The following is a 72,089-nucleotide window of genomic DNA, read 5'->3' as shown; positions in this document are numbered from 1 at the left end:
TCTCACAGAATAGACTGTGATGCTTTCCCCATGACTGTACAAAATGCAAATGAAGCGGCTGCCTGATGGTGCTGGGGCTGGCAGCTAGGGATGGGGGTTGCACCGAAAGGAAGATGTGATCCGATGGACCATCAGCAGCCTGGCCTATGGCTCCCCCAGACTCCTGCAAACTTGCCTGGGGCTCTTGCTGTCCCTTGACAAGCTGTGCAGGGGACCTGCGGTTGATTTTCTGCCTGGGGGGCTTGGGAGACGGGACAGATTTCATGGGGGAGGGTGGAGATATCTCTTTGTAGGTTAGCGCATACCCTGTGTCCTCCCAGGAATCCCTCCCATCCCTCCCTCCATCCACACAGCCTAACCAGCTTCTCAGGATCGGCTCCAGCCCCTTCTCCATTAAACTGCCTGTTCTCTGTGCGCGCTCTCCTGGGAGCAATCTCTCCCGGAAGTCCAGAAGCACAGTTCTCTCCTTCCCGGAACTGCAGCTGCAGCTCTGGTGGGAGGGCGTGGGTGCCTTTGCGGGGAGGTAAAGGTGCCCACGCAAAAGACAAGGGCTCCACGGACTTTAGAGACAAGCTGGGGGAAGTCACGGAGCCCCTTCCACTCCCGGGGATCCTCCTCTCCGGACCTGGGCCTAGGGGGTGATGGAGCCTCCCCACTCAGCTTGGTTTTGCCGTGAGTCAGCATGGCCTGGAGGGCAGCCATTCAACCACAGCGCAGCTTGAAAGAGACTTCGGGTTCTCTTTCGTTTTTTACCTCCAAGGCGCGTTGACCCCCATTCACTGCCGCTGAGTCCGTTCTGACGCATGGCGTCCCTGTAGGACAGGGTAGACCCACTCCGTGCGTCTCCGAGTCTGTAACGCTGTGCCGGAGCAGAAAGCTTCAACTTTCTCCGAATGAGCAACTGTTGCCTTTGGATTGCTGACTGTCCCGCCCTCCCCTCCCCCCAAGTTAGCATCCCGGTGTGCAACCACGATGCCACTAGGCCTCCTCCAGCAGCAGGTGTTCATGCTGGCCGTGGCCTAGGCCCTGGGACAATTTAGGCTGGTTTATGGTACTTTGTCCACCAAGAATCCTGCCTCAAGGGAAGCCTGATCTGTAATAAAGTAGAGCGTTTCATTCATTCAATCTGGATGGGGGCGGAGGGGCGTTTTCTGGTAGCATTCGGAGGCTCTAGGAGGTGACCTTGCCTCGGCCATAGACTTGGCTGGTGAGGGTGGTCTCCCATCAGCACCCACATGCCTGAGCAGAGAAGGCTAGTGTGCCTGGGGATGGGGTGCAGAAGGGAGGGTGGGGTGCAGGAGAGCGTTGGGGCAGCTGCGTGAGTAGCAAGCTTTGGGAAGCAAGACAGATAGCTAAAGAGGATTTTTTTTTGGTGAGGCTTTTCTGTGGATTGTGTAGTGTTATCCTCCCCTCCCCCTGGCAGTGGCTTTTGAGGAAAACATGGTGGATAGGAAATAGCCTCTGCTTGGGTGTCTGGGCTCGGAGCGCTTCAGGATGGTGAGGGAGGGGGCTTCAGCAGGGGACTCCGAGCTGAGTTCTGTGCAGTCCTTTGCGTTTCTCATGTTGCCCTTTGGTGAGAATGTGCTGTCAGCCAAATTACAGCTTCTGAATGATTGGATACCACCACTTAATCTTTTAAATATGCTCTATTAGCTAACACTATTTCCTTTGGTCTTTTTATCTGTAGTTTTTATTGTATTAGCTGGTTTTTATGTAATCATGTAACCTGTTTATTTGATCTTAATTATCTTTTATAGTTTTAGCATTTCCACTCAATGGATTTATTTTCCAGGATTCTTAGATTGTACTGGGTTTCACCTAAGCACGTTTCAAGCTGAGGCTTATTTTTGACATTTAGTTTTCATTCTCTTTGAAGCCTGCCTTTATCTTTAAACTCAAAATCGTAAAACATACCAGGCTGGCTGGTCTGATAGAGACTGCTGGGACCCCCAGACTGTGGCCCTTAGTCACCTTTCAGTCTTGGAGCTGAACTCACCCCCCGGCTCTATTTTCGATAGTTGTATAAAGCAAACAGAAACACTAGAGAGGGAGGTGCTCTCTCCAGCACATCTGTCCTTATGGCCATAGGCGACCAGAGGAGCAGCCTCTTCCCAGGGATCAAGCGTCCCCAGAGCCCCGAAGGGGCGGGGCAGGGAGGGAGGGAGGGAAGATGCACCTAGGGAGGAAGGGGGAAGAGGACTCCTCACTGTGGGGACTGTGGCCCAGGTCAGAAAACAAAATGCATATGAATTGTTGAATAGAAAACCAATTTGTTCTTTAAACTTTCTCCTGAACAACAATAAAAAAATTTAAAAAATTCATTTGAAACCAAAACACCTCCACGGACTGCCTTGGTCCTTGTTGCCAATTTCATCTGAACAGTGTCATGGACCCTGCAACGCCTCGCCTCGTGTCATTCTTGCCCTGCTCATTCCCCCACACTGGCAGTGCTGCGGGTGAGGTGGGCAGGGGTGGGCGTGGTGGTGGTGGTGGCAGGCAGGGCTTCCTGATAGAATGATTAGACGCATCCATGCCTAGTGACAGGTTCTGTCTATCTTACCTCTGGAACCTTTCAAATCCATTCCTCTTCATCCTGCTGCTCTGTGGCGCCACAGCCCACAGGACCCCTCACCTGGATCCCCACCCCAGCCTCCCAAGGGCCTTCCCGACTCCCTCTCCTTCTCTCCAGCTTATTGTCCATCTGCAAAAAGTGATGTTCTTAAAATATAGGGGGAAATCATATGTACTTTTTGGCGAATGAATTAGAAACGAAAGCCAGAGTCTGAGGGTCATCCCAGCTGACAGAACCTGGATCTTGGCTGAGAGCAGAGGATCCCAGAAAGACATTTACTTGTGTCTTATTGATGATACAAAAGCATTTGAGTGTGTGGGTCATAGAAAATTAAGGGTAATATTGCAAAGGATGGTAATTCCAGGAGACTCAGTTGTTCCCCTGTGGAACATGTACACAGACCAAGAGGTTGCCGTTTGACCAGAAGGAGGGACTTCTGTGTGGGGTGCCATCAGTAGAGGTGTGCGCCTGTGTTGGGCACCAGGCTTGGTATAGTAGTCAACAGAAAAGAGGAAGCCCCCCAACGAGATGGACTGGCACAGTACCTGCAGTGGGTTGACGGCCAATGTGAGGAAGGCTTGTTACTGGGCTGTGCTTGATTCGGCTACATAGAGTCAGAACGGAGTTGATGGCACACACCACCACCACCACCACCACCACCACCAAAAACAACAACAACCATTCAATTGCATATCTTGACTTCAAGGTTCTAGGTTCTGGGAGGCCATCCTGACTTCCTCTCGCTCCTTTTACTGTTATCTTGCCCACCTATAACACCTGGAACCTTTTCTGTTAACACTAGCTTTTGGAATTTCCTGAGAAACCTGGGCGGTTGGGGTTATGCTTTGTGCTGCTAACCACAAACAAGGTCAGCAGTTAAAAACCACTAGCTGCTCCAAGGGAGAAAGAGGAGGCCTTCTACTCCTTGTAAGAAAGTAGTCTCTGAAATCCACAGGGACAACTCTACATGGCCCTACAGGTTTGCTGTGAGTCAGAATGGACTCTTGGCAGTGAGCCTGGTTTGGGTGATTACCTGTTTACATATTTATTTTCATCCTAGAGTCTGATGAAATGGACAACATGGGTTAATTTCCCCCCTGCTTGTAATGATAGGAAACAGTGGGTGAAGGGAGGGTCAACTGAGTCCCCAAGGATGCCCCAGCTTCCTGCGATTGGGATGCTCCTGATTCCCCTCTGTGGCCCATTTGGCAGCCAAGAGAAACCGTTGTAAGAGAGATGAGAGGAGGAGTCCAGAGGCTTTTGGGCCCTCTCTCCCTGCTCTCCTGCCAGCTTGGGGCTGCCAGAGGCATGGTGTGCCAGGGCCCCACCACTGATCTAGAGCTTGGGGTTTGGAGGGCACATGCTTTGCATGTGCAGGAGAGCGGTGGCAGCCAGGGACCGGGCTGACTCTTTATTCAGGATGTTGCGTGAGCTGCCCTCTGGAAGTCCATCAGTGAGTCTGCCAAACAGATCCCAAGTCCCCGTGCAATTGCTTTTTATGAGAGGCTTACCTGCTAGGCTGCTTGCTGCTTTGGCCTCTGTGGAAGAACAGATCGTGTCTCTTTAGAGAGCTGTGTCTTACCCGTTTGCCTTGCACACATTTACATTGGGATGGATTAGAGGAGCCCAGAAAATAGACTCTCTGCTTCCCAAAGATAGGGCTGATTTTTATACCTGCAATAATCTCCTTTTTGGGGAGATTGTCCAAAAACTAGGTCATCTATTGTAAAGGAAATTAGGCCGTAATTAAATTTAACTGGGAGTTACAGTAGTGGTGGTTTCATTTTAGAGGGAATATGCTTCTCTAATTACTTTATTGCTACAGTTACACCAGCTGGGTTCTAGTGTTTTTATTTTTTTTAAGGGAGCGATGGTAGAAAAGGTTGTTTTTCATAAGCAGTTAGATGATGAATCCTGGACTTGAATTTTTTGTCATCCACTTTCAAGGACACACCCTCTCGTCATATGCCCTTTGCAGATCGAGCCAGCAGAAGCCAGCTCAGTCCACTTTGCATAAGGCTTAGCCACCTTGGATCATGTTGGGGCAAAAAAGCCACATAGACAGATCAAATCATGCCAGCTCCGGCCATGATTCTGGGTATTTAGTCAAGTATGACAGTGGGATGGGGTTTCCGAGTTCTCCTACAGTGCCACCCCCACCCCTGCCACTCTTTTTTCCAAATTTGAGAGGACACAGAGGGTCAAGTCTTGATAAGGGTCAGCTAACTACTTGGGTGGCAGAGCTGGCAGGAGAATCCGGGTTAAGAGATTCCTTGTCCACCAATCTGCTGCTTGCCCCTTGTGATAGGGAAGCCCAAAGACAGGAGAGAAGCCAGGGAAATTTGGGACCCAACTGGAAATCAGTGCCATCATACCCTTAGGAAGTGCTGAATCCGTGTTTGCTGAGTGAAAGAACAACTTGGGAAACCTGGTCAAACGCTCACCCTTGGTAGCTACGTGATCGCCTCACCTCCCGCTCTTTAAGTTTGAGGTCTGTTTAGACTATTTAGTCCAACAAGTGGAACCCCTGGGGGGCACACTTGGTCAACAGGCTCTACGGAGGACATCAAGGCTAGAAGTGAGAGGCCACCCAGAGGCACCTCCATCCCCAAACACCTTCCACCGAAGCCCTCATGGAGTACACCATTCTGATAAATGGGGTTGCCACTAGACCGTTGTTGCCCTGCTGGTTTTAATCCCAAAGTTCTCAGAACGGACGCCCCGATTTCACCAAAAAAAGTCTTCATCACACCGCTGCTTTCCCCTTCTTCCTCTCCCTACACCTTCTAGAGAAATCAGCAGGCTAGAGACTATGAACTTCCTCAGTCATGCTCCTTCACACTCCCTATGGCTTCTTCACTGGTGTTCCTGAGGAAAGCCTACTTTTAAATCCATTGTGGTCTCTGTTCCTGAAAGAAAGGTAGCTGATTGATTTTTATGAATCCCTGGGGGGTGCAAACTGTTCACGTACCTGCTGCCAGCCCAAAGGTTAGTAATTCAGTGCACCAAGAATCACCTCAGAAGAAACGCTTGGCCCAAAGAAAAAAAATCCTTGAAAATCGGTACATGGGATGGCCAAGAGTTGGAGTCAATGGAAACCAGTTTTTTGATGTGTTCAAATTTCTTTCTGGAGACCCACAAATATGGCCCAATGACTCTTTTCTAATAAGGACTTTTCATGCTAGCTGCCTTAATTAGTCAGTGCCAGGTGCCAGTCGGCCAGCCGTGTACAGTGCTCCTGCTTCTGAGAACTTAGACCTTGTCCTCCTGTGGCTGGAGGCTGACTGAGGAGCCCCTGCTGAGAGCAGAACGAGGTTGTGCCTCAGAGCCCCATCTTGGCTCGGAACACTGGGTGGGGGAGGCCCTGGGGCAGCTAGACAGGCCAGGAGAAAATTATAAACAACAAATGCCAAGAGTTCAGCTCTGGAGATTTCTTAAAGAGCAACGAGGAATCCCGCAGAGCACCTTTTAGCTGGTTAATAAGGAAGACAAGTACAGTAGGTTCGTATGTAATGTAGGCGCACGTTATATCAATATACAATTACCACGCATTTCCCAGTCTGCCCCTGGGAGATCTGGCAGGCAAAGTAGCTTGAGAAGGAAATAATGGTGTTGGCAGCACAATGGAGCAGATTGATAACTGTTAATACCTGAGCGGCTCCTTGCAGGATGAATGGGAGGCGCATGGTGCTTGTATGCGCGCGGTGCAGACCAGCCCAGGGACTGCTTCAGTGCTTTGTTCTTCTCAGTGGCTCGGGAGCACAGGCCTGTGGAGGCGGCACACAGCCTGTGAATGGGCTAAGCTTTCCTTGTCTTCGGGGTTGGAGGTCTTGCTAGATGTGACGGGGTTGGGGAGCTCTATGGATTATGTGGAAAATGATTCGACTTTCTCTCTGGCTGACACACATGGGCACATGCACACACACACGCACGCACACACAAGAGGTGATAAATGTAGGCTATGTTTCCTGATTTGATGTTGGGAGAGACCTCGAGAGAGGGCATGTGGTGCTGAAATTAGTGTCAAGCTGGGGAAGACCAGACCAAAATTGCCTGGAAGCATGCCTTTTGCCCGTTCCCGCCCCCTCCCTAAACATTTGGAAAGTAGAATCAATGTTGACTTTATGTTTAGGACCCACTTATCTTTTTTTTGCATATTACTTTTTGTTCTAATAAAAGTACTAGTATACATTGTATGTTTTTATCGCTGCAATTGGGGTGGACAGACTTGAAATCTGATTTTTCCCCCCTATATATCATGTATCCCAACATTTTAGTCTGATTTCACTGCCAACCTAAACAAATTCACTGCCATCAAGTTGAGTCTGAATCAGAGCAATGCTATAGAACAGGGTAGAACTTCTGTGCTGGGTTTCTGAGAGGATGGGAGTAGAGGCCCTCAATTTTCTGCCCCCAAGTGGCTGGTGGTTTCCAACTGCCGAGCTTGTGGTTGGCTGGTGCATTACCAAGACTCCTCTAGGTTTCACGTGAATGCTTTTAAAGTAAGACTGTCAGACCTTCGATCTAAGGAGCCCCCTGGTGCAGTGGGTCACGATTTCAAAGCCACTAGCCATTTCCTAGGAGAAAGAGGAGGCTTTCTTCTCTTGTAAAGATTTAGATGCTTGGAAGTCCACATGGGAAGTTCTACTCTGTCCTATAGTCGGAACCCACTTGCTGGCGGCAGTTTTAACCTTTCATCTTGACAATATATCAAACTGAGAACAGAACAGAAGTAGCTAGGTGTCCAGTACATGACTCATTTATCTGATTGTTTATCTGCCAAGCAAACAACTATCAACCCTATAACACCTGAATTTTTAATTTCAAGAAAAATTTTTTTGCTTTTATTCTTTACTTTCATAATTATCAATGTGTATATTAATATGTACATTTAATTAAATGTTACGAAAATGTTGCGCTCAGCATTATAGGGTTAAACATCTACTCCGTGCCAAAGCATATGAGAAAGGTGAGACTTTTACCCCCTTAAGATTTATAGTCTCAGAAACCCACACGGGCAGTTCTACTCTGCCCTATAGATTTCTTTTGGTCTTTTTTTCTGTTTTTCCCTGAACTACAGTGGTGTAAATGGTCATGCTCTATAACCCAGGGTTCAGGCCCATCCAGGAAAGCTGTGGAAGGAAGGGCTGGCAAGCGGCCACCACGGCCAAGGACTTCCTACGGCACAGTTCTACTCTGCAAACAAATGGGCTCCTCATGAGTAGGAATCAATTTGACAGCTATATGTCATTTCTTTCTCCATTTTATTCATCCCAGGCATCAGGGAGAGGAGGTAAGGCACAGTCCTTGCCTTCAGAAGTTTCTAGGCTTATATGTTGCTATTTGTATTAGTGGCCATCAAGTTGGCCCCGACTTATAAGCCTATGCACAATGGAATGACATCCTGTCTAGTCTCGTTCTGTCCTCTGGATGGGTTGGTGTGATCACAGGATTTTCATTGGCTGATTTCTGGAAATAGATGCTCGGGTCTTTCTTCCTAGTCTGTCTTAGTCTAGAAGCTCCGCTGAAACTGACTCAGGATTGTAGCAGCCTGCACGGCCACCACAGAGTGATGCGTGCACCTAAGTCCATTGACCAAGACTTGAACCCAGGCCTCCTGTGTGGAAGGCAAGAATTCTATCCCTGAACCACCACTGCCCCTGATGTGTGGGTAGGGGCTACTGACAAATACTGCTCTCGGCAGGGTTCTGCGGTTGAGTCGAGGCCTAGCGGGAGCTGTAACCATGAAGTAGTGATGAATGAGGAGGGAGGGAGTGGCAGCCTGGCTGAGCCATCACAGCTCAGGCAGCTGAGGGATGTAGTCCCTCGTGCGTCGGCAACAACCGGAGCCCCATAAAAGGGAGCACAAGTATAAGTGTTAGAGTCAGAAATCTCTGGGTTCAAACCTCAGCTTCGTGCCTGTCTCATCCTGGATGCACGCAGTGACCTAACTCCTCTGACCTTCATTCTCTGCCTGGGTGAAATGAGAACGACAATACCTACCTAATTGAATTCCTCTCTCAAAAACTCATTGCCAATGAGTTCATGCCGACTCTTAGTGACCCTGTGGGACAGGGAAGAACTATCCCTGTGGGTTTCTGAAACTGTAGCCCTTTATAGGAATAGAAAGCCCCATCTTTCTCACAAGGAGCAGCTGGTGGTTTTGAACTGCCCGTTTTGAAGTTAGCAACCCAACTCATAGCCGCTACGCCACCAGGGCACCTAGGATCATGAAATGAGCTAATACATGCGGACCACTTAGCCCAGGGCTGGAAGTGGGTCTGTCATACCAGACACGGGTCTCAGACTCTCCCAACGATGTGGACAGGGTGGGCAGAGACGAGGCTGGCCTCCTCAGGAACTCTGGCAAGGGAGCGCAGCCTGGCAGCCAGAGGGCTGATGGGAAGGGGTCCTGACAAACGCTAGATTCCTTTCTCCCCTTTATTAGGTTCTGGCCCTCCTTTCTTACACCCCCGCCCCCCTCCAGCCCCCCCTACCCTGGGACCTGGCTGGATGTTGCTGTTTTTCCGCGTTCTGCCCCTGCTGAGCCCTCTTTGCTGTGTGGTTTAATGAGGTCAGGGCCTGGCTGCAAGGTTGCAGTTCTGCCCATTTGTTCGCCTGTCAGCCCCACAGGCCCGGCAGCTATGGTTTCCCATCATGGGCCCCGCTGAGCCCGTGGCTTGCCAAGATCCAACAGGGGCACCCAAAGCGACATGGTATTTATAGCACTGTGTCTGCTTTCCTCTCTCCTTCACCTTGAAATGGTGCCTTCCACTTATTCTGTTAACCCTGCCCGGGGAACCGGCAGCTGCTTCTGACCGTCCATTCCCCACGCGGCTCTCTTTCTCTCCAAAAGGGTCCTCTTTTCCTGCGGGGAAGACGTTATCATCTCTATGCGCACACACCCGGATTGGAAATAATGCTTTTTGGGGAAGTGGGCTATTTGGAAGTAGAGTTTGCTAAAGCTTCCCAATTTCTCTCTCTCTCTCTCTCTCTCTCTCTCTCTCTCTCTCTCTCTTTCTCTCTCTCTCTGTGCATGCGCGTGCATGAAATCAGGGAGAGGAGGAAGTGCACCTTCAAAGTGCACCCTTTCGTGAGGTAGGGGCCAGCCTTCTTGTTCACTTGCTTGAGGCATCCGCTGGCTTCGCCCAGTGGGCCCTTCTCCAGCTATTTCCAGTTCTAGACAGCAGGGTCCTTGGCCAAGCAGCCCTTTCAGGAGCTAAACTCTTTCTGGGACAGTGTCTGGTCAGAGTGTCACTGGAGGGAGGATGGAAGGAATGGACAAAAAAATTCTCCAGTGGCCTCTTGTCTATAATCGTTTTAAAGATAATGTGCTCAGAGAGCAAATGTTTTGAGAATGATGAGGGCAATGAATGTACAAATGTGCTTTACACAGTTGATGTATGCATGGATTGGGATCAGAGTTGTGTGAGTCCCTAATAAAACGATTAATAAAAAATGGTAATGTGCTTACAACGATGGTTGTTAGGTCTATGCGGAAAGCACTGGGGGGAAGGCAGTGTGAAGTGAGTCACTGAGGTGAAACGCAGGGCTTCGGTGGATGGATGGGTGGGGTCTCGCTCGCTGTCCCCCTCGGGTTGGTGCTGCCCCAGTGAAGTTCCAAAACGGGATCTCTTTGCAGGAGTAGAAAGCCTCATGTTTTCTTCTGAGGAGCAGCTGCTGGTTTTAAACTTTGGACGTTGCTGATCAAAGCCCAACAGGTCACCACTGGGCCACCAGGGTTCCCTTGGTGAGGAGGAGCCTTTGCTGGTTTGGGGGACTAGCTCTGCCCGCTGATCAAGAGCAGGACTCACTTCTGCTTCATGCTCTCTTCCCACACATTCTGTAGCCACCTCGTTTTCAGGATGGGCTTTTATTCGTGTGTGTGTGTGTGTGTGTTGTGTGGGGGGAGGGGAGGCATGGGATAACTATAGTTGAATCACTTTCCCATGCATCTTGTAAATATTGTGACACAGTACATAATTCTTTCATAACGACCAATAGCTGACATTTTGTGCAATCCCCGTGTACTGGAGATTATACATTAAATAGAGAAGGAGACGAGGGGCATAGGAGCTTGGAGGGGCTTTGAACAGTGAGGGTACTGAGTGGTAGTCTAGGCATAGTTTAGCTCCTCCCTGCCCTGCCTTCAGGAGTGCTGTAAGGCCAGGGTCCCCAGTCCTATTGTCGTCTAGGTGAACCTTGTTCTCTGGGGATCTGCTGTGCAGGGCTCATGTGACTATAGGCAGCAGCCTTGACTGTCCCATCCTAGCTGTGTGGCATGAGGATGTTTTGTAACCAATTCCCTGTCTCTCTTGATACAGCTGCCCATTCTACTCCAACAACTACGTGAAGAAGCACCTGAGGGATTTGCTTTCTGTGGAGCTACTGGGTTAACAAGGGTGATTGTCCAAACCCGCCAGCCAGTCCAAGGAGGAAAGATGAGGATACCTGTTCCTGCAAGTATTTAAAACCTGGGAAATTCTGTGTAGGGTTGATATGAGGCAGAATCAACTTCATGACAGTGGGATTTGGGGGACTCACAGTGTTAGGGTTAGAAATACAACACCGGTACCACAATAAAACCATTGGTTCTTGCCAACTGTCGTAATGAATGGTGTCACTCTTGATTTGGTGGTAACTTCTGGGGTACAAAAGAGTAAAGAGAAAATAAGTCCCTTTCACCTCTTCCAGGCCAGGGCTCTGGAAATGAACCCTTCATTTTGTGTTAGGAAAATTCTAAGATGATTCTCACCTCTTGCTGTTTGTAATCTGCTTTAGTAATCTATTTGGGTAATCTACTGTCTTTTAGTGTAGCCTGGACCTGCATCTAATAAGTAGAATGTGGGAAAATTGATGGGATGTAATTTCTGAGATGGATTTGCAAAAGACTGGCTGCTGTTTGGCTCTGCTTCTTTTTGGTTCTTCTGGTTTTCTTACTTTGATGGAGCAAGTTACCATGTTGGGACCACTCCCTATAGAGACTCATGTGGCAAAGAGCTGATGGCTTCCTCTAACAGCCAGAGAGGAACCGGATCCTACCAAAAGCCCCGAGTGAACTTGAATGTGGATCCTGCCATGCTAGAGTCTTTCAATAGCTGCAGTACCCTTGACACATTGGTTGTAGTCTTGTGAGGGATGGCAAGGTGGAGAACCCAGCTCAGTTGTGCCACAGACAATACATGAAGTACTACATGTTTACTGTTTTAAGGCATTACATTTGGGATGATTTGTTATGCATAACTAGTACTATGGTAATGAAGTAATAGAGTTTTACACTTCAGTCACTCATTGTGTTCAGAAGCACTACTTCCAACCCTTACATGAGCCTAACTCAACAATTCAAATTCCTTCCTCTACAGTGGGGGCTTCCTCTTAGTAGTTGGGTATGTGGTGGTCACAGCAGATTAGTCAGGATAAGGTAGGTTGTTCTGTGGTAACAAACACCTGCCACATTCCAGTGACTTGAACTAACCCAGACTTCTTTTGCATTTTGTTTATGCTCCATACCCTTGGTGACATAAAGAAAAAGTACGACTGGAGGCCAGACCTCTCTCTCTCTCTCTCTGCTTTCTCTCCTGTGAGACATTCCTGTTGACAAGCCACAGGGAGCTATGCTGATGCAGCCAGAGCCCTGGAGTTGGAGAAGCCATGTGGAGATGCACGCCAGCGCTGAGATGCTTCCACCACCAGTGGATCCACAAGACTTTTCATCCACTGGCCTGTGACCTTCCAGCCTTTGGCATCAGTGCATATGTTGCGTGAGTCTGAAGAGGACTTTATAGACTTGTATCAGACATATGGACTAATATCAGACTTACGGACTGGATCTGGCTTGGGATTTTTCTTAATATACAATTGGTCTTTGATATCAAATTCTCTCTTTAAAAAAAAAAAAGAAAAAGTACATCCACAGTCTATGCTCATGGAATCAGCAGTCAGGAAATCAAAGGATGCCTTGCATTGGTTTAATCTGCTGCACAAGAGCTCTTTAAAGCATTGAAGGACTAAGGTGTGCCTGACTCAAATCATGGGATTTCAATGGTCTCAAATGCATGTGAAAGTTGGGCATTGAATCAGGAAGACTGAAGGAGAATTGATGCATTTGAATTATGTGCTGGTGAAGAATTGAAAGTACCAAGGACTGCCAGAAGAACAAGCAAAGCTGTCTTTGAAAAAGCACAGCCAGAATTCTCTTAGAGACAAGGATGGCAAAACTCCGCCTTAAGCCCGTTGAACAATAGGAGAGACTAGTCCCTGGAGAAGGACATCATGCTTGGTCAAGCACACTTGGGGCAGCAAAAATGAAAAAGGATCTTAACAAGATGAATTGGCAAAGTGGCTTCAACTGTGGGTTCAAATATAAGAACAACAGCGAGGGTGATGCAGGACTGGGCAGGGTCTTGTTCTGTCATGCACAGACGGGTCCCCATGAGTTGGAATGGACTCAGAAGCACATCACATCAACCCATGCCATTGCAGGTCACAGGAGACTGGCTTTTGTTAGCATTCAGGCCCCTAAGCTGGCTGAGCAGTCACCTTTTTGAAGGGTGCTGATCACTGTGTTAGAGATAAAGAGTTCTAGAGGGTCTTACACTAGCAATGAAGTATTGTAGCTGTATCATATCCTAGGCTAGGACTGGTCACATGGGCCCACCTTGTGCCTGGGCTACAGAGACAGAAATATGTGTCAAACAGCATTAATGGATACCTAGGGGTTCAGCAAGCGTTGCTGCCCCTTTCTCGATAATAATAATCAAAAATCATATTTTACCAACTACCTATTAAATGTCAAGCAAAGTGATGACAGTTCCGTGTAAATCATCTCAGTCTCTTCTTAACTCGGTGAAGTAGATACTACCACCTTCTCCCATTTTACAGAGAGGAAAACAAGGCCCATGCGAGCGTGGTTAACTTGCTGAAGATTAGACTGTGCAGAATGGAACATGAATTCAAAGACCGGCATCTATATTCAGAACCTGAGTTTCCACATGTTTCTGTCTCTCTAACTTGAATTGGAGCCATCAGAGTCGTCTAAAAACACAAAACCTCCAGAGAAACACGGGCCCATATCTTAACACCTTCTCTCTCAAGAAACTCCTTGGTTCCTATTTTCAGAGACTCCATATATCAAGGGGTACAGATACGTGGTAAGTGATAGGATGATACGATGGCCATTTTCAAGTCCAAAGGATGTTTTATGCTGTCATAATAAGAAAGCCACCATAGAGCCTGAGCAGAGGAGGCACATTGCAGAGGACCAGCCAATAGCAGCAGACCTACCAGGAAGCCAGCCTGTGGTGGGAGGTCCGCCATCATTAGTAGAATATGAGTTTTGTCAGGCCATTTAGACTAGGTAAAGGCCCTTTGGATTTCAATAAATTCACTCTTTCTGTTCAGACCTTTAAAAACATGTTTTTTCCCCCTTCAGAACTTTGAAAGTATTCATTGTTCTCAGGTCTCTGAAACGGATAATAGGTATGTCCATTCTTTTTCTTCTCTAACCATTATAAGGAACCTTGGGGGTTATCCATCCCGTATTAGGTGGGGTGGTCTAGAGAAACAAATCCAGTGACATTCATTTGGAACAGAAAGAAGTTGATATCAAGAAGATGTCCCAGCCCAGTGCAACGCAAGTCCATGGGCCTGATGCTAGTCTGGACCCTCTCCAGACTCATGTTACTGCTGCAGGCTGATGACTCAGAGAGGGGAAGCAGGAAGGCGGGCCATCGCAGGCCAGGGGCTGCGGGTTGTGTACATCCAAGGACGAAGGAAACATGGCACCTCTATAGGTTGGTGGCCCACATGTGGCCTCAGTTAGAGTCTCAAACAGAAAGAAGATGTAGGGCAGAAGAGAACTCGGCTGTGCTTTGGATCTCTCTCTTACACCGAAACGAAGACCCACAAGGAGGTGTCATCAGGCTGTGACCCGATTCATAGGTTGGACTCCACCCCTACTGTCACCCGGAAGTGTCTTGTTGACATAGTCTTTAACCATCGCACTTCTTGGTTCTAAATTCGAGACTTGATGTTTGTACCTATTAGAAAGATTATGTGGGATCATCCAGTTTGGGAATGTGCTTTGATGAATTATGTCTACCATTTACTCTTTCTTTTCATATTATTGTTTCCGGAACTTCTATTGGATTCTTATGACCTTCTTTGGTTCACTCTTTCTTAGCTTCTCTCCTTTCTAGGTTTCGATGTCCATGCTTTAATCTGAGAGAGTTTTTTCATTTGAATATTGTATTTCAGTAACTGTGCTTTACAACTTCATTCATGCTGCTCTTGGGATGCATTTCTTTATCAGAACTACGATTTTGTCACCCAGAAACAAGATCTTCAGTAGGGACACTAATTCTACATGGTTAATGCTTGAACATTTTTCTTGTGTCTTAGTTGTCCAGTGCTATGATAATAGAGATGCTGTGCATGGGTGACTCTAGGAGAGAGGAATTCAATCTCTCACAGTGAGGAGGCTGGAAGGCTGAATTCAGGGTGCCACATCCAAAGGAAAGCTTCTTCTTTCTATCAGCTCTGGGGGAACGTCCTTGTTCTCAATCTGTTTCTGGATCTAGGAGGTTCTCAGCACAGGGACTCTGGGCCCACAGGACTCAGACCACTCGGGCTCTTCTCTTTGGGTAGTAAAACATTTCCCTAATATCTATTTACTCGTTTAATTCCTTTGCTAGCTCCTCAAAATCTATTCTTGTAGAGTGTGTCTCACATCATTAATAGAAGGGCCACTAACCCGGCCCATTAGCACCACAGAGGTTAGGTGTATAACCCATAGGATAGTTATAGCAGATCACAACAATCTAAGATAATTACATGACAATGAAAAACATGGTCTAGCTAAGCTGACACATATAAGGGGGCTTGAAAGGTTCATGGAAAAAAATCCATTATCTTTTATTTCCATTTTCCACAACCTTTTTGAAGTCTCCTTGTATTTCTTAAGGACATCATTCAATCATAACATTTTGAGTTAAATCATTATTTGGGGCTAAGTTTTCTACTAGTTTATCTTTGTCTTTCTGACAGTCTTTCTGGTTTTCCTCAAGTGGCTGCTAATCTCTGATCGTAATTTTTACTTCCAATTGAAAGACTGTGTTGATGAATGAGTATTTAGTGAATTTCCACAGCCAGTGCAGAGCTAAATGAGAGGGCTCACTGTATTTTACAATGTTTAATTAGACACCTTAAAACAGGCAGCTCCCCTGACCTAGTGGTCTTACCTCTGGGTACCAAATCTTCTGAAAGCTCCAGTCTGTACTATGAGTCAGCTTTGACTCAGTGGCAGGGAGGGGAGTGGTCTACAGGTATCTCTCCTTATAATTAAGCACTCTGCAGAATGTATTCCCTTTCTTACTGCCACTTTAATTTACTTTAAGACCAGGATGAAAAATAAGTATGTACACATAGTTTGTTGTTTTTGACTCACTCACTGCAGTGAGTTGATGTCAACTCATATCATGTGCAAAAATTCTTAGATGGGTATTAAATTCTTGTCTCGTAATGCTTTTTCCTTAAAATTCTGAACATGTTGCTCCAGATCTTACTTTAAGTAGAGAATTCTTTTTCCCCCAGCAGCTTTATTGGCATAAATTCACATATCATACAATTCAATAGTTCAATCACTTCAAAAAGAGCTGTACAATCATCACCACAATCAATTTTAGGACATTTTCTTCATTCTTGTCCTCATCATTATTAGCCCCCCCCCCACAACTTTCCCTGCCATAATTCCAAGGAACCGTTAATCCAGTTACCATCTCTATAGATTATGGTACCTACCTTGGATTTCACATATAGAAAAATATTTAAAAAACAAAAACAAAGGCTAACAAAATAAGAAAGTAAAACAGATAGAAACTTCAATTGAACAAGTAGCAGAAAGTATTAAGAATAGAACAAATTTAAATGGATTATAAGGGAGACCAAATGATAGGGTGTTAAATTTTAACCTAGCTGTGTGTGCAACAATCCATTAAGTATGGACTTCAAATGCCAGCCAGAATGTTTTTCCTTTCAGGTAGCATGGCTTCAAACTATGTTTCTGCTATAATACATGTGGGAATTATATCACATCTAATTGTTGAGCAAATTTAGCACATTGAGATTAAGTGATGATCCCCTTTTAGTTATTTTGCCAGACATGCAGTTGTATTCACCTCTATAAATTTGGCCAACAGTGAGCACTAATAAAAGTGAAAATAAAATGACTGAATATAGGAGCAAACATCCCAATTTGTAGTTAGCTTAGAATGTTTCCTTTAATTGTGTCTTTGTTAGTTCTTGCTTCCATTATTCAGGTTTCTTGCTTGTGAGCTATTGTAATTCTCTGTTTTCTTTGTCATGCATTTGACCTTCTTTTGGTCAAGGAACCTCAATTGTGGGTTTAAATGACTACATTTTAATGTCCTTGTCATCATTGCATAAATTATTATTTTCCACCCATTCTGTTATTCTTGCATCCCAGTCTGTTGTCTTCTTATGGATTTCTCTCTTGTCCCACAAAAGCTTGATCTTCAGCAATTCTAATAAGGATATCAATTTTAGTTATTTCTGACTAATAACTAATATTAGGTACCACTTTCAGAGACTCCTTGTTTTTTACCTAAATCTTTAGCAAAGCTCTCCCTTATTCTGTAGTGATTTTTCATGGATCTTATTTATTTAATTTATTAAATCCCTTGTGTGTTGTTGCCTTCACACAAAAAGGGATCTATGTAAATGCAGTATTTGCCTACAGAGATGATGTCTGTCCTTGATCTTTTAAAAAAATCATATTATTAGGAGCTCTTACAGCTATTATAACAATCTATAATTCGATTAGATCAAGCATAATTGTACAATTGCTGCCACCATCAGTTTCAAAACCTTTTCTTTCTTCTTGAACTCTTTGATATCAGCTCCCTTCATCCTCTCCCTCTCCCACCTTACCCATCGGGAACCCTTATTATCACATTATGTTATATATATTATTATTGCCATATTTTACACCATCCACTATATCTGTTCACCTACATTTCTGTTATTCGTTCCCCTCGAGTGGGGTGATACAGTCATCATTGCTAACAGTTCTCCCTTCCTCCCCGTCTCTTCCCGTGCCCTCAGGGAATCACTACTACCATTGCTATTTCTGAAGGGTTCATCTATCTTGGATTTCATTCATTGAACGATCTTTATTATACAAATGAACATATGCAGCTCTAACATGATTAATGAGGTAAAACTAAGATCATAATAGTAAGGGGAGGATATATTAAAGACTAGAGGACAGTTATGTGGTTCATCAGTTCACTCTGTACCCTGGATTATTATCCCTTTCATGTGGCCCTTCTGTGAGGGACTGAACAATTATCTTACGGGTGGGTTTTGGGTCTTCACTTTGTCTATGCTACTTCACATCAATTTGATTGCTTGTTTTTGAACTTCTGATACCTATTCCTGTTGATACTTCATGCTCACACATGCTGGTGTGCTTCTTCTATGAAGGCTTTGATGCTTCCCTGCTAGATTGCTGCTTGTTTAACTTCAAGTTTTTAAGACCCCAGATACTATATATCTTAATAGCCAGGCACCATCAGTTTTCTTTACCACATTTTCTTATGCACCCATTTTGTCTTCAGGGATCATATTGGGAAGGTGAGTATCATACACTGCCACAATATTAGAACAAACTGTTTCTGCACTGAGGTAATATTAAAGTAGAGGCCCAAAGTCCATCTGCTTCCTTATTGTGTATATATATACAAATACAGCTATATTTAGATATTCACATATATACATATCTATACCTATATATATAATTTTTACTTTCTTGTTCTTTCCTATTTTTCTTTTTCCTTCCTCTTGCCCCACTGTCATGTTCACCCATCATTCACCTCTCAGATGTATTTCAATTGATCAAACATGACCAGGAACACTACATCCCCATTCACTGTCAATTTTAGATCTCTTTCGAGTCTCTGTTGTGGGTATTATTGGCTCACCACTCCTCCCAACCCCCAGCCTCCTCATCTCCCATGTCCCCCACCCTACCTACTGGAACCATCAGTCCATTGCTGTCTCCTTGGGATTGCTTATCCTGCCTATCTTATATAGATAGACACCAAAAAGAAGAGAGAGAGCGAGAGAGCGAGAGAGCGAGAGAGCGAGAGAGCGAGAGAGCGAGAGAGCGAGAGAGAGAGAGAGAGAGAGAGAAAGAAGAAGAAGAAGAAGAAGAAGAAGAAGAAGAAGAAGAAGAAGAAGAAGAAGAAGAAAAGAGAAGGAAAAAAGAAAAAAAAGAGAGACCATGCAAACATTTTGTAGTCTAACTGTTGTCCTGACCCAGAGTAGAGGAGTATCTCTGTTTAATCGGGAGCAGACCCTGTTATAATGCATCAGTCCATTGCCCCTTTTTTCAGGGACCCAGATTCCAGGACCCACTAACCTAATAGCTCCTATACCCTTTTAGTCCTCAGCATCCGTGTTCAAGGGGATGACCTTGATTTTTAGTGTGGGTCACATCTTCTTGTTGACACAGTGGTTGTGCATATCCCCCGCTCTCCATCCTGGTATTATCAGGATTTCTTCTGTGAAGTTTCTCTGGGGCTGAGTTGAAACTAGTGGTAGTTACCTAATCTGGTGTCAATTTGAGGATTAAGAGTGCAGGGGTGGAGTCTAGCCTGTCAATCCGGAGATAGTGGATGAAGTCTCTATGTGGGCATGGCTTTCTCTCGAGAATTCTGGGAAATGTGAAATTTCATCCTTAGAGGTGGAAGGCACACTCTCTCACTTTACTCACTCCCTTGGAGACTCTCTACTGATAAGGCTGACTCCCTGCGAGAACTCCCTGAGGAGAAGCCATATGGACTTACCCTGATGCAGCCCTGGGAACTGGAGGAGCCACATAGAGACTCCTGCCGGTGCTGAGATGCTTACAACACCCCTGGATCCAGGAGACTTCCAACCCCCTAGCTTGTTATCTTCCTGCATTAGGCATCATTGTATGTATTTTTTGAGTCTAAAGATGACTTTATAGATTGGTATTGGACATATGGGCTAATATCGCATTTATGGACTTGATTTGGACTGTGTTGGGATGCTTTCTTAATGTACAATTACACTGTATATAAAACTCTCTCTTATACACATGTGTCACTGAATTTGTTTCTCTAGTCAACCCAGACTAACACAAAACTTTATTCTCCTTTCTCTACCTGAATCAATACAGTCACCTGGGTGCATCCTAGTGGAGGGTCTACTTTTCTCTATCAGGTGCATGGTGCTTCACTTGAAGTTCACTCATCTCCTAGAATGCATATGTCAATGCCCAGTTCCTCTGTCTTCTTTCTAGTTATCATCTGACATTGTAACTTTTACCTGTGTATATAAAATAGCCACTAGCTTAGGTAATGGGAGCCCCAGTAGTGTGCAGTGGGCTCCATCTTGGACTGCTAACCACAAGGTAGGCTGATTGAATCCTCCGGCTGTCCTGAAGGAGGCAGCTAGAGCAATCTTCTCCCATAAAGAGTCACAGTCTCTGAGACTCAAAGGGTCAGTTCTGCCCTGTCCCATAGGGTCGCTGTGAGTGGGCATAGACTGGATGGTAGTGGGTTGAGGGAAAACTAGATACCAGGGGATGTGCTGGGGCCAGCCTCTGAAAGTGGCACCCCACCTAAAAGATATGGGGGCACAAAACTTGGGGTTGCACATCAGGGAGCAGGCAGTGATGGAGGGAGAAAGATCACAGGGCATTTTCAGCTCCCGTGCGTGGTCTGTCTGTGTAATACCTTGACTCTTGTCTTTGATTTCAGTCTTAAGGGTCCTCATCTTTCTTGGACTGTGTCTTGAAGGCTGTTTCTATGAATATATTGGAGGAAGTGTGCTATCCAAAAGTCATTTTTGTTAAGATATTTTCATATTTGGGGTGCTTTATAGTAGCCATAGATAACATTTTGACACTGGGGCAACTTTCTGAAACTTTGGACTACAGGCTCATGACACAATCACGTCTATCTCTTGCTCACTTGAGGCACGTGCAAATCTGTACTCAGTCTCTCCCTGCCCTTCTGAAGAACCCACCTTCACGATTCCGGACTCGTAGAATGTCTGCGCTGTATCGTGGGGAGGTACAGGTGAAATAGAATGTAAAATTCTAGCATGGTAAAATCTTTAATATTCTTGGGGAAAAAACTGTATACATGTTTAGAACAAATCAGACTTAGCTGTGAATTATTGGCAAGAGGCTTAACCATCCCTAATCCTGAACTTCCTCATCTAAGCAATGTATGTAGAGAGTCGGGCATTGGGGCAGGGGGAGGGTGGAGTGGAGCAAAAACAATATACCAGCCTGGGAGAGTTGCTAAACCAATCCCATTGTCATCGGATTGATTCTGACTCGTAGATCCTCATGTACGGTTTCTAAGACTGTACATGTTTACAGCCTTATCAGACAGCTTCCTTCTCTCCCGAGGAGCTGCGGATGAGTTTGAGCCACCAACCTTGCCACCAACCGCCCAACACGTAACTCACAGCACCATGGCAGGTTGTTAAGATGAATTTAATATAATATAGGTAAAGGACCACAAAGCATAGTGCTTGAAACATAGTAGGTGGTCAGCTGTTGCTTTCCTTTCCGTTAAAGGTGAGGCTTAAAAACGGAGATGGACCTGAAACCCAGCATCCATTTTCAGCAGGACTTGTTTCTACTACTCTCTCCGTGAATGCCAAAAGTCCTGAAACGAAGAAGCCCTATGTGAAAGCACTTGGAAGTGGGCTACTTTATTTTATTTTTTTTAGATTCTTGCTTGTGTGGGCAGATTGCTATTTCTAACTCTGTGTGGGAAACTGATATTTTACACACATGTAGGCTGTAATTCTCATTCAATTAATTCACTGTCAAACTATGTTTTAAAAGTACAGTAAAATACCCATTATCTAAGCCTACTCCGTACACATTTGCTTTTGTGCTCACACACATCATATACATTTCTGTTATAATCTTTATCCTCTATCTTCAAAAAATCATTTTCATGTTTGACTGGGCATAAACTACTGCAGCCTCTTGGGTAAGAATTATAAGCTGACCTGGCAGGGAATTAGAATACTGATTCTAGTTCTTCCTGGTCATTCAAGACCTTTCTCTTGGGTTGAATGCCCTTCCTCAGGTTTCCATCTATCATGATTCTATTATTTCACACCACAATTGGGTTTAATTATTTATGCATATTTTTTCCCAATAGATCATGAACTCCTTGTGAGCAGGGATGTCTTACCCATTTCTTACCCCACAGAAATCCATATTCGTACAATCCTGCACAATACCTGATCACAAAAGGTACTCAACTAAGGTTTGGGTTCGTTTGAGCTTTAACTGCTGCAGTGAATTGGAAATCTCACTTTTCTCCGCTCTCCCCTGGCATTAAAGGGATCATCATTACTCCATACAAATAAAGCCATCACCTCGAGTTAGTCAGGTGATTCACACACCCTTGAGTGAGCTAGAGCATTTGATCAGTAGTTAAAAATACCATTTAGAACAGCATGCAGGTGGATGACATCATTTTCGCCAACCTTCCCAAAGGACTATTGGTTAGATTCCTCTTGTCTCCAGAAGATCACATTTCAGAGCTTCACGGTCGGTCGGTCGTCACTGTGGAAACACTCTACCTTGCGGGATAATCTAAAGGTAGGACCATTTAGGCATTTCCGGTGATGAGAGTCCATAGGATGCGGTGCAGGCAAGAAGCACCTTCTTCTCAGCTCCGCCCCTCTAGTAGCAGCTTTATGGTGAGATTCCAGAGTCGTGTTGCTGAAGGGGATTCAAGATGACTTGCTCCTCCTTTGGGTTGAATCAGAGGAGGTCTGGCAAGGCTGAGTGTGCAGGAGTTCATGTGTGGCGTGAGTTCTAAGTGGCTGCACTGGGTGGGTTGAGATTCACAAAGGAGCCCAAACTGTAAAATGTCACCAGTCGGAAGGCATTTTTCTACTTTTTTTCACATAAGCCAAAAGCCAAAATTAAGGCCCCTAACCAGCCAGGAACCCATGTTTTGACCCTCCAAAAAGTGAGATATGTTGCAGTTTGGTGTGAGTAAAGAAATCATTTGTTTTGTCAACATCCAAAGCAAGAAGGGCCAGAAAAGTAGAACACAGCTTCACAGGGGCTGGTAGATGGGATGAGCAATTGCCTATTGGGTTGAAGGCAGGGACTTCCATAAATCCCAAAGGCTTTCTTTTCAACCGCCGTATTGACTGAATAGACTCAAGTCAGAGAAACGAGGCAGCTTCTTCTGAGGATGCAGTTTAGGGAGAGGCTCAGTACAATTCTACAGATGGAGATTATTGTACAAACAATGAAAGAACAACTGGTCAAGGAGGAAAAATCCCATCAACCACTCAAATAGAGATGCAAGAGGAGTAGGAGTCAACTACCAAGAGCAAAGACATCTTCTTTGCTGGGAGGCTCGGAGTTTACTGAATGGCAACATGAACATTCTGGTTTTTCGTAATTGGTATATGTTCACCAGCATGGTCATGCATGGGGTGTAGGGTACCACTGTGGTACCTCCAGAAATATAAACCCTAAATTGATGAGACCAGAGGTCTTCAGAGAGCATCTTCAAAAACACAGAAACATCTTAAGTAGAAGAACACAGGGCAGCAGTATCCTGAAAGATTGATGAACGTGGGCAAAGAAAGACTGTTGTCAAGGGAAGGGGCTTGTTGTTATGGATTCAGCAATTGGTTGGTTTGCTCATACTCTTAAGGATCTGAAGACAGAGTATCTGGGACTTTAGCCATCCAGGCCCCTAGGAAAAGTATGTGTTGTGGGAAAGACTTTACCTACCACGGTCTAGGTAGAAAACTGTGTGGTATGGTAGCTGGGCATCTGAGATGGCCATGTGTGTCTAAGCCTCATGCAGTGCATTCTTTTAATCACATGACCGAGTAAAAACATCCCTCCTCTCCAGCCCAGGCCCTTCATCTAGGCTGCTGCTTTCTGTGTAAGCTCTAAGACATTGAGTTTTAACTATTGTCAAGTTCCTTCACGATCACTTTCTGTACAACAGAGTACAGCCTTGTCCCATACTGAGTCCTCCTTATGATCACTGTCATGTTCTGGTGCATCGTTGTGGCGATGGTGCCAATCCATTTCACCCAGAGTCCTTCTCTCCCTTGTTCATCCTTGTTCTCTAAACACAAGGCGCCCAAAGCAAGTGAGTCACATCTGTAAGTTTTGGGCCAATTTTCAGAACTGGAATGCCATGCCTTCTTTTCTTGTCTGTCTTAGTCGGGGAGCTCTGCTGACATATCTGGTACCTGAAACACAGGAGGCATGGATGCAGCATCATGACAACATGCAATCATGACAGTATGACAAAAAGACAGATGGGTAGTGCTTTAAGACATGAGACATATATTTTTAAACTTACATTTTTGATATAATTTCTTCCAAAAGCACTCCAAGAGGCTCTCACATATGAACAAGAATTGCTTTGGTTAAAAACGTTTTTTTAAAATGATTCTCTTGCTTCTCAACATAGATAGAGCAGCCATTGTGTGGTCAGTCTTTCTGAGGGAATGGGGATTCAGAGGTAAAAGACAGAGGACGTGAAGTTGGAGAAGTGTTTCCAATTTAGACCATGCTGTATCTTGTAGTTTAGAGAGGAGAGAGGAGGGATAGAAGTTAGGTGAAGCGGGGTGGAAGTGAGCTCCATGTTGAAGGAGCGGCTCACGTTAATAGAACCAGCAATCACTGAGCAGCTGGTACACTAGTCCCCCCTCCACGCACTGGAGATGTGACACCTCCCTCCACAAGCTGTATGCTTTACGGGCCAAAGCTGCATCAAGTACATATTTGCAGAAACATTGGGACGGTTTTAAATGAAGACATCATGAAGAAGAAAAACAAAGTGGCATGCAGGTAGTGTGGCAGGGAAGGGGACCGGACTTTTATTAGAAAGAATTAGAAAGGTGTTTGCCTTAGCTTTCTCATACTGCCTTGGCAAAATCAGGAGACCCTCCCTATACACGTAGTAAAGCACTCAATTATGAACTGAAGTGTAGGCAGTTTGAACCCTCTCCTCTATGCCTGGGCAGAAAGGCTGTCCTGAAGGAGGCAGCTAGAGCAATCTTCTCCCATAAAGAGTCACAGTCTCTGAGACTCAAAGGGTCAGTTCTGCCCTATCCCATAGGGTCGCTGTGAGTGGGCATAGACTGGATGGTAGTGGGTTGAGTGAGAAATAGATACCAACGGATGTGCTGGAAGGTCCTGTGAAGTGAATATGCTTCATAGGACTCTTTTAGAGTCTGTGCGACTGCCTCCGTATGCCTGGGTAGGACCAAGGATAGAAGGTGTAGAGAACTCTGAGTCAGGGACTGGCTAGTTTTGCCACTCCCCTGGAGTATAAATGGAATCATGCCAGAAGCAGGGATGGAGAATCCCATGACCAGCAGGAAGAAGATCCACAAGTGGAGTATGTCTGTGGTTCCTGTGAGGAGAAGCCATGGCAGCAGAGAACATTGAGAAGACGTGTTGGCAGCAGAGACCGTGGGTGGAGTGGCGGGCTGCCCAGAGATACGCATATATGTAGGAGAGAGCTTCATATCATAGAGCAATGGTATATTGAGAAAACATCCCAGCCCAGTCCAGACAAGCCTATAAGCCCGATATGAGCCCATATGTCCAATAGTAGTCCATAAGGCCCTCTGCAGACTTATGTTGCCACTTACAATGATGCTGAATGCTGGAAGATCACGGGCCGGTGGGTACAAAGTCTTATGGATCAATACCGGTGGAAGCATCTCAGTGCTGGCCCCTTCAGCTCTCGGAGTGGGGCTCCTCACCAGGAAGGTGAAGCAGAGGGAGAGTGTGGCCCTCACCCAGGGAAAGAGAGAGGAAGTTCCCTTATCCTCATGAGGTCACGCCTACCAGGAAGCATCATCAGGCTGAGACTTGATTGACAGGCTGAAAACTCATTCTATGTATCAAGTTGGCATGAAATTAGGTTAACTACCTCAGCTGCCAACTGCAAGGGCGGTGATTCAAGCACACCGGCCACTGTGCGGCAGGAAGATGAGCTGCCTGCTCCTAGTAAAGATCTACAAAGCTTCAGAAACCCTATATCAGGTGCTGTGAGTTGGAATCAACTGGATAGCAACGAGTGTGGTTTCGAAGTACTCAACAAATGGTAGCTATTATTATTGCAGCTTATAATTTCCTTGTGTCCTGTCCTTACGAAGAGTCCGCACACTTTAAAACACAGTCTAGACACATTCCATCCAGGTTTCTCAAGGTGCCTGCATATGTAAGTATTTTCAATGAAGAGGTAATCGGTTCGCTAAGACCGCTGGTCATTTATTTTGAGCATTTTTTGGTTGTTCGTCTAATTGACTATCACTCTCAGTCTTCCCTTCTCCTCTTGTCCACCTTTATTTCTTTGCTCGGAAACGGTTGCCTTTATGTGGAATGAAAACATTGAACATCTAAAGGCTCATATGTATGTCTCTTCTATGAAATTGGGCTGCAAAACTGGTCACTCACCTTTTATGCAGACCAGATTGTGACTCCTAGCCAGGGCATCTTGTACCTAGCTACTCCCCATCTGCCAGGGAAAGCTGGTGTGTTGTGGACATGCCAACATGCTTCAGCAAAGCTTTCAGGCTAAGATGGGGTAGAAAGGCAGGCTTGGGAGACCCCTCCCCACAAATTGCCCAGTGAAAATCCCTATGGAGCACAGAGTCTTCGGGATGGCAGACTGTTTCGTTCTGCGTGGGGCAGCCCTGATTTGGGAACTCAATGTCAGCTACCAACAGCAACAAATCACCCAGAAATGTGCCAGTGTCCTGAGGTTGGCAGAGATCCACATGAAAAGGACCAAAAAGCAAGCTGATTGAAAACAGAGCTCAAGTGACAGGGGCAACAGACGCTATGAGAGTAGAGAGAAGATTCGTTCTGACTTGGCCTGGGCCAACCGGACTGACCCATTTGTCTGTAGGTTTGGTCCAACCATCGATAGGCCATGTTTTTTGTTTGAATTACGATCAAAGGTTTGCATGGAATCACACCCAGACCTATGAGGAAGGACATGAAGCAAAGGGAGGGTTTTTGCTTTTATGTCATTAAATCTGTAATTCTCTATTTTGAATTAATCTCCTGGTCTTTTATTTGTAACCTGGAAATACCAGGTGGTGTTCAGACATCTGCTATACCATTGTGTCAGGTATTATGCAAGCCATGTCAGGCATTATCCACAACATGTGTTCTGTTGTGACTGTGTGATTTCACAAAGTCTCTTAGACAGAGTTCTGCTTCACTCTGCCTAGCACAGTCATGAATGTGCACATCTTATTCTTCTCCCTAGACTACAAGCTCCGGGCAGGCGGCTGCTTCACTTTCACATGTCTGTGGGATATCATGCCCTCAGTCCTGCAGGCTGGATGACTGAGTGAGCAACACGGGGAACAAAAGAGAGCAGGACCTTCACCCTGAGGCTGTTGTTGTTGCATTTAATCACGGCAACCTTTTGTTTCACAGAAGGGCACATGGCCAGTTCTGCAGCACCTTCAGGATCTTGGGTCTGTTTGAGCTCATTGAGGTGCCGTGGCTTTGTCACAGGGCCTCCCAAAGTAGAGGGCTCATCTTGCAGCACTTTATGGGACAGCGTTCTGTTGGGATCCACAGGGTTTCAATGGGCGAATTTTCTGGATCCTGGTGTGGTGTGAGTGGCTAGTGAGCATGGCTACTAATCAAAAGACTCAGGTCTACCCAGCGACCTTAGGCAAAATAGACCTCTTGGCTATCTAACTTTTCCAAGTAAGGCATTGAAAAAAGAAATTAACTAGGAACCCAAGTTTTACTCCCCCCCCCCCTGCTGTGTGAGATTGCTGAAAATTGGCATGGACTCCATGGAAGCTGGATCCTGCCTGTATGGGAGTTGATCTCCCTTCTCATCCCAGGCCAGCATCGCCTGGAAGACATTGAAATCTGTCCACAGATTTGCTGGTGTTTGAAAAACTAGTGAGACAGTTAAAGAGTATTGTGCCAACATGGCTGATAAACACATGTGGGGTTAATTGAAGGGCAGAGAGATAAATGGCTAGGTGAACCTCGCCTTTCTAGTTCTCGGGTCTCTTACTTTGTGATGGTTGGACCAGGGTGCAGCTGCCTTAGCAGTTCCCTGCTTCGGCTAGCAAGGCTCACTTCCTGCAAGACATCCCTGAGGAGAAGCCACATGGACCTACCCCGATGCAGCCCTGGCTGCTGGAGCAGCCATGTGGAGACCACTGCCAGCACTGAGATGCTACACGTTCACTGATTTGGCTTTCCTCCTGCAGTCAGCATCATTGCGTGTATTTTGTGAGATGGAGGAGTACTTTGTAGATTGGTGTTGGACATATGGGTTAAGGTTGGACTCGTGGGCTTGGGCAGCACTGGGTTGGGATGTTTTCTTGATGTAAACGTAACCTTTATATAAAACACTCTCTTATACATGAGTTTCTATGGGCTTGTTTCTTTAAAGTACCCAGACTAACATAACCAGTGACATAATTTTCAGTCACATATCAACATGCAAGCCACCACAGCATTAGAGATATGTAGAAGTGGTACTTTGATGTAGAGAGCATTTACCAGTGGGGAGCAGAGGGACACATGTTGAAATGGAAATTTTATCATTCTGAGTGATGAAGAAGAGGAAGCATTCAGGAAATATATAGGTTCAGATGACATTAGTCCCATTTGAAAAATGAAAACAAGCCAATAAGAAGAACCCTTAACCATCTCTCATAGGACTTGGCATTACAGACAAATGTAAGTGACGGTCCTGCTAGTGGTGGGAAGGTGAGAACAGAGGCTCTCCTTTTCAGAAGGCTGCTCTGGGTGGATGTTTTCCACATGTTGTCTCTTCTCATTGTCCCCATCCTGTGATGTGCGATTTATCCGTCTGTTCAAGGGTGTAATCAAACCTTAGAGATGGAGTAACCTGTCACAGCTTGTAAACTCTAATAAGTGGCTGAGTTGGGATTGGAGCTGGCGTCTGTCTGACTCCAAAATCTAGGCTTTGGCCTCTATGGGAAAAGCCACCTCTCACGTTTGGACTGTCATAAACAGAAGCTGATGGAACGACTGCCCCGGCCTGAGATGAGTGAAGTCCCTTAAATGCATTTCCTGAAGACATTGGTTCCAGGTGTCCCAGAGGGGCCCACGGAATGTTGGACAGCATAATGAGGGGCATTAGGAAAAACAAGCAATAACAAGAAGCAAAGTCATTCTGCCCCCCAGCAATGCTTGGAGAGGGATGGTTATGTGCATGATGTTGGTATAAACATTCAAGGGGTGAGGGCTTGGGAGACACCCGCCCTGGCATGTTTCTTGTCATCCTCTAAGTGCAGAAGCAACACATATTATTAACAGTAGTCCCGAATCCCACAGTAAATCAACCTTAATGTCACATAGCTTCATTTTGGGTTACCCAGGCTAACCCAATAGCAACCCCCCCCCCCAAGAAACAAAACCTTGCTAATTCATTAAGAAATGCATAATAGACATTTACCAGCAATCTTTAAAAACAGAGAGCTATTTGTGTGTGCATGCTATCATTGCTATCAAATAAAGTCTGCCGTGATTTTTTTTTTCCCATCAGGGAATCCGTTTCTGGTGCTATCTGCCTCCTGCCGTATCATTTTGAAAGGCAAGCGATAAGATGCTTTCCTTCGCTGTGACAAAAGGAAAGAAACTTTATTAAGGGACAGTAATGCAGTTTGAAAGAGCCTGCTCTCTGCCCAATTAGTTTAGGGCACTTAATCCTGGGGCATAAAGCAATCACGACTTTCTTTACAAATAAACACTCAACTCACTGCCATTGAGTCAGTGCTGACTCACCGGACCTCCTCTGGGACTGTAACTGTGTATGAGAGTAGAAAGCCCAGTGTTTCTCCTGTGGAGCTGCTGGTGGTTTTGAACTGATTGCCATTCACATCACAGCCCCACACATAACCACTACACCACCAGCCTCACAGCTCTCGAATTCACAGGTGGGGCAGCAAGAACTGAATGTGCGCATTTGGGCTGTACTGACCTCATGACAAGGGGAAAACCTGGGAAGGGGAAGGTGGATGTTAAGTTCACCTCCTCTTCTGCTGAGACCCACAAGGGCGCAGAACTGAGAACAGGGAATGCGGGACCAGCCAGATGCATTTATTTGCTGCTCAGTGTACAGTTTCACCCTGGTGATATAGGGGTTACCTGTTGGACTGTTCGAGACCACCAGCCCACTGCACAGGAGAATGACAAAACGTTCGATTCCTGTTTAAGAGTTACAGTCTCAGGATCACTATGAGTCACAGGATCACTATGAGTGGACATAGACTGATAGTAGTGGATTTGGTGTGTGTGTGTGTGTGTACTCGTGCATGCCTTGTAGGCTTGGAAGGTGAGTGTGCCTAATTCCACTTCTTGTTTAAAGTCTCCCTCCTCCCTAGTCCCTTAATCTCATTTCAAATTTGTAACAACAAACCTGGTGATTTCCTCCCGAGAAGTAATTTTGATTTACTCTTTTCCCTGGTCCCCCTTTCCCACCAAAACATGGCCCCCTCGAAAAAGAATGAATCCCTTAACATTATAAAAGTAACAAATACTCATGATGTAGAAAAGTTGGAAAATTCAGAAGTGAAAAACAGAGGAGAGAAAGCAAACACGTAGTCATAGTCTCATCAGCCAGAAAAAGCAACTAAGTTGATTTTCTTTCATTTTTCTCTTGTTGTACATCTTAAAAAAATGCAATTAGGACCATAGCACAGATAGAAAATTATATGTGCTGATTTAAAATGTATTTTTGTGATAATGAAGTGTTATTTTGCAGAAAACTTTAAGAATTAAAAGAATGAAGAAAAAATAATTACACAGGTTTCACTACCCAGAGATTTATGTTGTTGTTCTGCTTTCTTGTGCCATTCTACATTCTTTTATATGCATTTTTAGTAAATTGGTTTCATAGTTTCATAAAATGGTCAATGTAAGGATAATTGCAACAGTTATGTGAAAGATGACAAAAAGAGAGATTAAAGAGGCACATATCTGCCACCGACTGGTTTCTATTCACTCTTTACCAATTGAAAACTAAACCAAACCTCAACACTTGGGTCATTCAATATGAGGTTGGAAGGTGCATAAAATTATTACTTGAAATGTTTTTGGCAATGAACATGTCTTCTGTGCTACTCTGTACAGAGATATTGAAGAAGAAAGGGCGGGGGGGAAGGACTTTAAAGTAGTGATTCTCCCAGCACAGCATTTTAGCCATGTAAATAGTTCTGCTAGTATTAAACAAGTGTTGGAACAGAGGATATTGAGATTTTTGTGTGGTAGTGAAATGTGACCAAAGCTTTTCTCCTTGCTCTGGGGAAAGAATAAGACTCAGGAAGCAGGGTTTGTTTGTTTGTTTGGTTGTTTTTGTATTAGTATGGTAGAGAAAGCAGCCAGAGAGAGCTTTCTAGGTAGGTTCAAACTCCACCCTGGAATCCTTCTTGAAAAGCAAAATCCAACAGGCATTCCTAACTTTGAGACTCAAATGTGTGCGGGACAAATGGTCAATCATACTATACCATGACTGACACATTTTTGGTTTCTTAAACTTTATTAATTTTTTGATTATTCTTAGAGTCATTTTTCAAAGTAATTTCCTCCCATGGATGTGTATATCTATAGCCTATCATGCTTGACACTTGGAAGACAACGTCTTGCTTTGTTGTTGTTGTCAGGTGTTGTCGCATTGGTTCTGACTCACGTCCATCTGGTGTACAACAGAAGGAAAGACCACCCAGTCCTGCGCCATATTCCCGTTGTGGGAGTGCTTGCATGAATGTGTGCAACCGTTTCTTGTTCTTTGCATCACCCCCATCAAGCATCAGAGGCCTCAAAAGCTTCACTCCGTCTACATCGTTCTGGTCTCTACTACTTTGTGGAGGCAGCTCTTCCTCAGTCGTATCTTGAGTTCCTTCCATCCTGAGGGGTTCATCTTCCAGCACTTTATCTGAAAGTGTTCCCCTGTGATTTGTATGGTTTTCAGTGGTGAATCCCTCAGAAGTGGAGTGCTTCGTCCTAGTCTGTTCTTTGTCTGGAAGATCCACTGAAACCTGGTCACCACTGTTGGCCCTGCTGCTGTTTAGAATACAGGTGGCGTCGCTTTTTAGCAGCACTGAAACATGCAAGTTGTCACCACACCATGACAAACTGACAGATGAGTGACTGACTGGTGGTGGAAGACCACATGGCAGGGTATAAAATTCTGGGCTAAAAATATGCCTCTTTAAAATGATAATTTTAAACAAATAGTTTAAAAAGTAGAATGTTAATACTAAAGTGACTCCACTGAGTAATATGATTTCATTCCCTTTTTAATGTTTAGGATACATATAAGTTGTAAAGATGTATAAGAAGCCCTTATACATCGGGTGCAGCAGCTAAGTGCTCAGCTGCTAACCAGATTGGTGGCATGGACCCACCCAGGAACTATGAGGAATGAAGACCCCAGGGTCAGTTCTATAGAGATTACAGTTTAGGAAACCTTACGGGGCAGAGAACTCTCACATGGGACTACTGTGAATTGAACATTGACTCAACAGCACAAAACAACAACAGGAGGTTTAGTCAAAGTTTTGTATTCAAAGATGTCTTCTTTTCTCTGCATGACTATCAATTTCATATGCCCTTAAATTCATTTGTTTCTAATTATGTGTGATTCAAATGTTTGGTTTTGCTTTAATTTAATGTTTAAAAATATAAAATATGCATATTCTTCAGAAATTATGCGCAAGTGTATCTTTGGAGAAATTCCTACCACTATCTTCTCTCTCCTGTTCTCACCTGCAGGCAAACTTGAGTTAATATTTGTGTTTCTTTGAAAATACATTGTGCATGCATGTGTGCGTGTATGCATGTGTGTGTACTCACTCCTTTGTCTTTCACACATAAGAAGTACTAAGCCCCATGGAAGGTTCTGCACTTGGATGGCTTTGCTTAATACATCCGAGAATCACTCCACGTTAATTCAGAGAAATCTTGATTCTTCTTGTATCCTGCTTCATGACTCTTCATTGTGTGACAAGCTATTGAATCACTTCCCTGCTGAGAGATACTGGGTTTCCAGTCCCTTGATAAATAAATGATGCAGATATGAATACCCTTGCTCGTTGCTTATTTCATATTTGTGGCAGCATATCTTCAGGGTCTTTGGTGTTGCATTGTATTCAGGTGGTGTCCTGTGGAGAAGCTCATGGTTACATTACTAATTCAAACTCCATTCCTCTTCTCTTGGTTCCGATTCATGGTGACATGACACGTGCAACACAACAAAGTGTTGCCTGGTCTCACACCACCTTTATGGGCACTGGTGTGTTTGAGCCTAATGTTGCACACACTGTTTGAGTGCCTTCCAGCATCTGGGCTCATCTTCTGGCATTAGATTGAATGAGATCATGCTCAATAAAAATTCATTGAGTTTTTATTGACTAATTTTAAGTAGATCTCAAAGGCCTTTTTTCCTACTTTCTCTTGGTCTGGAAACTTCACTGAAATGTGTGGATCAGGAGTGACCCTGCTGGAGTTTGAAATACCCAAGCCACCAAAATACAATAAAATGATAGGGCAAAGCAAACAAACTCACTGCCATTGAGTCAAATCTGACTTACAGTGACCCTACAGGACAGAGTAGAACTGCCCTGTGAGTTTCTAAGACTATACATCTTTGTGGGAAAAGAAAGCCTCCTCTTCTTCCCATGGCGTGTGTGGTGGGTTTGAACTCCTTACCTGGTTATTATGGCCCAACATGTAACCCAGTACACACCCTATCTGGGTGGGGGTACCTGTTCATAGTGCCCAGAAGTTCCTTTCAGATGTTGTTATTAGGTTGATATAAATTTTGACTTCATTATTTTCTCTCTCTCAAAAGTACAGGTAGTCCTCTCCTCTTATACATTGCACATCTTGAAAAGTATGTACAAGGATTGAACATTGGAAAGCCACTAGATCTGGAAAGGCACTAGATTTGTCTGATATAAAGGAAGCAGGCGTTCCAGTGTCAGAGAGCTAAGAAAGTTGTAAAATCCCTAATTACACCTCAGTTTTTTAAGCACAATCATGTGTGATTTATTGCCAACATTTGGTACATGTTCTTTAATTGTGTTCCTTTCCTTCACAATTAATTGAACACACAATTGACCTGCCCAAGTCCAATGAGAATCTGATTAAGGTGAAAGATTCGCTGTCTTCAGGCTCCTTAATGATTTTCATCTTTGTCTCAATTGTCTTACATTTATATAACCTATGCTGCTTATCGCTGTACCAGCACTTTCATTTTTCTGTTCTCCACTCATTCTTATCAACTGACAGGGAAAAATAGAATCAAACACCCCCACAATTGCACAAAAACTGCTGGATGGAGACAGAACAATTGACTCTCAGGTAACACCACGATGTGAGAGCTTGCATTGATCATTCCCTAGCTCCTCAATGATACTCAAAAGTTGGCACACTAAAAGAGGTTTGGAGTGATAATATCCAGTGTGTGAATATGCAGGCTGCTTGGACGTTGAACCTGTGAATGTCAAGGTGGCGCTATAATTTATGCAAAGTTGGGAGAGTCTGCCAGGGTGGCTGCTATGTCAGTGCCAATAAGCTAAACAATAAAAATGATGAGAAGAATGTGTCGGAAGCCTTCACATTCTGACCTAACCTGTGAGAAAAACTGCATTACAAAGTTGATTGATATAAAAATTTAATTCTTGCCAATAATCTCTCTTGTTCTCTCTCAACCTCCATTCCCATCCACCCTTAGGTTTGACTTGGGCTCAGAGAGGGCTCTGAGGAGAATTCATTGATGGTACAAGTCCACTGACAATAAAAAAAGAAGGTATTAAAGTGCCATCTTGGACCCTGGGTAGTCTATGCCCTACTTGCTGGGGTTTGAACTGTCACTAGGTGCTGGAGAAAAACTTGCTTGCTTTTGGCTGGGTCTGGATTCGGCATCTGGCTTGTGGACCTTCCCACCTTGTGTCAACAGCTTGCTGTATTGTCTGCCAATGATGGGAGTCATCAGAGCTTTACCATCTTTCCACCTCCCTTGAATTCATGCTCCTCTGCAGCAAGAAGCTGTTATCATCCTGCTGATTGCTGGTGCATTGACTGATGCAGTTGGGTGAGCCCAGGAGAACCCTCTATTATCTAGTCCATTGTCTTGGAATGTGCCTGCTTCTACAACCGTGTGAGCCTTTGGTGGACGTAAACCTCCCTTTCTATATACATATGTGCCTGAGACCCCCACATGCAAGGTGATGCAAGGAGAGAGAAAAGAGAGAATGCCCAGGGCATGAAAGCACATGGACTATTAACTGTCTGGATTATTTTAAGAGCCGGAAGCTGGTGAGGAAATAAAGAGGAAAGTGTGGACCCTTGAAAGGAGACTCTCCAGGTGAGGGACCTGGAATCCAGCTTCCCTGCCTTGTGGGGAGCATTTTGGGCAAGGAGAAGGGGGCCTCAGGCCTTTTTGTACCAAGAGCCACCTTGGCTCTTATCATTTCTCCTCCAGTTCTCTCCCAGAAGCCCCCTAGGCCAGATGCAGACTTCAGGTACTCTTGATTGCCTTGTGGCTGTTGGGGAGTCGGAGTGAATTCTGACTTATGACGAAGCCATGTACACAGAGTAGATCTATCCCATAGTGTGTTCAAGGTGGAGATGTTTTGGAAGCAGATCATGAAGTCTTTCTTCAGAGGCCTTTGAATGAGTTTGAACCAGTAGCCTTCTAGCACATAGCCATCCGTATCACCTAGCTGCCTTTTGACTTCATGAGTCTCTATCTACGAGTCCACCTGGTGGGTGGGAGGTGGGCTGAAGAGAGGAAGTGGTGTGGAGGGAGAAGTGGTTACTGAAATTGGCGGGGCCATCTTTGGTTCCTCACATTTGTTTCCATCTTGTAGCTTCACGATGCTCGTTCTCAGCTAGGACACACGTTTACATGCTCATTGGATTGTGGCCCATCTCTCAGGTGAGAAAGGAAGCTCAGTGAGGATGGTGGGCTTGTCTTATTACGACCGTATTGTTGACTCAGCAGCAGCTACCAACAACAATCCTTTCTTCATGCAAGGTCCCAGACGCCAAAACTTGCGAGTAAAATTTCTGCTTTATTTTCTCTGTGACATTTTGTGCCAACCCAACCACAGATAGGAGAAGCTTGGAGAAAGACCCAAATGAGTATAGGAGGCAGGCAGGTAAACAAAGGAGCCAACCTGATGAGCTGGGGATGACGGTGAACCAGAAACTGTCCGACCCGAGGATGATTGCCTCTCTTCAGCACCGAACAAGGTTTAGCATGCAGGAAGGCAGGGCCCGTTTACAGAACATATAATTTTACCAAAGCAATTGGTGCCTTGGAGTTTTAACTAAACACTTCCAATATTAAATGTTAGCCAGTATTTTTTAAAAAATCTTTATTTTTAGATGGGGTTGGTGTTTTAGATGGGAGCGGGTTTCTGTAAAGAGTAGCACTTAGCTCACAATTCTAGAGGCAAGGAATTCCCTTTGGAGGCTCAGAGAGAGACACTGTCCCGTGCCTCTTTCTTAGTGTCTAGTGGGTGCAGGCAACCTGTGCCTGCTTCTGGGTATCTGCACACGATGTCTTCACCGTGCAAGACTGTTTCACTGTGTGTGACCCCCCTTTTACCAGCCACTACTCAGAGGCAATTAAGGCTCAGCCTACTCTTTAATGGCGTCTTCAATGAGTAATAGCATCTGCAAAGGAAAATCTGATTTCACCAAACAAGGACACGGTCACCGGCATAAGGGTTAGGACAAAACTCAGTCCATAAACCAAACCAAACCTGCTGCTTTGGAGTTGATTCCATGTGTTCAGAGTAGAGCCGCTCCATAGGTTGTCTTGGCTGTAATCTTTATCACAGCAGGCCCGTGGGTCTCCGGCCCACCATGATGGTTTCAAACCGCCAACGTTTAGACTGGTAATCTAACATAAACTGTTAGCACTGACGAGGGCCCTCACATAACCAAGAACAGGGTGTAAAACCAAATGTCTTTGTTGGCCTGAGTTCAGTCCTCGGATGGCCAAGAGGGATGGATGTTCTGGACCAGGCTGTCTTCCGAGCGCCTCTCTGGAGCTATTTTGGGCTTTTGCTTTGCCCTGTCTCTCCTGCCCTTGCCGGATGCAGACCTGGTGCTGGCAGTCCCTGAGCTCCGTCAGGGGCCAGCAGAGGGCGCCTCAGCATCCCGTCGCCTTTGGGCTGATTGTCTTCATTAAGGATCCTCTGTGGAGGAGGGTGATTGCACGCGGCTGTTTAGGCGTTGAGCTGATTGTAAGTGCAGCCACGGGAGCCAACTCTGATTAGAACTGAGATCCGACAGTCAAATGAATTAATAATAAGCCGATGGAGAGAAGGAGAGACTGCAACCGCGCTCTTGTTTAAGAGACGTTTCATGTGCTTTCACTGAAGATTATAATAATAAGAAAGTTTTATTGTCTCCAGCTTAAATCATTGATAGGTGTCTGGATTAATGAAGCTCATTTCTCAGTGTAGGACTTTCAGGAAACCCTTTTTCAGGCTGTCCAGGAGTGAAATACAAGGACTCTGGACACTCCAGGTTATAAAGTAGGGGAGGCGAGAGGGCACGAAAGAGTCATTGGATACTATTTTCCGAGCTTTCACTTAAGAGCCAAACAGAAATTATATTCAAAATGCATTTGCCCCCTCCACCATCTCCAATTCCGGGAAAATACCAAAATGCACCCCCCCCCCAATTGGTATTATTTAAGAAGCTATTATCCTTGATTACATCTAAGCACAACAGAAGAACGATCCAGTTTCTTCAGAAACTAGTGGTAAACCGAAGTGGGGATTCTGTAGTGGCAGCAAGCCCTGAATTTACTTGAAATTGTTAAAAAACTTTTATTCCCCCTCCCCAGTGCTGATTGAGGTAATTCGGAGCCATGGGGAATTATGTGGATAATGGTAGGAGCCAGGGAACTATAAATATGCAATGCAATTAGCTCCTGCTCCTTTTGTGTGTGTGGTGCAATTTTGGAACTCACGGGCTTGCGAAAGACTGGGAACAACAGGAGCCATTGATGCTCAGCTGTTCGAGGAGTTTACAATTACGCTATAACATCTTGCCAGGCTCCTCCATGCCCGGAGGTAGAGTGGCATATGAGTAAATGGAACCCAGCCATTTTCTCCAGGCATCATTTTTTATAGTGGTTTCCCTGCCCCCACCTCAGCCCCACCCAAAGAAGCTAGAAACTTACTTGAGCATTGTATGCGCTGTTGAAGGAATTCACCTCCTTGCAAAGGCTTTCTGAGTGTTCCTACAAGGGGAGAGGGTGGCTGCACAATGCCCTTGCATACCAGTGATTACTTGAATCTTGTCCTTTATTCCTTGGTTATTACTTGGTTAGGACTATACCCAAGGGGGGGTGTCTTCATGGTCATTGGGCCTGTGGGACCCCACTCTTCTAATTGCATCTCAAATGAGCATTATATGATAGACATGGGAACCGGGAAATATAGGACACATTTTAAGTTGTTCTTAGAATGGCCATTAATTAGCCAATAAATATACGAGGATAAATTTAGAGAGAGGCTGGGAGAGGGCAGAGTAAAGGAGCAAGCTTTATATGCCAGCTGGTGTCTAAGGAGTTGGTTGGAATCCTGGTGGCCCCGTGGTCAGGCCACTCTGTGGGACAAAGGTATGACAGCGGGATCCATAAAGATTGCCCCCTTGGGAAGTCTGAGATGGTGCTACTTTGTCCTATGGGGATGCCAGGAGTCAGAATCAACTCCATGGTAGGTCAATAAAAATGAGAACAACAACAAACCTCAACTCACTGCCACCGAGTCGATGCTGCTTCATAGCCAGACTGCCCTTGTGGGTTTCTGAGCCCGTAACAGTTTATAGGAGCAGAAAGCTCTGGCCCCACCCGATGGGATTGAAGAGCAGAACTGTATGGGAAAAGAAAGAGTATATTGGAATGAGTAAGATAGGTCAATGAAATGTTATTTAATTAAAAAGAAAGCAAGAAGCGCTGCCTTTCTCAGAGCAGCTGGCAGTTTCAAAGTGCTGACTGTGTGCATTGCAGCCCAACTCGTAACAACCACACCCCCAGGGCTCCTCTCCAGAGCTGTGGAATGCCCACGGTCACCAGCATAGCATGCTCTTGCCCACCCTTGTGACCACTGTGCCTGTCGTCTCTCTGCGAGTCTCCCTCGCCCGCCGGCCCTCTGTTTCACCAAACACGATGCTCTACTCAAGGGACTGAGCCCACTGATGACATAGGCCAAGCAAGCGAGTCGGATAATGTCCTCTGGTGATCCATGCGGTTTCCGTGGGCTAATTGTTGGAAGGAGCTAGCTAGACCTTTCTTCCTGGATTTTCTTAGTCTCGGAAGTTCACTGCTTACCACGGGCAGAGGTGTGTCTATGGAGAACAGTGCCTACGACAAGAACTGAAGTTGTGTTTAAACATCGGACACCCATCGCCCATCTTTTAGATGACTTTATCATAATGCCAGTTCAGAAATACAAGTCAAGTTCATTAATGTTTTATTTAGCATCTCATGGTCTTACATGAAACGGCAAATGCGCCTTCCTTGTTTTCACTGATGAAAAGTGGTCTGCAGTGTGCACAACGCCGTTTTCATTTTCCGTTTCCTCTCGTTCTGCGCTCAGCAGAGCAAGACCACACAGTCTGCTTTGACCCACGGAGTTTTTTAAAATACAAATCTTCGGACTTGCTGAATATCTCTCTCATGAGTGGTGATGGTTCATAGAAACTGCTCCGTGGCGCCCCCTTGCGGTGATGCTCAGGGTCTGCGCCATGACTTCCCTGCCTTCGTTACACCTCTGACCAGATCTGCGGGCCTTTGGAGTCCTTGTGATATAGCTTCTAGCACGCAAGCAATATTCAAGTCCTCACGGTACCAGAAACTAACCGAGAGTGGTGGCTGTTTAAATAAGATGCCCTGATTCTCATTTCACATTAGTTATTTTTATTGTTAGCTGTCACGGAGCTGGCTTTGACTCTTGGCAACCCTTGTATTCCAGGACAAAAGGTGTTGCCTGACTGCAGCATCTTCACGATCCACTGTTGTGCCTCTTCCATTGTGCCTTCCAGCCTAGGGCCTCAGGTCCCAGCCCGGCATTGGGCAGTATTCTGTCATGACTCATTCGATTTTTATTAGAAGTAGATTGCTAACTTGTTCTTTCTAGCCTCAGTCTGGAAGCTCTGCTGAGACCTGTCCACCATGGATGACGCACCTGGTATTGAGATGCCAATGGCGTAGTTTCCAGTATCACAGAAACATGGCAGCTACCACCGTGTGACAAAAGATGGATGGGCGGGGGGCATTTTCACTGGATGTCATAAATTATGTGGCTGGCTCTGAACCCAGCCACAGACAAGTGGACTTCCTTCCTTCCTTCCTTCATCCCTTATAGAATGCCTGTTAGGTCCATCACAGTGCCATACAATGGCAAACAATGAGTGAGCTGCGGCTTTCAGGAGCTCATCAACTGCTGCAGGAGACAGATGTACAATCAGTTCTCATATATGTTGAGGCTGTGGAACAGGGAAGCCTACATCAGGGAGCAAGGAAGAATTCTCCATTGTTCCTGGTGATGGCAGGGGTCAAGACAGAATTCATAGAAGAGGCGATCCTTAGGATTCTGAGTATATCTGATTGAATTCATAGAAGAGGCGATCCTTAGGATTCTGAGTATATCTGATGGAATTCATAGAAGAGGCGATCCTTAGGATTCTGAGTGTATCTGATGGAATTCATAGAAGAGGCGATCCTTAGGATTCTGAGTGTATCTGATTGTAGCTGACTTATAAGACACTCAGGAACCATCCTCTCTGTTAAGATGGGATGCAATAATGACAACTAGCATGCCCGAGACTGTGGGCTCTTCTTATCCTTGACTCCACCTAACTTCACAGGTTCACCATGCCCTCATCTCTGTCCCATTGTGTAGCTGAAAAATCTGAGGGAATGGCTGGGTTATCTACTGCTAATGAGTAGGAAAATGAGGGTTGCGTCGGATTTCAAATTCTGTTCAACTCCACTTAGCTTTGCCTACTCGCCCTCCATTTTCACTTTGACAAATGTTTGTACTGTTCTATTGCTGATAATAAGAAATTAGAAAATGATGTAGTATTCTGCACAAAATTTTTTTTCTTCATAGAACTTATGTCAGGGTTTTTTAAAAAGAGAAAACCTTCTTTGCTGGGTTTCAATTGTATAATTAGCTTTTATAAAAACCAACTCTAGTTTTATCAGTGGAAAGCAGTAGGTGCAAACCAGTGCTCTGTAGTCAGCCTTTTGGTATGTATGGAAGGAGTAGAGGTTTTGCAGTTAGGCCTGTGTTCAATCTGAACTTTCTTTCTTTCTTTTTTTTTTTTCAAGAAAGAAAAGCTTGTAGTTAGTTCAAGGACTGTTTGTTGGCCTTTAGAAGTGTTTTCCAGTCCAGTCTGTTGGGGCACCACGCCCTGGCCCCAAAGTCCACTTTCAGCATTTCCTGGGTTCATTAGCCTCCTTGACCCTCAATTTCTTTGTCTGTAAATTTGGGACAATTATGACTGCTTCATGCATCTTCTGGAAATTTTTCATATTATGGTGATGTGTGCCTTGCTAGGACGTGAGAAGATATGCCAATGGCATTTCACACACCAACAAGGCCACCCTTGGTGGACAGGTTTTCTTGGAGCTTTTGGACTAAGACAAAGTAGGAAGAAAGGTCTGGTGATTTGCTTTGAAAAATTAGCCAATGAAAGCTTATGAATTACAGCAGATCATTGCCTGATATATACCTGCCACATGAGACCTGGGCTTAGGACAGTGGCTGTCAGACTGAACTTGAGCATACTCATAATGATCATGAAGGTGCTGTAGGTCCGGGCAATGGTTCACTCTGTTGTACTTGGGGTCGCCATGCATTGGCGATGACTTGATGGCACCTAATAATAACAAGTGGCTGCTTCATAGTGATGTCCCAGGGCTTCATGAGGCGGGCTTGGGGAGCATCAACAGATAATGAATGTTCACTTACTGCCATGTCCTTCTTCTGAAAGACAGAGTGCTTTCCTCACTTTCATGGATTTTACCATGTGCAATTCCTTATTTTGTGCCAGTGAGATTATTTTACTTGTAATGGATACCTGGGATATATCTGTTACTTTCCATTTTCTATCAATATATTTACAAAGAAGAAACTATGACTGTTCAGTCACAGTATTTTCTGCCTTCATTCTATACCCCCAGACTAAAATCCCAGAAATGAATACAGAGATTTTTTTTGGAGAGGTATCAGAGTCTGATAGTCAGAAAACTCTTAATTCACAAGGTGCTGTGGGGACAAGAGCTGACAATTAGAGAAGACTTCACTGGTGCCTTGCCGTATTCTGAGCACTTTGCATATAGTAACTTGGTTAAACCTCACCAGGAGCCATTTTGTTTTATTGTTACTGGTAGTCTTTGGGAGAAGTTTGCTATGTCTCTGGCTCACAGATGGGAAACTGAAGCACAGAGTTAAGTCACTTGTCTGATGTCACATAGGCCATGGGCAGGGAGGTTGGGATTTGAAACTTGACTGGTCAGAACCCATAGGTTAAGTTGTACTGTGCCAGGTGCTTTGAATTCAATTCTAACTCATGGCGACTCCATTTGTGCCAGAGCACAAATACTTTTGTTTGTGTGTTTGTTTTCAATAAATCATTTGCCTTCTTTCTCAAGGTGTCTCTACGTGGATTTGAACCCCCAACTTTGGAATCAAGTGTGTTAACCATTTGTGCCACTCAGATAGTCCAACGACAAGGATAACCTGCTTTTAGTATGCTATTATCTAGTCTCGATTAGAAACTGAGATTCTGAAAGGATAATTGACTTATTCAAGGTCACATAACAGCTTAGAGTAGATTCAAGAGTGGAACCTGGGCATCCTGAGTCCCCAGCCCCAAGTTTTTTCACTCCCCACAAGGTTACTGGCAGGATAGGCTCATGAGAGATTCAAACTGGGAACCAGCTGAGCTAGATAATAATATTTCTATTCCTGGGTCTTTCATTAAAGATGCATGATTTTTGTAATTCTTTCCTTTAACAGTAATTGCTTTGTTTTGTTTTTTCAGGAACCTGGGCAGGAGGAGATAAGCCAATATATTCACCTGTTGGACCCACAGTTAAAAATAATTCTTTAGAGCATGGTGATGCTTCGGAAGTTGTTCAGCGATTGGATGTCTCTTTATATTATTAAGTTCCAGTACAGGATGGGTTGGGATGAGATGGAAAACAGAGAGGCAAAAGAAAAGCCAAACCTTTTGTGGGAAAGGCTTGGTTGTTTTTATATATGAGGGGAGATGTAGATGAAATGAGGGTGTCCATGTTTACCAGATGTATTGACTGTATTCTCACCTTTCCAAAAAGGTTTTGATGTTTATGATATTAATAAGTCTTGCTATTACTAGCTGCGACTGAGTCACAGAATGCAACACTGCCTGGTCTTGAAACAATGCCATGACTTTTGCCCACTGGATTATTGTGATCCGAATGGTTTTTTCACAGGCTGATTTTTGCCAGTAAATGGCCAGGTCTTTCTTCCTACACGGTCTTATTCAGGAAGCACCTCTGAAACCTAGTTAGCACCATAGCAACATACAAGCGTTTCCTGACAGCTGAGTGGTGGCTTGTATGGGAGGTGCATTGGCCAGAAATCAAATCTAGGTCTCCCTGGGCAACCACTCTACCACTGAAGTACCACTGCTTCCAAACAGGTTTAGTACCATATAAAGTAGCTGCAAGAAGAAAAAGAGTGAAAACTCGTGTCTGAAATTCCTGACCCACATGCTCCTTAATCAGAAGGACAGGCCTTAGCTGTGGTGCTTAGGGAGGTAAAGTGTATCTGAATTCTAGCCCCAAAGCAGTTTCGTTCAAGGAACCTCATAGAAGAAATATTAACCAGCACCGGGTCCATTCTTCCTGATCCTTTTCAGCATAATCTCTAAAGTTCTGGTGGCAGTTACATAACCTGTCAACCTGAGGAAGGGGCAGGTCTGACCTGTCAATCAGGTTGCAGCTTGATGACCTCATTTGGAGGTGCTAAGGAGATGAATAGCTTGCTGGATGCGGGACTCTCTCTCTCTCTCTCTCCCTCTCCCCGCCCCCCCCCCCATGTGAATCATTACTGACGACCAGCCTGAGGGAGCTACGCCCATGCAGCCAGAGTCCCGAAGCTGGAGGAGCCACGAGGAGACCCACACCAGTGCTGAGATGCCTCTACCTCCAAATGGATCCACCAGACGTTCCACCCCTGGCCTGTGATCGTCCTGCATTTGCTGTCATGCCTATGTTGCATGAGTCTGAAGAGGACTGGTACTGGACATATGGGGTAACATTGGACTTATGGACTTGACCTGGAATGGGATGGGATGTTTTCTTAATATACAATTGCTTTTTGATATGAAGTTCCCTCTTACACACATATGAGTGTCCATGAATCTGTTTCTTTAGACAAACCCTAAGACAGTTCTCTTATTGATGATAGATAAAAATCCGGATTCTGGAAGAGCCAATACCAAGGGCTCAATGAGAAAGTAAATGTTTAAAACTAATGAGGGCAACATATGTACAAATATGCTAGATCCAATTGACAGATGGATTGTTGTAAGAGCTGTAAGAGTCCCAATAAAATTATTTTTTAAAAGGTTAATTGGTGTAGTTCAGAAAGACAATGTTCTATGTCCTAGTGTAGTGAGTAACATCGGGGATTTTTTAAGGTTCATACAACCATCTAAGGTTCAACCGTTGGTCTCTTCCCAATGGAAGCAAAGGAGGAAACCCAAGACCCAAGGAAGTGATTAGTCCACGGGACTAATGACTCACAGGAACCACAGCTTCTTATAGACCAGGACAGTTAGACGGTGTCTGGTGACAGTACTGACGGCTCTGAATAAGCCTAGCTAAGGGGCACAATGGAGGAATCTCCTTGGTAGACCCCAATCACCTTCCCTGCAGGCATCGGAAGCTCTTCAATCTCTGCCCGGGTGTCCCATGCCTTATTTGAAGTAGGAGGTCCCAGTTAAAATAAGAGAAAAATGTAGAACAAAATTCAGCTTCATAAAATGACCAGCCACATGGGACTACAGAGACTCGGGAAATCGCTGAGACTATTGCCCCAAGACACCTTTTTAACCTGGACTGATGCTGAACCGGCAGGTCACTTTTTACCCACATGATAGAAATAAAAATTTGGTCTGTAAAATAAATAATAACACCTACAAGGAATTTTCTCTATAGAGCAATCAACCATGCAAGACCAAATGGGCAGACTATACCCCAAAACAAAGATGAGGAGGTAAGACGAACACGAAGTCGGAGCTACGGAAACAGGAAGGCAAGGTGGGAATTAAGCAAATGCACACACATTGTCTGCATAGCAACCAGTCTGCGTATAAACTGTTGAATGGGAAACTAATTTGCTGTGTAAACATTCACTCAAAGCACAATACAATGTTAAGCAAACGAGCAGACAAATCAAAACAACCCTGTGTGTATCACAATGGTCCAATTCCCAATTCTTAATAAATTCTTTCTTAGCAAAGCACTCCTTGATTAGGAGCACGTTGATGACCGCCACGCCACCACTTGTCCGTCAGGTTGTCATACTGGGGTGGCTTGTGTGTTGTTGGGATGCTGGACGCTCTGCCGCTGGGATTTCAAATGCCAGCAGGGTCACCCCAAGCGAGCACGTTTCAGCGGATCTTTGAGACTAAAAAGACAGTATCAGCTGCCCACTTTGGAAGAAATCGCTGCTACAAACCTTGTCCGTAGATCTGAAACATGGCCAGCTCCTGAAGACCTAATGGATGGGTATGCTGTCAGGAGTGGCCGGTTGCTGGAGAAGGACATCCTACTTGGGAAAGTGGTGGCATGCCACAAAAGAGAAGGCCCCCCATGAGAGGCATTGGCAGAGGGGCTGCAGCAATGGGCCAAGCCTAGGAATAGTTGCGAGCAGGGTGCGGGGCTGGGTAGGGCTCCCTTCTTCTGTGCACAGGGCCTTCACAGGTCAGAAGGGACTGCACGGCGGCTCACAACGACGACGACTGCTAGCGAGCAGCTAGATCCCGTGGCCGTGGGTAGAGGCGGGCTTGGATGCAGTGGTCTCTCTCTGACTCTATATGTGCAGCCACAGGCAGTTTCTGGCTTCCACCAGGGCTCTGTTCTGACAGCTCTGTGCCTGTCAGTTCTGACCCAAGTCACTATCTCAGTTTTTCCTTTTCATTTTTATCATCTTTGATTACAAGTATCTCTATAAATTCATCTAATCTTTGAACATCTGTGGGTGAACATCTGAGAATAGTAACATCAGCGAATGATGTGCTACAACGTTGCATGTAGTACATATGTCTAGTGATAAAATGTGCCCCCAGATATAAACAGATGGTTTTAAGTGCAGTTTATCCTAATTTGAGCATTAGGGCCTTCTTATATATACAAATACACGTGTGTGTGTGTTTGTGTGTGTGTGTGTGTGTGTAGAATGTGCTCTGACTGGAGATCACAGTGCACCCAGGGGAGAAGGCTGGTCAACTTTTGAAAAAGTAGCTATTGGAAACCCTACAGAGGACAGATCCTCTCTGACACACAGCGGCCATCGTGAATCTCAGGCACCGCACACCCTGCGCTTGGACTTCTCTGCTGCTCGAGTTCCCATCTCAGCATCACAGCTGACAAGCTGCCCTTTGGTCCAGCTACATGCTCTTCATGCTTCCATGCGTGGCTCTTCTCTGGGAAACAGGGTGTGTCACAGTAGTTGCCTCATTGTGCTGTTTGGGGATTCAACCACTTGTGAAGCATTGCGACCCTCGGCGACACATACATGTGATGTAAGCATTTGTTCGATCATCAGCGATCGTTGGCTTGAAGGAATTTACCCTGTTGTTCAGTTGGGGGAAATGCTCACTGATCAAATGAGCAAGCATCATGATGGTTAAGCCAACACCTTTTCCTTTACTGGGCAAGAGTGTAAGTTGGTAGTCGAGTTAGTCACAATGACTAAGCGACATCAACAATGGAGAAAGAAAAAAAATGTTTGCTGCTGGCTGTGTGCCAGGCACTTGACCAGGGACATTGCATGTTTTTTCTATTAATCTTCTCAATAATTCTGGGGGTCAGTATTACCTCCCTCATTCTACAGCTAAAAAAACTCTGGATTTAGAGACTGGTGAAGAATATTGTGAGTGCTAGAAAAATGAACAAATCGGCCTCAGAGGAAGGATAGCCAGAAGGCGCCTTAGAAACAAGAATGATGCACATTCAATGAGATGGGCCGACACAATAGTCACAACACTGGGTTCAAAGAATCAGCAATTGTGAGGATGGCACAGGAGCTGGGAGTATTTTCTTCGGTTACACATTGGTTCCAGGGCTATATCACCCTATAAGCAAATTATGCATGCACTTGTACTTGGTGCACAACAAACCAGGGGCACCAGTTAGCTGTCCGAAGCAAAGACCCATGGATGCCAACCTGATAGGGCACAGGAAAAGCAGGTGCAGCATTGGAAGGGAACTGGAAGAGCACCAGATAAAATTGTTATCATTTTTACTTTTGTATATAATAATAATTATGTCTTTTTTATTTTTCATTTTGGATCCATCAGGTATAACCTCAGTCTGTAGATCCCACTTCTGCTCTTTCTCATAAAGGTCAGCCAAGTATTGTATTAAGATACCTATCTCCAACAGATGGAAAGCCTGTCAAGTGATTTATCACATTTACCAGCTTAAAAAGTCAGACCGGTAAAGAAATTGCAAATCAAGGACTTTGCTGTTTGTGTGAAGTTTGCGAAATTGATTTTTCTAAGTGCAGAGGCCAGCCTTATGACACTGATTCCAATATGTCAGGGCATTATAAAAGCATACAACAAAAAATTGGAGAATGTAGCCACAATATCATTTTCTCATCATGTCTTATAGGACATAATACAGCAGATTGTTGTTTAGATGCAGTTGACTCCCCCCCCCCTTCTGCCATTCAGTCACCCTGCATATTTCTGCCACATTTATTCACTTAGGTGCAGTTGTAAAGACAGATGCATTTAAGCAATGATTAAGCCTTAAAATACGTTTATAATACACGCCGGGAAGCTCATGCTGTAGCAATGAGTGCGATGCTGGACTCCAACACCCATATTGTAGATGCACTAGAAAATCTAGATGAAGACCAGGTCCCAAAAGGAGAGAGAAGAGAGAAGCTGAGAACATCACCAGCAACATGCATAAATAGAGGACATATTTGTATTGATTACCTAGAACAATATATTGCAGCACTGTCATTGGATGAGTCCAGTTCTCCAAGATTCAGAAGTAAAATTAAAGGCTTGCACAGATCTATACCAATCGTTTGCAGGGTGTTTAGCTAATGTAAGAGAAGATGTCGAAATTAAAAGCACAACAGCACAATACTGTCCAATACCTCAGTTCACCATCCTAGAAGCTTTGAAAGAAAGAGGTAACCGAGAGAAGTGCCCCGGAAGCGTCACTGAGTGCCAGAGGGTGATTGTGCCAGCCCACATAGTCGCTGTCATCGCCACACTCAAATCCTGTACCAGGAGTGCAAGCGTCTGAAGTTCTGTGTCAAGTAGAGTTTACTTGATGGAGAATGCGTGGTGGCGTCCACGAAATTGTTCTTGGCTTATCCTGTGACTTCAACGCAAACCCTTTTGATAAAATTGTGACCATTTCATTCTGGATGTGAAATACGTTTACTTACAGACACAAAGAACATTAGCAAATTGTACTCATGCAGGCATGTATGATTGCATAGAAAAAGAGAAAATATAATGTGTATTTCCCAATATTGAAATTGCTTCATGTATATTTCTGATTCTAATGATCATGAACTACACAACAGAACACTCATTTTCATCCCTAAAGAAAAACCCTCAGTATATGAGTGATCCAAGAAAGACTCAATTCATTACCTTTGTAATATATAAAAGTATATATATATATTTTTTTCCAAGCCATTTTCTTAGGAGCTGATCCAGACATCATACCATTCCACAGTTCAATCATGTCAAGCAGTATTGTACAATTGCGACTAAAATCAGTTTCATGGAAGTAGATATTATTTGGCAGCTTAACTGATGAAATCATCAGAGAATTTGTCAGAGCAAAAAATATAAAGATGTTTCTAGCATGTTTGAGATGAAAGATCTATGTAAAAGGAAAATAGAGTAATTTGTTATAATATTTGTTTTCTAATTGTTGAATTTCCTTTCATGACATCTTTTCATTTATAATAGCATTTATAATGAAATAAACTTCAAAATTGTAGGACGATGCATTTCATTGGTAAACGTCAGCTTTTTGGTTGGAGGAGATTCATAGCATTTTACATCAATCGGTCGGCTAATTAAGTTCATGGACTCCTTTTCTTTGCTGTGGAATATGTGGAAGATTCCTTTTCTAGAAAATGGGCTATTCCGTAAACATCCTTCTACTCTGCATCCCCTAAACATTTTGTGATTCAGTTCATCTCGTTCCCAAAGGGGCGTATGCCACGTTTGCTTTCCAGCACAGTATCGCCATATTTTAAAAGGGGCATTCCTCATGGAGCGCTAGTTCATCCACAAGTATGTAACTCACAGATCCCATGTGAGTGTGCGATTGAGCAGAGGAGGGGCCACCACCAATTGTCAATGTCTGACACCGTCACATGCGTTGGTCCAATATTGATAGGGTTTCAGGACCTGGAGCCTGGGTTGGAACCTACTCAATGGCAAGTCCAAGGGGCTGGAGCCTGAGTGCAGAGGGGGCAGGGGAGACGGTCCTCTTGGTCAGAGAGCAGCTGAACGGCTGTGTTCCAGATATGCTCCAGCACTTCAAAGGGTCGCGGGCCAGTGCTCACACCACTCCTCTCAAAGGGCTGTGCGGACTGCGGGATAACTCAGGGGCGCCTCATTGAGCTGCTTATTTATAGTTTGCTCAGCCGTAATCCAGTGTCAATATTTTACAGAGAGATCTGATTACACACTTTGCTGCCAAGGCTTTAAAAGAAAAGCTTATCTTTTTAAAAAATTAATAAACAAATGGTTTGGCTCTCTGTGTTAACTGCACTTGATGCTGGCAAAGCTTTCCTTAAAGATGTGTTGTGTTCATGGATTTCTAAAATCAATTGCATTTTTGTCAATCGGATCTCCAGTCCCCCACCCCATAATACTTCTCTCAGTCTTCCTCAGCATATAAAATGACATCTGGGATTAGGTCTCATAGCTGGATGAATGGTACCCAGTAACAGGTGATCCGGGCATTTTTCACTTTGCTTCTCCAGAAGTCTCTGATTGGTCATTATGTGAGTCTCAGGGTCAACTTCTATTTATGTGACAGATTCTTCCTGTTTGCTTATCTCACCTGAAAACCTAAGCCAGTGGAAATATTTCAGGATGTTGACTTTTACAAAGGAAGGACAAAATCTCACTTTTTTCTATGCTTAACAATAAAAAACGATGAACACGGTTGGCAAAAACACAAGTAAGATATACTATGTCATATTGCATTCTACAACAAACTCCAGTTTCTGTATCTAGTTGTTGGATGCTTGTTAGATGTTAGGCTACTGACAGCAAGGTCAGTAGTTCAAACCGACCAGCTGCTCTTTGAGGGAAAGGTGAGGCTGTTTGGTCCCATAAAGATTTACAATCTTGGAAACCTTGTACAGAGTCCTTGGAATTGTCTCCAAGTCCTTAGAATTGTCTCCAAGGCAATGGGCTATTGCCTGAAGGTTGACTACATTCCAGGCATCCTGTTAAATGCATCTTATGCTTAATATCCTTTTATTCTCCCAGCAACCATGTGAGTGAGGTGGTGTTTTTAATCTCCATATTACAGAGGAAGAGACAGAAACTTAAAGAAAGTAAGTACCATGCATGAGGTCAGATCCTTTACTCCTGGTGGAGGTAGATTTCAAACTGAATTTTGAATTCTACCCCCATCTCGAAGCTGCTCTAAGTTCTCTGAAAGCAACCCTATTGCTCCCTTTGATAGACGGGAGTTGGTCTTACCTTCTTCTTCTTCTTTTTTGACAGCACATTATATTTTAATGTGAACTAATACTCAGGGTAAAAGATCAGTGCTTCTAACAATGTTATAAATAAAAGAGAAAGCACAAAAAATATGGAAAGCTTCACAAATCTGCATGTCATCCTTGTGCAGGGACCATGCTAATCTTCTCTGTATCGTTCCAATTTCCGTACACGTGCTGCCAAAACGAGCACTTGCCTTCTTGAATAATTCCAGAAACCCAGTATATGTGTTTGTGAGCCTTGAAACAAAGGAGGCAGAGCATTCAGCTCAGAAACTTTGGGTCATGGGCCTTGCTGGCCAGAACTAAAGGTGTGTTGAGGCAGAGTGGTAAACATGCAATGTGACTCACCAAGTCTTCAACATGACCCAGAGACCTTTAGCACCATTAGAGAAATCAGCACCCCCACCCCCATCCCCACCCCCACTTCTTACACACTGCTCAAGAACCCGTCCCATCTACCTTTAGAGGGATGAGCAAAGGGTCCCAATTTTCCCAGACTTTCCTGATTTTAGAACTCAATGTCTTCTATCTTAACCTGTCAGTACTGGGCAAACCAGGATAATTGTGTTAGTCTGGGTTGACTAGATAAGCAAGTTCATAGACATTCATATGTGTATCGGAAAGAGCTTTATATACGAGATCAATTGAATATTGAGAAAACATCCCAGCCCAGTCCAGATCAAGTCCATAAGTCCGATATTAGCCCATATGTCCAATATCAATCTATAAAATCCTCTTCAGACTCATGAAACACATGCAATGATGCTGAATGCAGGAAGATCACAGGCCAGTGGGTGGAGTCTTGTGGATCCAGTGGGGGTAGAGGCATATCAGCGCTGGCAGGGTCTCCACGTGGATCCTTCAATTCCAGGACTCTGGCTGCGTCAGTGTAACTCTTATCAGGCTGGTCATCAGGAATGTCTCACAGGGAGTGAGCTTGTGTCCCGCCTCCAGGGTGCTATCCATCTCCTTAGCATCTCCAAATGTGGTCATCAAGCTGAGACCTGACTGATAGGCTAAACTCTACCCCATTCACTCCTAAGTCTTGAATTGACAACAGATGATGTAACTACCACAATAACTGTGTCTCTACTTCTAGGAGACAGCTCAAAACTATCAGCCTGTTTCCCCTACCCCTTTCTCATTATCAATCCAACCTATTGCTCTTCCATACAGACAGCTCTATAATGGCAGACTACCTGGCTATACTGCCCTCCCACATTCTGTCTACATGCTCCATCTCAACGTTCCATGGAACAGGAGCGTCTCTTTAAGGTCCTGTTTGTTCCTCATGAAAAGGCCATCAGCGCCTGCTCAACCTCTGCTCATCACCCACCTCATCGTGGTCTCCTGGGAAAATAAGAGATGCTGTGTCATATTGCGTTCTGTGGAAAACTCCCGTTTCTCTATCTGATTGTGGGACTCTTGATAAGGACGATGTGTATCAAGGACCACAAGAAAACCTTACACAAAGGGATGTGAGTGGTCAATACCTGTCAGTGATGACTTAGACCAACTAGTCCCTGCATTACCTACTTCCCTTCTAAAAACAATGACTGGTTTGGAAGGACCATAACTCACTGGGATAGACACCATGTTACTCTGAGTATATGAAAGAAACAAATTCATAGACATTCATATGTGTATAGGAAAGAGCTTTATATATAAGAGCAATTGAATATTGAGAAAACATCCCAGCTCAGTCCAGATCCTGTCCATAAGTCCAATATTAGCCCATATGCCTGATACAAATCTATAAAGTCCTCTTTAGACTCACGTAACACATGCAATGATACCAAATGCAGGAAGGTCACAGGCCAGTGGGTGGGAAGTCTTGTGGATCCAGTGGCATTGTAAGCATCTCAACACAGTCAGGGTTCTCCACATGGCTTCTCCAGCAATCAGGGCTGCATCAGGGTAGGTCCATGTGGTTTTTCCTCAGGGATGTCTCACAGGGAGTGAGTCCAGAGACCGAGTGTCTCCCACCTCCGGGGAGGAATACAGCAGTACTGAGAATCGTCAGGAGAAGGCCATGCCCACACATAGACCTCATTGGGTATGACCTGATTAATAGGTTAGCCTCTACTCCTTCACTTGGAATGCTCAAATTGACCAGATTATGTAACTACCACAGATACACACCCTGTCACGGCTAATCTATATGCCAACTTGGTTTGACTACTATTCCCAGTAAGGTGTCCTCCGTTTTATGATCTGGAGTAATTCTGCCCTATTTTATGCACTGTAAATCCTATCCTCGATATGTTAACGAGGCAGGATTACATGGGGCTGTATCTTGAGTCACAGCCATAGAAGGAGTAACATTAAGGTATCTTCAAAAGAAAACAAAACAAGAAGATATTTAAAAAGTGTTAAGCGGAGATCGCCTAGTTCACACAATTGATCTTTCTATCGGTCTTTTAAACGAAATAGAAGCTAATGAAGATGATTTCATAGAATGAAATGTAATGATGGTTAAATCTTGGATTTACCAATACACCCAGAGAGCAAGGGCCAATCAGTATAGTGGCTTCTGAGGGTATCTGCTAAAGCAATTAAATTCACAGTAAATTGATCAATTTTAAGAAAATTGAAAACTGCAAGCATGAGAAGAGGGCAGGAACGTTGCACAGAGGCATTTTCGTTTCCATCCCACAATGCCCCTGCTCATTCTTCAAGGGTAGCAAGGGCCCTCTTACGAGCCGTTCATTCAGAAGCCGTGTGTAGCCACCTCACTGCCCTGGTTTTGCCCCTTCAGGCTTATTTTTGTTTACAAAACTCTAAGGACATCACAAAGAGTGTGATCAGAGTCCTTGTGAGGAAGCCCAAATTGCCTTTGTGGCGTGGTATAAATCAAAGAATTTGGGGTACGGAGGGTTAGAGTGACGAAAATACTGCCTTCAGAAGTGTGAACAACTGGATGGAGGAAATGTGGAGAATCAACAGCTTCACATTTGGATATTTTTGTTTAATAAAGGTTTCTATGCTTATATATGTGTGTATGTGTGTGTATATCCATACACACACATACATCATTGGGTTTGCTTTTGTCGAGAACCCTGCCTGAGACATAGCCATGCACAGAGGCTTATACTTGAACAGACAGCACAAAGAGGTGTTTAAAAGCATGGCCTTTGGAGTCAGCTTGTGTGAAATGCTTAGCCCTGTAATTCACCGTTCTCAATAAATTATGGACATATTTACTTCATTCCCCGAGCCTCATTTATTCAACTGTGAAACGAGCATTTTACTTCATTTTACAGTTGAGGTAGCTCAGTACTTAGGGTCACGAGAATTACATAATACTTGGCACATAGCTGTTAGTAGTTGCCCTTGAGTTAGCACCACCTCATAGCAACCGCATGCGCTGCATTAAATGCTGCCCCATGTTTATGACTGCTGTTATGTTTGAGCTCATAGGAGAGATCACGCTGTCTATCTCCCCCTCCTTATGTTGGCTCCTAATTTACTACCCTTCACTTTACTACCACTCATCTATCAACCTGCTGTTCTGCCATCATCGGCATGGCGCGCTAATGCTGAAAGTTAAGTCTCCAGTATTTCAAATAGAAGCAGATGACCTATGGTGGACAGGTTTCAACAGAATTTCCGGACAAAGTCCAATTAGAAAGAAAATCCTGGTGTTATACTTTATCACTACACTACAATAATGTTAAGAATATTTTTTTATCAAGTTCCTTGTCTACACTAATCCAGGAGGCAAACAAATACATCTCCCCAAAGGCATCTTTTCCCCTAATGGCTGGTCTCCCAAGACAATCAGACAGACCCGGGCACTGCCACTTTTAGCAGCCATCAAAGTAAGTAGCTCCAACTGTGACTCATAGTAAGTGCCCAGTAGACCATCATAGAAAGTGCACCCATCCACATAAATGTATTGCGGAGAGACAGTTAAACATATGGATTTGGATTTCACTTCTATTACAAAATAGAAGTGAAAGCAATTGGGGTGCTTGGAACTTTGAGGCAGGCATATGGAAAGGCTTTGTGGAAGACTGAGGTAGGGAAAGGAGGTAGAAAATGGTCTTTTCTTGACGGAGATCCTGCTTGGTGCACTAGAAACTTTTCCATATTATACCTCACTGAATTCTCAGACCAACACATAAACACATATTAATCTCATATTTTACAGAATTTGACTCATCCCTGTGGTCTTCTCAGAGTTATGACGCAGCTCAGACTGACCCTCTAGTCTATTTCATTCCATGACCTTGCTTTATACACTTTATGACCTTCCCTTCCTTACCCATTACAAGTGTGGGGGCTCAGACACATGTGTGAATATACTTAACATGGCGAGCTTTCTTTGCAGGTCCAAAGAATCGCCCCATCTCCTCTGGTTAGAAAATCTAATGTGGTTGAGTTAAGGCACTCAGGTAACCTGGAGAGAGCCACTTGCTTGTGTATTATATAACGTATATTGGCTTTTGTAAATCTAGCCTTTGTTTGATAGTAAGGAACAGAACTCCTGCCCCAATTAATTTAAACAGGGGGGGGGGGGGATTTAGTATTTCTTTTAATAAAGGACTGAGGTAGAAAGGACTCCAAGCATACTGCTCCAATCCTTGGGGCCAAGTCTATGTCTCTCCTCAAATCTCCCTGAAGACTGTCCTGGGGGTTTCAAGAGGATACCATTAATAGCCCAGCCAAGAGGGTTTTGTTTTATTTTATTTTGTTTTTCTTGGAAGAGAGAGAGGCATCTCTCTCTCTCTCTCTCTCTCTCTCTCTCTCTCTCTCTCTCTCTCTCTCTCTCTCAGTTATGGACCAAATATTCCTTCTCATCAATACAATTAAGCCAAATTTGATTGTGATGCTCAACCCTGGACCAACAGCATTATCCAAGGAGAATGCAGTATGCTGATTGGATAGTACTCATTTGATTTATTTCCATAGCTCACACAGTTACATAGACCAGATAGAGGGGAGAAGTGAAATTCTAAATATATAACATCTGGTGCAGCTTGGGCATGCCTAATTGGTACAGATAAAGCTGTAAATAACTGGTAAAATGTGAAAAGTTGTAAACAACTGTTCAATGGTTTGTAGTTTATTTTCAGCCCTAGATACCTAATCACAATGTGAATGTTGTTAACAAGGAAGTAGACTGGCTTTGAGATTCAGCTAAAGATGACTGCTACTCCCTCTATGTTTCTCTCTGATACTTGGTTGAATGGATGGTTAAGATATTCTTCAATCACATCTTTGCAGTTTTACAGCACTTTATCTATGACCTCAGTAACTAGGTGATCTTTTTATTTTTTGACATACTCAGTTACAATGAATTTTATTCTCAAGTAGAGGCTAAATTTAACTTCATTGGACCTACCGCAGTCCGCATTCCTCCCATCTAGAGACAGCATGCAATTCAAGTTGCATCTCTATTTAGGGAGAGCAAAACACAACTCTGTGGGATGTGTATTTAACTAATGTGAGCCATCCTAGAGGAACTGCCTATCCTGAGGGAGGCCTTTAAGGAGCAGGGGCATCATTAAGGTGGAACAGGATGACGTGTGGGCACCCTGGGTGACTGGGTATCACCCCCAAAATGACTCTGTAAATGAATGCTTTGTGGTGTGTTTCATTAGAAATTTCTTATTTTTTCAATAAAAATATCTCAGTAGTTATAACAACTCAAACCTTTCATAAGCCCAGCTTTCCATTGTAAATAAACCTATAAGACTCAACTCAATGATGATCAAAGATTGCCGCTTTCAGTATGGATTACAACTCAATATAAACGAGATGGAACTATTTATAACTAGGCCAATAGGTAACATCAGGATAAATGGAGAAAATATTAATGTTGAGGATTTCATCTTGCCAGGATCCACAAGCAACGCTCACGGAAGCAGCAGTCAAGAGATCCAATGAAGCACTGCATTGGGTAAATTGGTTGCATAAGGCCTCATTCAACTCAGCTCACTGACATCAAGTCAATGCTGACTCATAGCAACTCCGTGAGGGTTTCTGAGGCTGGAACTGTTTATGGGAGTAGAAGGCCCAGCCTTTCTCCTGCAGAGCTGCTGGGGGTTTTGAACTGCCAACCATGCAGTTGGTAGCCCAGCATGTAATCACCACACCGCCAGGGCTCCTACTAAACCTCATTATAGTATTGAAAAGCAAGGATGCTATTTTGAGGACTAAGATGAGCCTGACCCAAGCCATGGTATTTCACATTGCTTCGTATGCATGTGCCAGTTGGGCATTGACTAAAGAAGCCTGTAGAAGAACAGCTGCATTTGAACTGCGGTGCTGGAGAGGAATATTGAAAGTAGCACGGTCTGCCGAAAGAACAACCAAATCTGTCTTGCAAGAAGTACGGCTAGAGTGCTCCTTAGAGGACGGCGAAACTTTGCCCCACTTTGGACATATTGTCAGGAAAGCGTAATCGCTGAAGAAGGGCAGCATGCTTGGTGAGAGGGGTTGGCACCAGGGCTCTGACAATGGGCTCAAACACAGGGACAATGGGGAAGATGTCGCAGGACCAGTCAATGTTTCATTCTGCTGTGCACGGGGTCTCTAGGGGTTGGAACTGACTAGATGCCACCTAACAACAACAACAACGACAACAACAACAACAGGAAAGCTATGCAAATTTACCATTTCAACCTTTTAATGTGCTCCAGTCGTAGCTGTCATTACTCACAATAATGCTCTTCACCGTGTGATTTCATCCGCACTTTGTACAACTAAGCTCTACAGTTTTCATTGCTGCTGCAGTTTTTATGGCTACTGAGTTATTGACTTTTCTTGTCACTTAGCTGCAATATTGTGGTAGGTAGTATTTGTGATGTTATAGCAATAGCTTTTTAGAGACTGAAATAATATTTTTAAAGCAGATACTCAGTATAGGAAGATATGTCTTATTCTGGTAGACCTGTGCCTGACAGTGTCAGTGAGTATTATTATAACTTTTACCTGACAACCAACTTCCAGTATTTGTTCAAAGAGGGTCCAGTCATGTAAGAATTTATTCTGTACAAGAGAATAATCCAGGTATTGCGATGTGTAGTTAGCCTTCAGTCATTCCATCGCCCTCTCTCAATAGTGTTTTAAGAATAGTACCAATGACACTATAAACAGAAGGAACTTGTGCTCCAGGGAGATAATAGGTAAGATAATAGATAATAGGAAGTTGTGCTCCAGGGAGATAATAGGCTCTCTAAGTTGAGCCAGAGGCAGATAAAAAACAAAACAGAATCAGGACTGGATATGGGACTCCCACTTAATCCTAACTCCAATCTGAGAACAATTAGTTCTTACAACATGGCCCTGCTCGTGTGCACCTTCATGAAGAAAACACAGAAGTTATGGGTGCTATCTATACCAAAGGGTCATGAAGAAATTAGATGGTCTCAAACTATCAGATATGGGGCCTTAATGGCTTGTTTTGAAACAAGTAGCCATCTAAGTGAGACATCAACTAAGTTCACATGAAAGAAGCACACCAACATCTATAATGCAAGGATTATAATTATATCATCAAAATCTGTAGGAGCGAATAGTATCAGAGCTTACATTGTGAGATTCTGGGGTGCAGAAAGTTGTCGATGACAGTGGAAACCCAAAGTATATTTGCAGGATCTGCACAAGGAATAAGGGTCCAGTGGTTTCCCTCTAACCATGGGATGGGGATAACGTGGTTATCAGACAGAGAGGATTGGAGAGATGACTATCATAGATGAAAAGAATAAATCTGACTTGAATGGGAAAAACCTTGGCTTCTTATCTCCACTTGATACATCTTGGGCTTGATCTGGTTTTTAATATTTTCTGTGTTTTTTTTCATATTGAGGTTTATCTGTGTTGTGTTTTTGTCATGGTGGTTAGCCTTCTTCAATGTTTGTTATGTATTTTTCTATGTTTTTGGTGTTTGACACCCAGATAGATGAATCTATAGAGACCACAACTGGAATAAGGTTCCTGGAGGTTACAGTGGGGGCAGTGGGGGGTGATGGTGGTAAAGGGAAGCTGATATCAAGGAGTTCAAGAAGGAAGAAAATGTTTTTAAGCTAATTTTTGTAGCAATTGTACAACACTGTGACTGAACTGTGGAATGGTGTGACATCTGGATTAGCTCCTAATAAAATGGTTTGAAAAAAATTAATAGAGACCAACAACAACACAAGGAGAATGATAAAAAAAGGCTTTCACTCCATTATTAATAACATAAATCTTATAAGACAATTTTGTTGTTAGTGTCCATCTAACCTCAGCATTTATGCACCTTACAACTATAGTTATCACATATTAGCCTATGATGGAAATGACAATAAGCATTACTAAGGATGCTACATGGTCTGACAGAAGGAAAGGTGCATTTCAGGGGAGGGGTGACACCAGGAATGGCTGCACTGGGTGTCACCAGTCCTCGTGACACCACTGTTATGGAGCCACTCTCTCCCTAATTTACTCAGTCTTTACACATCCTGCCTGATTGGGAACATGGGCTGCCTTCAGTCGTGACAGGTCTGATGACAGAAGATCTTAACAGGTAGGCAGGTATCTTGCTTCCAAGTGTGTGGTACTCAGATTAAAGAATGGTATCTTGTAAGCCTGTATGTAGAGAGATCGAACTGCTTTATAATGAGCTTATCAATTAATTTTCTTTAATTCTTTGCTTTGAATGTGCTTATGACGTGCTTAACACCAGGGTACTCTGCCAATCACTTTACCCTTTCCCCCAGAAATCTTTGCATTATTGATTTGGACTGTCAATGCAGAGGCTGAAATAATAAGGTTTTGGCCTAATTCTGATTTTGCAAGGAAGATAGAAACCTTACATGTTCACCAGGTCGATGTTTTTAGTGAACACACAAAAGGATGTTTGGTTTTTGGGTGCTTGTAATTTATAAAGTGGTGGGGGAGAAATAGCAAATTTTGAGGGCTATGTATTTTAAGAGAAAACATGGAAACTTGAGTGCTAGGATAAATTAAATGGGAGTGAAAAAGTATATTCTGTACAACCTGAATACAAGCAAGATAAGGAAGACAATAGAAGAATGGATGCATTTGAATTGCGGCGCTGCAAAAGAATATTGAAAGTACCTGGACTGCTGAAAGGACAAACCAACCTGTACTGGAAGATATCGGGCCAGAGTGCTCCTTAGAGGCAAGACTTCATCTTATATACTTCGGACATATCGTCAGGAGAGACTAGTCCCAAGAGAAGGACATCATGTTTCGTAAAGTGGAGAAGCAGCATAAAAAGAAAGCCCTCAATGAGATGGACTGACCCAGTGGCTGCAGCAAGGGGCTCAGGCATAGGAACATTGTGGGGATGGCACAGGACCATACATTGTTTCATTCTGTTGTGCATAGGGTCACTATGGGCTAGAGCCAACTTGATGGCACCTAACAACAACAAGCTAGAGAGATAGCATCTTCAGAGCTGGCTGTGTGGTGGAGTTGAAATAGCACTTGTTCCCAAAGGAGCTGGGATTCTGCCCCTCATTTCACATTGATTGGCTGTGTGACCATCAATCTGCCACTTTATATCTCTGATCCTCAGAGGGTTTTCCTATGGTTCTTAACAGCTTACCAATGCCAAGAACTCATGCTCACTGGAGCCCAAAAGAAAATACATGTGAATGAAGAAGACTTAGAATAAAACCCACTGAGCTTCTGTTTTAAGTTGCGGCTGGGGCATAGGTGGCAATGGGAATGGTAGGCTGTGGCAGAGCGCATGCCCATCTAAAGGGGACAATCCCACTGTTCAAACTCAAGCTGAACCCAGACACCATGTGGGCAGATCTAATTGTTTTTAAGGAGTTAAATTCAGATTGGTATGGAAAACCTCTTTAGTTGTTAAATATTGGGTAAAACAATAAACCTAAGTAGGCTAATACTTCGTCAACAAAGCAAAATTTTCCATGGGGTTTTGCTAATTTTCAACTCCTAGATGAGATGAATGTGGAAATCTCTCCAGGCACGGAGACTGTGAGTCTGTGGGTTTAATACAGAATGCCCTCCAAGAGTCACACTATCCCATAAGAAAGGTCGTAGCAGGTGTCTGGTTTAACCCGTGCTTCATCCCAGAGAGTTCTCACCTAAAGGCTGCTCCGCTGTCCCACAGAAGGGACTCTACTGCAAAGTCCTTTGTAGGTTGAGAAGAAACTTGTCATCCCACCACTTCTCGCATCAGCCAGAATTCTGTCCTCTGCTGACACACAGACTGCATTTTTTGACACTTAGAGTTTTAGATTCAGATACGTTGGCCCTCATCCTCAATACGCATCAGAGAGATTCATGAGCTGAACCTGGGCTTGAATACATCTCTGGGTGGACTAGAACCACTAATTTTTCAGTTAGCAAGTAAGCACAATAATCATTTGTTCTACCCAGGGGCCCTCTTATTCTCAAGGAAGGACCCAACTGGAACGTGCCATTGTGTCCTTGACAAGTGGTCCAGTGACCTCTATGTACCTCTTACTTCATCAAGTAAGACCTTACGACACTTGCTCCCTCCACTGAAGGACTGAACTTGGGATCACACTCTCTTACCCCAGCACCTTACCAGGTTCTGTGATACAGCAACAGCGGTGAGCCTTTTCCTCTGCCCGAGGGAGGATGGTGAAGGTGCCACTGCTGCTTACAATCACCCGAGTGTTGCTTCAGGCTGCCGGTGGGGAGCAGCGGTGATAAGAGAAGCAGAGGGACTTGAATACTGTTCAGAGCCATTCTGTGTGCATGCGCGAGAGAGAAACGCTTCTTTCTGAACGTGACTCTGCATTATAATGGCGTCTTCATGACATATTGCAGGTGTAATCTTTCACATGCTCTGTGATTCGACCCATAAGGCCAGAACAGGGGAATTAACTAGGTGTAATAAATAATATAAAATCTGGTGAATATTTAGGGTCTGGTAATGATGATAAATCAGGTTTGAAATGTTCCTTGAGGAGATTGCGAGATTCTGAGAAATGAAGCCAAGAAGATTGATTAGAACCTCTTGCAGCTCGGAAAATCTGCTGCGAGAATACAAGAAGGAATTTCTAGGCTAATAGGGAAGGTGAATACAATCCACCTTGGCCTCTAAAAACCAAATGGAGGTAATCAACAAATGTCATTGCTTTGTGGGCCAACATGTAGGAGAGGATGTGACACCTCTCATCAACTGGGGGAGGTCTTGATTAAATGGAAAGTTGCAAGGAAAGAGCATGTTAGGCTTTGTCTATGGTTCTCATTTCCCCCATACACTGATTGGTTGATTGATTGATATTTTTATTTGCTGGTTCTATTATCTGTCCTATTATAAGGGACGACCCCATAGAAGAAATAGCTGTTATATTTTTAAGAGCCTGTGCCACCAACATCTGTTCCTTTTAGGGATCGTATCTATTTGTTTTCACTTCTTGCGTTGATGATTTGTTTGAGTAATGGTTGTACTGGGTGGTAGGATTGCATTATATGTTTTTCTGTGATTAAATCAACCTGCTCCCTAAATCAGGCCCAATGTGGTGAGTGAAAACTAGAGTATTGTAAATTTGGGAGTCATCTGGGGAGATGACTTAATCTTGTAGTTATAAAAACAACAATCAAAGAGAGGCAGGTAAAGGCAGGACTTTGGGTGAATTGAGGAGAAAACACAACACACACACACACACACACAAACACAGAGGAAAGAGCTGTAGTGAACAGACTAAGATACCGTGGTGATGGTTCAGGAAGATATGGCTACAGGCTCTGCTGGGCTGATTTCACAGCTGTTTTACCTTCACAGGTGAGTTACTTAACTCCTCTGACTCTCAGTTTCTTCCTGTGTAAAATGAGGAACAATAATCTGTGTCTCACAACACATGTGTGCTGAGTGTTCAGCACCAGATCTGGCATGTTCTGGTTTCCTTCTTCCCACCTGGTGGCTTCCTGTGTTCACATACACCTGTGCTCACCCTTGCATATAACACGTGTGTAATATTGATTGTACACCTTTAATTTGCAGAAGTAGGGAGTCGGAAAGGACGGCCCATTGAACACCAGGCACTCTTGAGTTAAGCACTCATCTAGCAAATGAAAGGTTGGCAGTTTAAATCCAGCCAGACACTGGTTGGAAGACAGGCCTGGAGCTCCATGTCTGAGAGGCTATGGTCCTTGAACACCACAGTGAGTCAGAGTGGATTCAAGGGCGGTTGACTTGCTTTGAACATGAAGCTGCAGGGCAGGTGTATGGGGTGAGACAGAATCTTGGCTCATCACACAAGCACCCATATACACACACACTCACACCATACCAGGCACAGGTGGGTGGGTTAGTGTGGATTCCACCACCTTGGCTGCGTTCTGCACCCACGCCTCACCGTCAAGAGAGATGATGATGGTAAACTAGGCTCCAATGGAAGAACAGATACTTGAGAAATTTCCCTTTTCTCCTTCATTTAAAAAAAATGCAGTTTGAGTGGAAATATCAATTCTGTGTTAACCAATTATTTGATTAAACAGAGCATCAGTGTGCTCAATGGTTAGACTTGATGAGAAACAAGAATGAGCTGATAATGGCTTTCCTAATTTTGTCTAGGATAAATAATGCAGGAAGCTCATCAAATAGGTCTACAGATAGATTTAAATGAATTAGATCCCTAAAGCTAGTGAAGTGGTAAAGAAAGAAAAATAACACCACCAAACTGGTTTTCCTGCTGAGAGATCTGGAGCTGTGAAAACCTTTGTTAACATCATAGCACAGATCTGTCTTAGGCCAGAAAAAGAAACTCAAAGTTAAAGAGCCACTTGCCTCTCAGAGGTGGTTCTATTAAGCAGCTTCCACACTGGGCGGTCTGTTTAAAGATTGGCCTATTAAAGCTATTGTGCTTTAATGAGGCCCGTCCCCAATGGGCCATCTCCTCTGTGAGTCCACTGTTTGACAGGAAATGGATTAGCATAAGAAGGAGTCCCTGAGAGGAACAGTGGTGTGTCACCCTAAAGGCTTCTAAAAATATGCATGCTGTCTTCAATTGGCTGTAAATTGTGGCTGATTGAAGACCCCAGGGGTATTTTATGACAGATATAAATGCACAGTCAAGATGGGGGGTTTCAGAAAGTGGGTTTTATGGACAACTTGCCTTTGGGGCTGTGTTTTGTCAACAAATGTTTGTCAGACTTAATCACCATGTCACCACATGGCTTATTTCTACTGGCTACTTCTTTGAGGTTCATAAGAGTCCCATTCAGAAGGTTTGAAGATGGAATCCAACTCAGAAAAAAGGCTGGCAATCTATGAAAAAAAAGAAAAAGCTGTTGAAAACCCAACAGTGCACCGTTCTCATTTGACAGGCACGAGGTAACCATGAGCAGGAGTCAATTTGAGGATAATTGGTTGGGGTTAGTTCAATTCAAACTTGGTAAGTGAAAAAAAAAATCTGTGATTTCAAGGTCACTCATGGAGATCTGGGCACAACTTCATTTATTAGCTTAGCTTAGCTCTGCCCAGTAGTGGGTCCTGAAAGACTGGGGGCAAAGGGACACCATTGCGTCATGATTTTTAAGCTTGGAAGGAAAGATAACTCCTGGATTCAGGGTTTTATTGTTTTGGAACAAGAAGAAAATGAGGAGGGTCATTAAGAAACAGGAGGAGGCCTCTGGTACCTGTCGCCTTTGTGAGAGAAGTCTTGGGATGCTAAAAGCATTTTCATCAGGCTCCCCATGGCTTGACCTAAAAGTTAGCTCACAATAGCACTAGTAGTAATGGTTCTGTGATGGTGTGAGACTTAGCATTCCTCTGCAGGTTAAATATAGTTATCTTGAAAACTGATCCACTTATGTCCAGTTTAGGTAAGTTAAGGTTGTCTGAGCCAGACCCAAGATGATTAAAATGTTTCTATAAAAATTTATAAAACCTACTGAAGCCAAAGCAGGTGAACAAGTAAATGTGGTGAAGAAAGCTGATGGTGCCCGGCTATCAAAAGAGATAGCGTCTGGGGTCTTAAAGGCTTGAAGATAAACAAGCGGCCATCTAGCTCAGAAGCAATAAAGCCCACATGGAAGAAGCACACCAGCCTGTGCGATCATGAGGTGCCAAAGGGACCAGGTATAGGGCATCATGCAATATATATATATATATGAATGATATATATATATGATATATATACCATAGTGAATGAAATATGGTGTATATATGGCATATATGAAATATGGTATATATAAATATGGTATATATACCATAGTGAATGAAATATGGTATATATATATATACCATAGTGAATGAAGGGGGAGGTGCAGAGTGGAGACCCAAAACCCACTTGTCGGCCACTGGAGATCCCCTCATTAGAGGGGTTTAGGAGAGGAGATGGATCAGTCAGGGTGTGATGTAGTACCGATGAAGAACACAGCTTTCCCCCAGATCCTGGATGCTTCCTCCCCCCAACTACCATGATCCGAATTCTACCTTGCAGGGCTGGATAGGGCAGAGGTTGTACACTGGTGCATATGGGAGCTGGAGGCACAGGGAATCCAGGGTGGATGATACCTTCAGGACCAAGGGTGTGAGGGACGATGCTGGGAGAGTAGAGGGTGAGTGGGTTGGAAAGGGGGAACTGATTACAAGGATCCACATGTGACTTCCTCCCTGGGAGATGGACAGCAGAGAAGGTGGGGGGGAGGGAGACTCCGGATAGGGCAAGATATGACAAAATAACAATCTATAAATTATCAAGGGCTCATGAGGGAGGGGGAAGTGGGGAGGGAGGGGAAAAAAAGAGGACCTGATGTAAAGGGCTTAAGTGGAGAGCAAATGCTTTGAAAATGAATGTACGGATGTGCTTTATACAATTTATGTATGTATATGTATGGATTGTGATAAGAGTTGTATGAGCCCCTAATAAAATGTAAAAAAGATTATAAAACCATTCCCATCCTCCTTTCCTCTCATCCTTTCTCTCTTCCTTTCTCCTCCTTCCACTCTCTTGTAATTTCCTTCCTAAAGATCCATGTATTAATAGTGCCAGCAATTTCTATGTGAATACACCAGCCAACTCCCTGACTTTTTATAGTGCTTTAGTGCTTTATTCTTCTGTGTTCTCTCTCTCTCTCTCTCTCTCTCTCTCTCTCTCTCTCTCTCTCTCTCTCTCTCTCTCTCTCTCTGTAGGGGGATAGAGACACTAAAATGTACACACACACATTTGTCTTATTACCACCTAAATAATAGATCCAGCAATAACTTAGAAATTAAAAGACTAAGGAGGGGCATTTAAGACACAAACAATGTTTTCCAGGAGCACCCCACTACCTCAGAGTGATGAAAGGCACAGACAGTGATGTGTCTGCTGCTTAGCCCTTGAATGTACAACCTTGGACCACATCTAGCTATGAGGGCCAATTGTCAGCCTAGGGTAGCAGTCAGGAGTTATTTATTGAACCATAAAAGAGTGTCTCCAGAGCAGTTGACTCATAAGAGGGGCTCATAGATAATACATCTCAATCACAGGATTCACCCACTTCACTTTTTTTATATTCTATTGGGTAGAAGTAAATCTGTGGTCCCATCCACAGTCAAGTGAATTGCACAAAAGCACAACCACCAGAAGAGGGGATCATGGAGGTACTTGGGGGCTACACATCACACTTGGCTTGCTTATTATAAATGTAGACTGCTGAATGCAACCTGGTCAACTCAAGTAGAATCTTTGATGGATCCCAGTATTCTTCACTGCAACCTAAGTGCTTCACATGCACATTGTGGTTGAAGATGTCCCAGAGAACAGCCTGGGGAACTCCAGTGCTTCTTGCTATGGAAGAACCACTGGAGGCTCTCCCAAACTGGCCCTACTGCTTATAGGAGGCCACACCAATTGTCTGAACCGAACCCTAGAGACTCAGCAGCCAGCTCAGCAGGACAGGATGGCGGTGAATTATTTCCACAACTCCGCTTTGCCCAGTGCATCACTGAAAAATAGGGCCTGGACTTAACTAAGGCATCTCATTTGATCTAGAGTCCATGTTAACAACAACAACAACAACAACAACAACAATAACAAAAACTATCACTCGCTTTCCTTCTCCCACAATCCCCTAAGACTATGAAGTCCTAAATGAGGCTACGTCACTGTCTTTTTAATTTTATTTTTTCACAGAAATTGTTCTCTTGATGTGACTATCATTCTGGGGCAAGCTCTTTAGCCACATACAATTTCAGTCACTGAGGACTTGAATTTCTTGGGGGGAATAAGTGTTTCCTATCCTGTTCTTATCCTGATGCTATAGTTAGGAATGGCAGTGGGAAAAAATTCCTAATGACATACCTCTGCTTACCAACACTTGTCTGTCATTTGCCACACTGTGGTGACTTGTGTGGCTTGCTATGATGCTGGAACTATGCCATGGGTATTTCAAGTGCTAGAAAGGCCAACCAAAACGAACAGGTTTCAATGGAGTTCCCGACTGCTATCAGGAAACGAAGAAGGACTGGCTCCATGTTTCAGAGGAAGGAACCTCTGAGACCCTCATGCATGGCTTTGAATCATTGTCAGATATTGAAACCTAATTAATGGAAGCAGATCATTTTAGAGATAGTGGCTACAGGATGGGCCTCTCAGGTCCCAGAGGACTCGAAATAGGACTGAGGAAGAGCTGATTTCTCAGTGTGGAGTTGACCATGGTGATGAGGGTGGGGTAAGGCCCGTGGGAGTGGAGCCTTCAGGGTCTTCATTTACTGATGGGCTATGACTCAAGGTAAGGAGAAAACGCTGTAAAAATCTGCTAGTGATCAGAACTTAGAGTGTGTGAAGTATGACTCCAGGAGCATTGGAAGTGGTCAAAATGAAACTGAATGCATAAAGATCAATATCCAAGGCATTAGTGAACTAAAGTGGATGGGTATTGGCCATTTTGAATCCAAAAAAATCACATGAATTGCTATGGCTGAAATAGCACAATCAAGAAGAATGGCTTGGCATTAATTGTCCAAAAGGACATTGCAAAATCAACAATGAAGTACAGTGCTGTCTATCATAGGATAATATCTATCTGCCTTCAAGGAAATCCAATCAATACAACTATTATTCAGATTTATGCAGCAACCACAAATGCTAGTGATAAAGAATTGAAGAATTCTACCAGCGTCTTCAGTCAGAAAATGACCTAACTTGCAATCAGGATGCATGGACAATTATTGGAGATTATAATGCAAAAGTTGTAAACAAAGAGGAAGGAATAATAGTTGGAAAATATGGACAAAGTTATAGAAACTAGAGATTACATGTTAGAATTCTGCATGACCAATGAGATGTTTAAAGCAAATACCCTTTCTTCAACAACACGAAAGGCAACTAGACACATGAATACCTCCAGATGGAATTCACCGAAATAAAACGGACTACATCTGTGGGAAGAGACAATGGAGAAGCTCGATATCAGCAGCTAAAATAGGTCAGGGTTGACTGTGGAACAGTCCATCCATTGTTCATTTTCAAGTTCAAGATAAAGCAGAAGAAATTAGAACAATTCTATAAAAGTAAAAAATGTGACCTTAAATCTATCACACTTAATTTCAAAACAGATTTGACACATTGAACACTAATGGAGGAAGAACTGATGAGCTGTAGGAGAACATCAAGATCATCATTCGTGAATAAATCATAATGTCATTAAAAAGATAGGCAACAACAATCAAAGTAGATGTCAGAAGAGACTCTGTGCCTTGCTCTTAATTATAGCACAGTAAAAGCAAATGGAAGAAAGGATGACATCACAGAGATAAATTGAAAATTTCAAAGGCAGTTCAGGAAGACAAATATGATAATGAAATGTGCTATGACCTAAAATTTAAAAATCATAAGGGAAGAATACACTCCATATATCTTAAATGCAAAGAACTCAAGAAAAAAATCAAGCCTGAGTTTCTATCTTGAAATATTTTATGGATAAAATATTGAAGGACGCAGGAAGCATCAAGAGAAGATGGAAAGAACACACAGAGTCCTTGTACCAAAGAGAAGAAGTCGACAGCCCACCATTTCAGGAGGCAGCATATGAGCAAGAATCAGTGGTGCTGAAGGAAGATGTTCAAGTTGCACTGAAAGCATTAGCCAAAAATAAGGCTCCAGGAATTCATGGACTACCAATTGAAATGTTTCAACTAGCTGACGAAACCCTATAATGCTTGTGTTTATGCTAGGAAATTTGGAAGACAGCTACTTGGCCAACTGACTGGAAGAGATACTTATTTGTGCCCATTCTAAAGAAAGATGATCCAACAGAATGCTCAAAATATGGAACTATATCATTTGCTATCACATACCCATAAGATTTTGCTAAAGAAATCCCAACAATATTTGCAGCAGTACATTGACAGTGGACTGCCAGGGAGGACATGGTACAAAGGATACCATTGCTGATGTCAGATGGATCTTGACTCAAAGCAGAGAATACCAGAAAGATGTTTACTTGTGTTTTATTGACTATGTAAAAGCATTAAACAGTGTGGGAACCATAATAAACTGTGGATAACCTTGAGAAGAATTGGAATTCCAGCAAGCTTCATTGTACTTGTGTGGAACTTGTAAGTGGATCAAGAGGCAATGGTGGACACAGAACAAATGAATGGTGCATGGTTTAAAATCAGGAAAGCTTTGCAACAGGGATGTATCCTCTCCCCAAACTCACCAATCTCTATGCTGGGAAAATCACCAAAGAAGCTGGATTGCATGGAGAAGGGTGTGCCATCAGGATCGGCAGAGGGCTTGTATACAGATGACTCAACCCTGCTTGCTGAAAGTGAGGAAGACTTGAAGCACTTGCTGGTGAAGATCAAGGACTGTAACCTTCATTATGGATTGTCATTCAATGTAAAGAAAATCAAAGTCCTCAGAACTGGGCCAATGTAGGATAAACTGAGGGTCTGGATGAGAATGTAATGCAGCTAAACCCTCTATGTACACAATTACGGGTCTGAAAAGCCAAATCTGGTGGGGTGGGGGAAGACCCTCATGGTTATGATATATAAATAACTCTTAATGCACATTTTCAAGACTTAACACAGTCCCTCCAGTAACCCACCCATGAAAACTGCCATAAAGGAGTTACCATAAAGATGTCTCATTCCTTCACCTGGCTGTTCACTGTTCCTGAAGGGTCTATAGCCCATCATAAATGTAGCAAGCCCTTTCTGAGGTCTCTTTCAGATATGGATCATAGATTGCTCCCTTGGGAAGGACTCTGGGGCATCCATGGTCAACTAGCACTAGATCAAGATGATGACTCACTTCATTGCCTGTTTATTATGTTGCCTGCTTATGATATTACTCATTGACTATGTAATATGTTCACTGCATGACTTATATGCCTTTTGAAAGATCTGTAAGCCCCATTATACGTACCAATTGGGAAATACATTCTCTTTCTTGCTCCTAACATCGGGACAGGAGACCCTGTGTCCCGCTCTGTCGATCTGTCTTATTTTCCATAATCGCAAAGTTGCTCCTTAGGACCCATTTGAGTGTTGGGGACCCATACTTCAACACCAATAGGTCACATCATGATAAATGGAGAAAATGTTGACATTGTCAAGGATTTTTGTCTTGCTTGGATCCACAATCAGTGCTTACGGAAGCAGCAGTCAACAGATCACAAAATGTATTGCATTAAGTAAATCTGCTGCCCAAGACCCTGAAGGGGTATTGGAAAGCAAGGCTGTTACTCTGAGGACTAAGGTGTGACTGATCCAAGCCACAGTATTTTCCATGGCTTCATATGCATGTGAAAGTTGGGCATTGAATAAAGAAGACTGAAGAAGTACTGATATATTTGAATTGTCATGCTGGAGATGAATATTGGAAGTACCAGTCTGTCTGGGAAGAAGTATGGCCAGAGTCCTCCTTGGAAGTAAGGATCGGGAGACTTTGTTTTACATAATTTGGACGTGTTGTCAGGAGAGACCAATCCCCGGAGAAGGACATCCTGCTTGGTAAAGTAGAGGGGTAGTGAAAAGGAAAAAGGACCCCAACATGATGTAGTGACACCATGGCTGCAGCAATGGGCTCAAGATGGCGAGGATAGTGCAGGACCGGGCTGGATTTCATTCTGTGTTGCATAAAGTTGCTATGGGTTGGAACCCACTGGATGGCACCTAACAACATATAAACAAACCTTGTGCGGCCTTGTCTTATTCCTCGCTGAAAAACTGAATATGCTCAACCATAGTCTGATAGGTTTTCACCTGTGTGTGACTGTGAATGCATGGTTATCAATGTCTCGATTTAGACCATTCACAACTCATCTGTCAGTTTGCTTCACTTTGGCGCATATAGCTATGAATAAATACCTAGCAACTTGTTTGTTGCTATGATTTTAGAAACATTGCCATTAATATTTCAAATGCCAGCAGGAGCATCCATAGGTGACAGGCTACTGTGAGTTTCCAGACTAAGCCAGACCAAGAAAAAATATGTGATGACCTGTTTACAGAAATTAGAGTGTGAAAATCCTATAAATCACTGAAATGCGAGTTCCCTGTGTTGGAAGGCATCAAAATACACAGTGGCTGCAGAAATAAACTTGTTCATACCAATAATTGTGGGGATGGTGCATGACCATGTGACCTTTTACTCTGTTGTACATGGGGTTGCCATAAGTCAGATCAGATTTTATGGCAGCTAACGTCTGCAAGTTAGGGCAAAAAAGTGTTTTGGATCAGCACCTGGTCGTTTTCATCTTTTTATCTCCAAGCACCTATTAAATGAATGGATGGATGGGTGGATTTTGAACCTTGCTTTATTACTTGGGGAGAAGACATTAATTCTGTTAGAGAAATGTCATGTGACTTGTCAAGATTTATTTTTCAAGGCACAAATGAGTGTCAACCTAATATATTTTTAATATTTTCTGATTTGTATGTCAGAGTAAATTTTGATTGAGCAATTCTACAAGGAAATTAAGAAGAGTATTAGACTAGAGGCCTGATGGAGAGATTAGACTTAACTTTTGTTTTGTGGCAATTTCTTTTCTCCATTTTTTAAAAACATTTAGACAAGGGCTTGTGTCAGTCTGGGTAGATTACAGAAACAAATTCATAAACACAGTCATGTATAAGCAAGAACTTTATATATAAAAGCAACTGAATATTGAGAAAACATCCCAGCCCAGTCCAGATCAAGTCCATAAATCCTATATTAGCCTATATGTCTGGTACCAATGTATAAAGTCCTCTTCAGACTCATGAAACACATGCAGTGATGACAAATGCAGGAAGATCACAGGCCAGTGGATGGGGAGTCTTGTGGATCCAGTGGTGTTGTAAGCATCTCAGTGCTGGCAGGGGTCAGGGTGGCTTCATGTGGCTTCTCGTTGGAAATGTCTTGTAGGGAGTAAGCCTTGTTAGTAGAGAGTCTCCAATGAATTGAGCAGAGAGAGCGTCTCCCACCTCCAAGGAGGAAATGCAGGAGTT

At 43.9% G+C, this 72,089-nt stretch overlaps 1 non-coding gene across 1 annotated transcript; it reads right to left on the bottom strand.

The window, feature by feature from the left end:
• Nucleotides 1-50,781: 50,781 nt before the first annotated feature.
• On the bottom strand, nucleotides 50,782-50,888 carry LOC142425082 (U6 spliceosomal RNA). Its single transcript, XR_012779458.1, has one exon. It is a non-coding gene; the product is annotated as a U6 spliceosomal RNA (small nuclear RNA).
• Nucleotides 50,889-72,089: the final 21,201 nt, after the last annotated feature.

This window comes from Tenrec ecaudatus, chromosome 13 (genome assembly GCF_050624435.1).
Source record: "Tenrec ecaudatus isolate mTenEca1 chromosome 13, mTenEca1.hap1, whole genome shotgun sequence".
In the NCBI taxonomy this organism is placed as follows: Eukaryota; Metazoa; Chordata; class Mammalia; order Afrosoricida; family Tenrecidae; genus Tenrec; species Tenrec ecaudatus.
Note: the sequence above shows the minus strand (reverse complement) of the source record. Positions and strands in the feature narration are given on the sequence as shown.